Source organism: Megalops cyprinoides, chromosome 13 (assembly GCF_013368585.1).
Source record: "Megalops cyprinoides isolate fMegCyp1 chromosome 13, fMegCyp1.pri, whole genome shotgun sequence".
NCBI lineage: Eukaryota > Metazoa > Chordata > Actinopteri > Elopiformes > Megalopidae > Megalops > Megalops cyprinoides.
The window spans coordinates 28251356-28319640 of NC_050595.1; the positions used below are offsets into that span (position 1 = coordinate 28251356).

Consider the following 68285-nt stretch of genomic DNA (forward strand, 5'->3'; position numbering starts at 1 on the left):
TTACATAAAGCAACGTGCAGAATACTCTTTCCTGTCATTCATGTTAGCGTTTACTTCAGTGTACCTGCAACAGCATTTGTAAATGGATCTTTGTATGAAAACACACCAGTCCACCACACAAAACAGAGAGAGTGCCGTACATTGAAAGGGTAAATTCTACCCATCCGTTGCATATACTTTTTTTATCAGGCCAGTTTCTCAGGTTCTCAAGTACCACCTTTCTAATTGGCATTATAAAAGGGGAAGTGGGTGAGTAACAGAAGTGATACAGACCTAAATTGAGGGTTGCAGTAATGGCACTTGGGCAAGTTGCTGGGCCTACTGCCAAAAGGAGTAGACAGCTTTGGAGCACAGCTTTGAAACCAAGCCTTTGCTTCTGGAGTTTTTGCATTCGGAGTCTTTTAATGCATTTGGCAGTAACTGAGAAACTCAGACCTCTTTATTCTAAACCCAACTTCATGATGTAAGAGAACGGCTACACAGAGTTAGGTGAAAAATCTCTCACATGCACAGAGACAATTTCCACCTTTTTTCTGCTTGTTAATCCACCACAGTGAAAGAATTAACAGCACAGGTTCATAAAGATCTTCAGTGGTACTTGTTTAACAGCATCATTATTCAGAAGTCATCCTGTACAAGAGAAAAAGCAAACCCCCTTTAGCAATAACATAAAAAGACTAAAAAGCTGCATCAACTGCATTTGAGTGTGGTCTTTGAACATGATGTGCTGTTACTTAAATACACAATGTAACTTTCTCCTTTTCATTAATCCTAAAGCATATTATTTTTTCCAGCTACATTGTCGGCTTTAATATCAAGATAAACAAGACTCACAGTCTTGTTTACATCTTTTCACATCAAAATATGGAGTGCTTTAAGTCGCCTCAGTGGTCAAATCTGTCATATCTTCATAGCATCATGTTTCATCTTGATCATAATACCAACAAGTTATTTGTTCACCTGTAACATCTTTTTGTCCATTACAATTAATATTTTCTGACTGAACGCAAATATGCTGCCCAGAGCTTTTTTGTAAAACATTCAAAATGAGGGATGTATAATCTACACCACCACAGAAATAAATACATAATGTTCCATTTTTATAGATCTCTTCAAGGATCTCAGAGAACTTTACAGAGACAAGTCACTTCATCCAAGCACAATGTACAACATTTATGTGGGAGATGCTTGGTACTTTAGCCCAGAACACTCAACTCGTATTAGTTTAGGCGGAAAGGCAAGAATTCATTCAGCCAATCAAGGGGATGATCTGATGGCCATTTTGACAGAGCCAGTTTGGGATTTTAGCCAAGAGATCAGGGATTACCCCTAGACTTAGAAATAAGTTATATGGGATCTGTAATGATCACAGTAAATCAGCAATTTGAAAGAAATACATTGCTGTTTTTGGTGTTAGCTAGGGTTCGAGTTGAGTTACAATACCATAAATGCAATACATTTCAAAGAAATTGAATGGGGAATATTAAACACACAATGTTTTCAGGGCCCTTTACAGAAACTATTCTGGCAATACACACTAACTGACACATTGGCACCATTTGAATGCTCGATAATGTCTGTTGGTTGATGTCTAGCTCATGACATTGTGAAATGAATATTCTTTACAGTGGATAAATACCTTTACCGTATGTATACATGAGAAACCTTGTTAACCTTTACCATACTGGTGCATGCTTATTTGTCACTGTCATATATACATACACACAGACACACAAACACACAGACACACACACACACACACACACACACACACACACGCACAAACACAAACACACACATTCTCTCACAGTTCTCACATATAAGCCTATGCACACCTCACACACATTCTCACATAACCAGACTTACTTATACATCCTCTTAAACAAGCATGCATTTCTAGACATTCCCATACACATGCCTTCACACACTCACACTTATACAAATGCATGCGTAAACACAGACTTAAATGTGTTTGACACATTGAAATCTATTTTCGTCAGCAAATAAACATTTTAAAAAATTCTACTTACTCTCTGATTTCCTCCAAAATAATGGAAAGCTCATGCTTAGTTACCTTTATTTCAATTTAAAAAATATCACACATGGCACCTCTGAAAATTCTGAACTTATTATCCTCACTAAACTGTTTAATTTTTGTTTATTTCCCCTGTAAAGGTTATTGTGCTATCAAAGGAGCCATCGGAGACCTGGTGAACTATCGTCTCATTATTCATCCACTAAAAGGCAAATATGGCATTGCACTGTCTCAATTACAAAGGCACCTACTGGGCTGTTCTTCTTATTATGCAATTTGCCATTTATTTGAGTTGTTCAAAAGGGTTAGTGTTGCCTGTTTAAAAACATAGAGAAAACATTTTTTATGTGATAGCACCAGTGAGAGATTAATATTTCATAGACACCGACTGTAATTCTGGTTTAATTGGTGTTTGGCCCTGTGATTAATTAAAATAACTTGGGTTGGCCAGGCTGAATACAATTCCAAGAGGAGCCAGAATCAAATTATCGATCAGTATATGTGTTAAGAACAACTTAATTATACATGTGCGGGGCTTTCTGTTGTACAAAATAATTAAGGTCACTGAAAGTGCCGCAACTGACTCCTGTAATTATAGTTTTCAATAAATGCCACAGTCTTCAGAGTAGCCATTTGCCTGAGAGAGGAGTTCAGTGAATTTGACAATAAGTTGATGGACATCATAGTAGCTGCCTTGACCCCAAAGCTTTAAACATGAAGTCATGAATACAACATGAGAGGCATTTAAACAGCAGTAACCACGCCATCAAGAGAAAAGCAGGCTATTACTGTTTCAAATTCCAAACCATTTAAGAATTTGATGGGCTACACACAAATCTGGTGAACCTGAAGGTTCCTTCGTTAATTTAATCTTCTTGGGTTCAGAACAATGTAATGTGTGAACAAACAAACACACACTCTGAAAAAGGCAAAATGCACAAGGCATCATTCTAAAAAGCAGAATTGTAGCAAAGATATAGTCCCAAATATCATTGGAAACAAAAACCAATCAAGATTAAAAAATCAGACCTGATTAAACTGATTGAACTGATTAAAAAAGAACAAGTATAAAGGTGGTATTAAAGACGGTACTATTGTCTGTCCCTCAGATAGGTATTAGAACAGTCAGCTGTGCTGTTATTTTGAGGGAAAGGGTTCAGACAGCTGTGTTTAGTGGAGGGCCTGTGTGACAATTGCCAGGAGACAGAGCATGATATGGGAGAGCTGAAGTGCCGGCGTCTGTCTGCGGTATCGAGCTGCATGAGGTTGCACTGCTAAGACCTTTTTTCTCCACAGTAGCTTCTGCCGACACTCAGAGGAGTCAAAAATAGATCCCTAAATCTGAGTCTGGGAAGGGAAGAAAGAAAAGCCGTCAACTTCAGCAGGCTCTGGGAAAAAAAAGAACTACTCTTTAGCAGGCACCAGGAGAGAGAAGGACAAAAAGGACCACAGAGATGCAATGAGAGGCATGAAGTTGGATATGACGAGGGGAAGGGAGAGAGAGACAGGGCTGGTGACAAAGGGGGGGAAGGGGGGGGGGGGGGGCGGGAGGGGTTGAGAGAAAGACAAGGAGGTGCTGGATATAGCAGCAAGCCGTAAAGTAACTAATCCTGACCTACAGTCACAATCTCTCCAACACAATCCATTGCATTGTTCTATGCAATTCCATAGCTGAAAACATCAGTTTGTTTTTTTTGAGTCCGACTACAGTTAATGAATCCTGCTAAAAATACCCAACTTCGTCTACTGGCAGGACATCCTAGGCCGAGCGTTCTTTGATGTTGCCGTCCCAGATGTTTCTGGTGGAGCGCCAAGCCCTGGTGCGGTCTCACCTGTGATGCCGAAGTCACAATGCTCTCACAGCACCTGCAGATGGAGAGCAAATCAGAGGAAGAGAGACGAGAGGGAGTGAGGGAGAAACAGAGCCAACAAGAGGAGGTGGAAATGACAGTAGACCGATACGATGAAGGGCAAGAAGTACCACAAAAGAAGAGGCTGGTTGGGAGAGAACGAAGGGTGGGAGATCAAAAGGGGGAAGAGACTGGGAGGAGAGGAAGAAGAGATGGCGGAGGAGTAGAGCAAGAGAATAGTGGGGGGGCAGCTGGTGGTGTCTTTGAACATCCAGTACTCTTTATTTTAATCCAGGCACAGCCTCTGGGATTAAAGGGAGACAGTTAAACTGTGAATATTTCATGACTGTTATGAGTCAACTGCACAGGAATTCAGATCATTAATGCACATTCTTTTTGTTTCATTTTCTTGAAAAAAAACAAGTCAACGTTGTTGTTTTTTTTTTCTTTTCCCTTTTAAGTAACATTCATGTTGGTTCCCTGCCCAGCTTGCAGTACTTCGTAATTTATTTTGTTAGTTTACTTATTCAAAGAGCAGTTTAACTTGGCCCCGTTCCTTTTAACTATAAGAAACTTCTGAGTTAATTCCGCGGATTTTATGAATACACAGAGAGGAATGAGATGCGCACTGAACTGAATTTCGGCTCCTGTTCCTTCCCGGACAAAATCCACACACATTTTAGAGTCACTTTGATGGGAAAGAGGACACAAATAAACGTTTTGAATTAAATGCGGCGAACACGCTTAGCAAATTTGTTCCACAAATGAGCCGCTTTCATGAAATTTCGTTGATTGACTTTTATTATTTCCGTTTTCCATATTATGCGTGCTATCTCTTTGGCTGAGCCTGCTCTTTTGGGGGATGACGGTGGCTTTGTAAGGAGGCATGACTAACTGGCTGTGAACAATCAGAGTGTGGAAACGGCCGTCGCTGAATTACCCAGGCTGCATTGAAGGAGTCATCGCCTTGATTTGAATAGTTCCCACGTAAAGAAAGCACAGCTCACACGTCTGGAAATGCACGGAAAACAGAACCTGGTTTATAATCCCCCCTAGTGCGGCTCTCTTGGCGAATGAAAGAATTGGTTTTCGCTGTTTTTGTCATGTGGCTGGCGAGCGCAGTCATTCCATTAAGAGGCGCTCTGTGTGCTCTTAGCGGTGACCTCACCGCTATCTCTCCTTCCACTTCCCTCCATCCCTCTTACTGGCCGTTCCATACTCGAAATGAGTGCGCTGTTAATAGAACGGGCAAACAGGTGTGTGCGTGTGTCTGTGTGTGTGCGGATGCGCATGCCCCTCTCTTTGTACATGTTCAAGTCCATGTGTATAGATGTGCGTGCTGCTGTCCATGTACATGCGCACACGTGTGTGAGTATTTCTGTGTGTGTGTGTGTGTGTGTGTGTTCATTTTCATGTGAGTGTACTTGGTATGGGAGCAACCCTACAGCTGTCTGTCAGTCAGTTTCCCAAATCTAAATAAAGTATGTACAGTGCTCTTAAGGATTTAAAATAATATATAATAATAAAATAATAGGATTTAATGAATTAATAATTATTAAAATGAATTTAAATGAAATGAATGTAGCTATTTCTGCATTGTTAAAATAACCTAGCTCCAGCACTGGGGCAAAGCACCTTTAACCACTGCACATTAAACAAACAAGTGAATCAACTCATAGCTATTACACAGTTACCCTAGCTCACAGGTCTGTGGCCCCAGTTTTCCATTGGCAAAATGGCGTGTCACATTCTAGATTTGGTTGTGAGTAAACATATGGATTTCCTGCAGCAGGGCTCCTGTCGGGGGGGGGGGGGTGCGTCAAGGCGAGACACTGCCAGCTCCGTCACGTTTCTCCCTCCGCAAACCTTCCGCTGGGTGAGCAGCGCTCGCCACGGGACAACAGATAAAAATATCACGGCCTGTATCAGGCAATTAAACACTGGCACACATCCAAGGGTGCAGAATGCCTAATGGTTTGCCTCTGTCTGGAGGTGGGGGGGTGATTGGGGGTGTGCTTGGATCCCTGCGACGACGATTCCCGCGCTCTGAGGAGCTTTATCTGCTAGCTCCGCTCGACACGCGCCCTCGTATCAAGTGTTCTGTCTGCATCAGGGTGACATCGCTGAGCCGCCAATCCCATTACACAATCTGGGCCCCTGCCTCCAGATACGCACGTCTCTGTTTTGATAATGACACCGTCGCTTGCAACAGAAGCCCCTCCACTCACACTCTGACGCACTCAGTGCAACGTATCATAATCAGCTGTACCACAGTGGCAGGGCTCCCAGTAATGTTTCTGCCACAGCCAGGTGTAGACAGGGGAAGGCTGTCACACAGCTGTAGATGCTACCACTCACAAAACAGCCTTTCTCATCAGCCTACGCAATTGATGTGAATCCAGTGTGAATCATCATCATTCACCTTTGTAATTCAAGGCAAGCTGTATCGGAGATGTCGATGTGAATCCAGTGTGAATCGCTTTGATTCACCTTTGTAATTCAAGGCAAGCTGTACCTAATATGTCAATGTACTCTGTCAGAAATGTGCAGCGTTTAAGATAAACTGGAAATTATTATTCATGCGCATCCAACTCCCACATCCTTAATGTAGGTAGTTTGTCACAAAAGATTCTCCTTCAACACTTTCATGGCTACTGAGTCAGAGAATCCGTCACTGGGCCTTAAACTAAGCCTATGCTAAAATGTAGCATTTTTGGCAACCAAAATTGTTTAAATTTTAGCACCAAAATGTTGGATCTCCTGAAAAATTATACCCTCAAGAGTGATGCATCTCTAAAGCATCTCTATCTGCCATCTAAAGGGCAAATTGCTAATGTGGTGATTCCCGGTTTGCATTCGTCCTGAAACCTGTGGTCGTTTTTGTGTATGATGAGTGGAATTGCGGATCACTCCTGTAACTGGAGTATTTTTATTTTCTCCAGCTCTCTCGGCCCCCCTCCCAGGTCGGCTGAATAGCCGCCCAGCCAGCTCTTGCCTCCTCTCAGCCCGGAGTACACAGATAGGAGAATTCCTCGGGGACTCTCCAGGGGCTTCTCTCAATGTGTGGCTCTGAAACTCCCGCAAAGCCTGCTTCTCCCCAGCTCCCTTCAATTTCCCCATCTCTATTTCTCATAAGAGCAAAAACAAAACAAAATGGCAGCTCGCACCGTGCCGGCGGTGAGCGGAACGTACCGCTCTCTGGTGCGGTTTCCCCTCTCCCCCGCATTCATCGCAACCAACCCCCCCCCACACACACACCCCCACACACCCCCCACCCTGCCCCCGGATCCGCCACTCAAAGCGCCTCCTCTCAGCTCTGACACCCCTCCTCCGCTGTGACCTTGAGAGCCGGATGAAGGAGAGACGCGGCAGCTCGAACATCACCCCTCTCCCCGATCCGTGGGGAAAAAAAAAATCAGGCTTGGCCTCTCATCCAGTGCTTTCCCAGGAAAAAGAGACACCTGCACCCAACCGCATGCGCCAGCAGGTCAGAGGCAATATGGAAACAGGCTCGGAACCAGTAGGTTGCAGATTCAACTCCCTGCCGGGCTGTTGTGCATTTGAGGAAGGTACTTAAATCTAAATTGCATCAGTAAATGTACAGCTATATAAATGGATAATATCTAAAATGTAAGCTCTATAAGTCCCCCCCCTCCCAGATAATCCGCGTGACATCTGCCAAGCAAATAAATAGTGATGTCTTTTACAGGGCATTTATATTCATGTCTGCTTTATGTACAACGCAAGAAACCGAAAAGCTCAGAGTAGATCCACACATGTGCCATTAAGTGGCATTGGCAGATCTTAATGAAAGCCAAATTAAATCCCTCTAAGATGCTGTAATCAGCAAAAACATAAAAAGAGGGAGAAAATGACATTTAGAGAAAACGATTCAGGTGGTGATCTTATACACGCCACATCGAGCCGAATGTCCCATAAAGACAAACAGGCAGCTATGATACATGAAACATTAATCAGATGTGCTTAAAGGAATGTGCTATTGAAATTGGAGACAATCACGTAGGACACGCAGAATTTTTGAAGCTGTAGAGATTCCACTCATTGCCCTTCCCTTCCAGCAGCTAGTATCATCGTGAATCCTGTTTCAGAATCCAGTCGTTCAGTCATCACACACTCACACCCTCCCCCCTTATCATCAAAATACTGATGACCCGCCCCCTGCCCTCCAAGGGACATTTGTCATATGGTCTCCTGGCTGCTCTGTTGACACTTCGAGGACACGTCCTCCCTGTGACCTTGGTTCCTTACAAAGCCATGAAATAATAAATCTCAGTCCGGAGCCACTTCATTCTGACTTCGCCCTCCCTCAACGCACGCCCCGCTCCTCAAGACAGAACAGGACACGGGTCACGGAGTGGAGACCTCAAGGACCCAAGGGTCTCACCTGACGAATAATGCTGCCTGGACCAATGGGTGTTGAGGACAGCGCCGCTCGCTATGCACCTCTGAAATGCGGAGGCGGATCGGCTCCTCCGTGAGCGCTCCTGACAGGCGCACCCACCCCCTCCGCCTCGGCTGCCGGCACCACAGCGCCGGGCCACCTGGCCAAATGCTACCTTCAGAGGTAAAGGAAATGGGCAAAACACAGAAATCCAGCCCAGAGAGAGATGGGCATTCCCATGGTAACCAGGTCCTTCGGTAGCAGCAGAAAGACTAGGCCAAGCCCCAATACCATTTGCATACAAATTGCCCAGCTGGTACCTTGTCGTTATGACAACGGCACACAGCTTCCTCAGTGCATGTGGAAGGTAGACAGAAAAGGAAAGAGTCACTGATGGAGTAGAATTTCCATTTCAGAATGACAGTGATTTATTTTAACTCTAGTGTACTGTTATCAGACCCTACCGGGGACAGGTTTCAGTTTACTAGGGATTTTAAGGTGGAGAGGGAGGGCAGACAGGTGTCTGTCTGAACAAAATGGAGGTATATCCAGAAAAACACTCAGCACATTTATGTGAAGATCATATTGATTTGTTTGATGTCCTGGCTAAATGGGACATGTTTACTATATTAGGCATAGTCAATGCAGAATTTTCTGGCCCAAGCACACATGACATAACAGTCAATTATTCACACGATGCAGCTGCCATTTGTTTTTTTTCCCATTCGTTTTAAATTATGGAGAAGAGGCGTTCATTTATTTGCCCATGTTTGGCTGTCAATTCCCTGTCTGTCAGGAAGCCGGTGTTTTCTGTTTATAGCCTCTCATTAATATGAAATTCCTAAAGCTTTCTTTGGGGGTACACCTGGGGGTACCCTGCCCACATACATTATTCAAGGAAATGCTACACGATGGTGATGAAGTCATCGGAGTCTGGATGGATCCTGAACGCACAGCAAATGCATAGTGCCATCTAGTGTCTACTTGTGGAACAGCACTGAAAATTGATACAAGTGGGAAGTTGAACACGGCACCCTTTGGGACTATCTATTTCAGTGTTTACATCTGCTGATCTAACGCACTCAGTACCAAACACTGACATCTACAAATCATAACATACACCTTTCCCTCTGAGTTCACTCCATTACACTCACGGGCACTGACTACATGGGGCTCAGGGTCTTGGAAGCCATCTGGAGTGGGAAATTTAGGGTGAAAAGATGGAATATTTTAATTTGGTGAGAATTGGACACGATTACTGCAACCCCTTCTCCACTCCATCCGCTCCTACGAATGTGCTAACAAGGTGTTCGGGATCACACTTGTGAGTCCAAATATATGATACCAGCTGATACAGGAGTTCAGGCCTACATTGTGCACTCTCGGTTCAACCAGCAATGGAGCACTTTACATGTTCCAAACTAATTCGGTGCAGTTCAGGCCAATGAATTTAATAAATTCAATTGGTCATGGTGATCAAGGTAACATTGTCAGAAACAATAACCACCATTGTCAGAAACAGGGGAAAATTAAACATGGTATTTGGCTGGGTGGTTGAGACACTTTTAGATTACAGAAGTCAAAATGACAGTAGAATGGATTGCTCAGCAACAATGTTGTGAAAAAGGGAAGTCCTTCAGCTTAGACTGATTTTAATCATTTCCTATGCATAGATCATTCGCTGGAAAAAAATGTGAAAGACAACAAGCCATGCTAGGATGGATCAACCTAAAACTCAGAACTTTCTGGTCTGGTGGTTGTGTGACTTGCAGGTAGGCCTCAAGATGTATACATTAATCCGTTTTCCTACTCTTTTGTTAATGTTGTTAAACCCTGGGTGACTGTTTTGCTAGAAATTTTTAGAGACAGCCAGTACGGACCGCTTCTCCCTGGTCTGAGCTACTGGTATGAGCGTTCCTGCCAACTGCAGTGAGTTCCTGGGTTTTGCTGCAACTGGTGAAGTGACAAATCAGCCGCTCCGAGAGGGAAATTAAGAGGAGGGGAAATAACCTCCCACGCATATAAATGAGCGACCTTCTCCAGGACGGTACTGCTGGTCCACTACGTTTCTTGGTGCAGAGCGCTCGCCACTCTGACAGAAACGCAAAGTGTCTGGATTTGAGGCATCAGGACTCCGCTTAGTTCAAGAGCAAACAACCCCCTTCCCCCCCAGTCCTCTCTTGTCAGCCACTTCACCACCAAAGTCAACATGGCGACCAGGTGGGGAATATGCGGTGCAGGGAAGATCAGCCATGACTTCACAGTGGCGATGAAGACACTTCCACCTGGAAACCATCAGGTATGAAATCCCAACAAAATACATAGCTTATGGTTCTGTTATAGGTGCTGAGACAATTACTCAAACAAAATCCCCTCTGCTCTGGACTGCAAGTTCTTCAGACTGTGGTTGCAAATGGAAATTAATGGATGCCTGTTTTTTTCCCTTTCCCCTTCCCTTTCCCTGTCAGATTGTTGCTGTGGCAGCCCGTAGCCTAGAGCATGCAGAGGAATTCGCCAAGAGGCACGGCATCTCAAAAGCGTACGGAAGCTATGAGGAGCTGGCCAAAGACCCGGGGATAGGTGGGTGAGCGCTCAGGAGAAATAAGATTCATGCTTCACTAGGGTTAATGAGCCAAGAGTTCAAGGCTCAGCCTCTAGCATCTCTCTGATTGAATCTCCCCCCATGTTGCTGCAGACATCATCTACCTGGGCGTCCTGCACACGCAACACCTGCGCGTGGGGCTTCTCTTCCTCAATGCCAAGAGGAGCGTACTGTGTGAAAAGCCATTTGCCATGAACTCCAAGGAGGTGAAGCAGCTCATCAGCGCCGCCAGAGAGAATGACGTCTTTCTGATGGAGGTACAGAAAATCAGGGATTAAACACACCTGTGATCACTGGGCAGCAGTGTGGCATTGTGGTAAGGAGCTGGGCTTGTAACTGAAAGGTTGCTGGTTCGATTCCTTGCTGGGGCACAGCTGTTGTACCATTGGACAATGTGCATGCTAAATGACAATAATGTAGTGTAATGTGAATGTGCTGGGGAATCATCCGCGTCATCAATGTGTAAGAGATAATAAAACCTTTCAAAACAAAAAGGTTTAAAGATTTGCACACGCATATTTAATGCCCTAGCTTAATTATTATAAAAACCAAAGGAGAAACAGCAATGTGATAGCAAGGATGCAAAATGTAGACAAATGGAGGGTGAGCAGGCTCAACAGTCCAAAGGAAACCTGCGTGTAAATGATCAGCAAATGATCAGGTGTCACAATTACTGTTCTCCAGTACAGAAGAACACTCCCTACACGCAATTCTTCTCTGACCCATTTTTCTGCATTTCAGTGAGATGGCCAAACTGTTTGTTCACATGCAGCATGAGGGCTAGATGCGCTGGTGCCAGGCACCGGGAGAGGCCCTGATTACGTCTGTGCGGCTACGGAGCGCACAATCTGCTCTGACACACGGCGTCTCTCCCGCCTCCTCCTCCAGGGGATATGGTCGCGGTGCTTCCCGGTGCATGTGGAGGTGTGCAGGCTGCTGTCGGAGGGCACGGTGGGCGAGGTGAAGGTGGTGAAGGCTTACTTCGGCTCCCCGCAGCTCCACATCCCCCGCGCGGTGGAGAGGGAGCTGGGAGGCGGGGCGCTGCTGGACATCGGGGTCTACTGCCTGCAGTTCGTGTTAATGGTGTTCAGGGGGGAGAGGCCCGAGTCCATCCACGCCACCGGAGTGCTCCTGGACACAGGTACTGCCACATGGAACAGATGGGCAACCCCAGTGAGCATTGCACACGACACTGTGAATCAATATTGTGAAAAATACTGAAAACTACTGACAAGTCTATTACTTTGTATTCAGCCTTGGCCATTTTACCACACTATGAATTCTCCCCATATTTATGATTTTACCACATCACCCACAGATGAATTATTGACAGTTACCATGGACACGAGAATGACCTTGAAAAATGTCATTTCTACGTAGGAGTGCTGTAGCCATTGGTTTTTCAAAGCACATGTCACATAATCATTAACAATATCATGTGCCACCTTGCTGTCCTCCTGGATGTGCTGCAGGTGTAGATGAGACCATGGCGGTGGTTTTGAAGTTCTCCCGGAACAGAATGGCCCTGTGTTGCTTTTCCATCGCAGCTGCCCTGCCCAACGACGCCACCATCTCTGGCACCAAGGGAACCATCAGGGTATGCTCAAACAGCGCCTCACCAGTGTTTCATGTTTTATCTGATACTGTGTGATTTAAATGGATGTCACACTCAACAAATCAAGCCAGAAGTAATTACTTTCTCAGAGATCAAACATTATCCAAAGTATGTCTCCAAGGAAAGACAGGTAAACAGTCAGGGTGCAGTTGGATTTAGAATGCGTATACAGATCTAGTTGTATGAATTGTGTTTTTCCATCATTTTTTTCCTACGAGTTTATTTATACATTTTCACTGGGAAAGATGAATCTATTAGATTTTCTAGCATTCTCTGCTGGTGCTGTTTTCAATGTCAATCTGTATGTGTCAGTAAAGACCGGATGAGCGGCAGGCTGGATGCTGTTCTTACTGCTGTTGCAGATTCCCTCTCCCATGTGGTGCCCCACCCACCTGGTGGTGAATGGGAAGGAGAGAGAGTACCCGCTGCCAGAACCATCCCTGCCACTCAACTTCACCAACAGCACCGGGCTGCGGTACGAGGCCGAGGAGGTGCGGCAGTGCCTGCTCAAAGGTAGGGTGGCCTGCAGGGAATTTCAGAAACCCTGCTCTCTTAGTCAAAGAGGTCATTTCATTAGAATCATTGATTTCAGTTCTTCAGATGGCAAAATTACCGAAGGAGAAATAAAGATATCTGCATTACAAAGCCCAAATTCAAAAATGTCAACAAAGTTTTCTGAAAGTAACATAGACTGGTCATGTTTCAGTGTTAATGGAATACTTTATTCAAAGCTATAACAAATAAACAAAAGAACAGCATCTAAGTTTGTAGACTCCATGCAATACAGACGGTATCATTTATGTATCTCCTCCCCAGGACTCAAAGAGAGCTCTCAGATGTCACTTGCGGACTCATCACTCTTGACGGAGATTATGGACGAGGCCAGGCGCCAGGTTGGGGTGGTGTTCCCTCAGGATAGCCCCTGACCTTCCCCCTACCCCTCGGTGGCTGTCTCGCCCCCTGTGGGAGGTGCTGTTCTCGGACACGAACGGCCATGCCCCTGTCCCTCTAGTTAGGACACCACTGCCGAATGCTCAGTAAAGCACGCTGCAGCAGTCACTGGAATTATACGCTGTTAAGTTTGACATTAACAGCATATGGTCCAAAGTTCAATAAAGAGCACTATCATGGAGTGTACGAGTGGGTGATTTTACATAATAAAATATATAACTTGTAAAGGCCCTAAACATTTAGTGAAATGCATAACCAGAGAATGTGACTTGAACTAACAGGCTGTGGTGCACTACCACACTCAGTGAAACCCAAGCTGATGTCATGTCAGCTGATGACCTGGGCGGCTGTTTTGTACAAACAATACAGTGTTATTCTGATGAGCCCGGCATTTGTGCTGGGTAAACCCATAATAATTCACTGGGATTGGCTTGAGCGGCATTTCTTTTATCATTTAGTAACAAGGCACTCATTGTAGGCGCTTATTATCTAACGGCCGCCTGTGCCAGGTGATTTTCCGCGCTCAGGACCTGATTAGCACGATGTACGGTGTACAGTAGCACTCAAAAACATGGTAGAAACGCGCTTCACTTAGAGGCAGCGAAGCATGGTTTTAAGTGCACATATTGTGTTGCATAGCTAAATACAGACACACCATTAAACCACAGCAGAGTAATAATTTACGTCTTTGAAGCTGAATGTTTCTCAACGTGTATGTGTTTCACAGTAATGCAGTTTTTGAGAAACTTGTAACCTTACTACATGTATTCGGCACAAAAGGGCTCATGCAATAATATACTGCTGATTTGTTCTTTAAACAGCCAAAAACGTGCAATATGAAGGCGATACCGACTGAACTATAATTGGTAAAACCGCGATTTGACTCCACCTGCCGGCACTTAGTCCTGTATGTGCGGCTGATAAGTGAGGTTTCATTACAATGAGTCTCGACTCACTACTGTCAGCACCACGAGTATCAACATGGCAACTAGGTGGGGAATCTGTACCGTCGGAAAGATCAGCAATGACTTCACCGTGGCCCTCAAGACACTTCCTCCTGAAGAGCATCAGGTAACATTAGTTACTGTACCTGCCTGGGTTCGTACTTCGAGCAATAATACAAAACCTTCCATTCACTACGGCTTACTTCCTAACATAGTTCCACAGTTTGTTAGTTAGCTAACTAGCTAGCAAGCTAGCTAATCTACTTGCACCGCATTTGCTATGTGAGTATGACACATTACTCTGGACCTTGATTTTAAATTAAATTATGCATTGTTCATATTACATATAACTTCCATTTTTGCAAACTCTAAAAGTTCTCATGGTTCTCGCTCGAACATTGCCAACAATTCCTCATATGTAATATAAATAGATGAACAAGATTGAGTTTGTGTAAGCAAAAATAGCACGCTGTTTGCAGTAATATAAAGTTATTCAGTGTTAAAGCTATCACTGTCATTCCTCCAATTGAAGATCTGAATGGGACGACTGGCCAAAGCTAAAAGACCCCTTTTTGTAGCTAGCTACAGTAGTAGTGGTTAATAGTCTGCAGGGTGTAGATTCTCATGAGTTGCAAAGTAAGCGTTTATATTTGAGGAAAGATCCGTTTCATGTAGCACGACTAGCTGTCATGTTAAGCCTTTGCAAACCGACCTGATTCACTTACGTCAAGTCGTACGACCGTAATACACCAACTATCGTCGCAGTTGTAAAATACCGGAATACCGTAATACAAGTAGTGTACCTTAAAAGTGACAGCATAGCGCAAGGCATTCTGTTGGGAGTTGTATTGAACATTTAGCAACGTGTGCATTTAGTTACAAAAACAGAATTGCTCTATAATATAGTATATGACCTTATATGAGGATATCAAAGTAGGGAAGTTGCTGTAAGGTCTGTGGCTGTGACAGCATTTCTCTGGCTCTCAGGTAGTAGCAGTGGCCGCTCGTGACCTGCAGCGTGCACAGAACTTTGCAAAAAAGCATGGCATTCCCAGAGCCTACGGGAGCTATGAGGAGCTGGCTAATGATCCTGACATTGGTGGGTTCCATGTTGCAGTGTTTACAGTTCCTGTGTACTATTTTTACACATATTACAGTATACTTGATTAACTTCTTTTTTGGTGATCCGTTGATTCAGTGTGATTGGCTCAAGTGTACAAAAGAAGAAGCTCACTTAGGGTTCAAACATGTCCAATATCTACTGCTTTAATTTTACACCACATCCTGTCCACTATTCTTCCTTTGATAGGGGGTCTACCCCCTTGCCTTAGTCTGTTCGGATGCGGTTAGGTCACAGCAGAGAGCAGTCCCCAAACAGTGAGTCATTAGTCTTAGGTACGTCTTTTGCTCAAAACTTGTGTGTCTCTAGGAACAGCATCCCTGTTGGTGTATATGAACTGTCCTGTCCTAGTTTCTGACCCAACCCTCCCCTATTCTCTCCCTGTCCTTTTCTGCGGGCAGATGTGGTGTACGTGGGAACCATTCACCCTCGGCACCTGCCCGTGTCCGTGATGTTCATGAATGCCAAGAAGAATGTTTTGTGCGAGAAGCCATTCGCCATGAACTCCAGGGAGGTGCAGAAGCTCATCGCCTCTGCTCGCGAGAACAGCGTCTTCCTGATGGAGGTACGGGAAGCAGGGCTCAAACACATGAGGGGCCACCCGTTAGGTCGCCGGTAACAACGTCTTTAGACACAGGCGACACCGCAGCCTGGTCTTTTTGTTATCACAGCATGTAACGCGGTGCAGTCTGTTTGAATCCACGGTGTGTAAGTATAAGGACGTCCCTTTCCTCCCTCCCCGGTCCCCTCCTGTGCCGCAGGCCGTGTGGTCCCGCTTCTTCCCCGCGTCGCGGGAGATCAGCCGCCTCCTGGCCCAGAAGGAGGTGGGCGAGGCCAAGTTGGTGAGGGTGGAGTTCGGCATCCCGCTGCTGGACGTGACCCGCGCCGTGGAGAAGGAGCTGGGAGGGGGCGCCCTGCTGGACATCGGCGTCTACTGCCTGCAGTTCGCTCTGATGGTGTTCGACGGGGAGAAGCCGCAGAGCATTCAGGCCTCGGGGTTCTGCCTGCACACAGGTAACGCAGACCGGTGCAGCTCTTGCAATCCCGGTGCTCACTCTGGGTTTGAGCCCGCTCTAACTGTCTGTCATGTTGGGTTTGGCTCTGTTGCCTTGCATCATAGGAAATGTAAAGCATTTGACATCAGAAATAACGCATTTCAAAATGACTCAAGTGCAAAAAGCTCTGTGCTAGAGGACTGATACCCCAAGAGTTTCTGCATTATCCTGTAACACAGGCGTAAACCACTTCACATGTGCTATCGCTGGAAAACATGGTCCTCTGCCTACTAGCATCATATACTGACTCCCATCACCTTAAAGACACACAGCTGACCCTACAGTATGGCTTATCATCATGAGCTGATGTTCATTATGACACTTCAGTCAGAGAGTTTTAAACATGATACAGTAGCTGTCTCAGTGGGAGAAAAAGCACATTGAGAGTCATTACACTGCCTGCAAAATTATAAATCCTTTCCACCTAGCAGACTCTGTTCAGTGACAACAAACAATGTGATTACAGCAATAATCCAATTTGTTGCTCATAAAAAAGCAGAGGGCTTCTTGTGTTGTCTTTAAAAAAACCTCTGGAAGGATGTAAAGTAGTTTTATTAATGTAGGCCTGACTACACAGCTTGTCTGTTTAATGTCTGTGAAGACTAATAGGACTTCAAAATGTGGGTCAGTCTGAATGTTATTAAAAAAAACTGCAGAGAAAAAGGAGTAAAATGAAGTATACTGATATCTCCCGAGCAACCATATGAATTCCTGCAGGATAATATACTAGTAGTGCTGTGAGGATATTCACTGTGATGGACATGGAGGTCAGGGGAGTGTAGCAGTGGTGTTAGCATACACGCCGCTGTCTATGTCGATGTGAAAATCCCAACACGAGAGTTGGATACTGAAAGTAATATGCAGGTGAGGCGCTCGCCTAAAGCGATCCTGTTTTCACCAGGCGTGGACGAAGCCATGGTCATCACTCTGACGTTTTCAAGGGGCAGGATGGCGGTGTGCATCTGCTCCATCTCCGTGCAGCTCCCCAACGAGGCCGTCATCGTCTGCACCAAGGGGAGCATCAAGGTAGGTCGGATGAGCGGGCTGCATTCTGACGCAACCGTGGGACGTAGATATCGCCCACTGCGCCCCTCAGAGGTGAAAGTTCACTGCGCGCTGGAGAGCGTGTGCACCACGGCCTGTAGCATTAAGCAGGGCGTAAATGCTCAAAGGCTGGATTGACGTTTTGAACTGACATTCGTCCACTGCTGTGTGGAAGCACTGACGGTGTAGCCGAGCCTCCCCATCTCTCCCAGATTCCCTCTCCCATGTGGTGCCCCACCCACCTGGTGGTGAATGGGAAGGAGACAGAGTACCCGGTGCCTGAACCATCCCTGCCACTCAACTTCACCAACAGCACCGGAATGCGGTACGAGGCCGAGGAGGTGCGGCAGTGCCTGCTCAAAGGTAGGGTGGCCCTGTTTGATGACATCTTAACCATTCCCGTTGGCACCTGCTGATTTTCATGTTATACCCCATGTGGGAGAAACAGGTCAGGGACTGACAAAAATACCTGCTGTTATATTTCGCACCTTTTTCCTGTACATGGTTTATCTTGCTTTTACTTAACTTGGTAAATTATTTCCAAGTACACTTGATAGAAGATGATGATCTAAGTATAAGACAGTAACCACTTCAGGTCTCATAGGTGCATATGTTGTAAATGCATATTCTTGATACTGTCCTGTACAAATATCTGATCGTCGGAATGTACCTGGCTGAGTAATGTTGGGCTAGACGTTTACTTTCTACAGAGGACCACTAGATGGTGCCGCAAAAAATCTCCTTTAACTAGAAATATCACAGGGAAAATTTGAAGTGGTGTAAAAAAGCCAAATAGTTTTGGCCTTATGTTTTATCACCTGTTTTTGGTATAAGACACTTGCATGGTGGAAATGGTTTGTGAACGTTCTCTGCAGGACTCAAAGAGAGCTCTCGGATGTCGCTGGCGGACTCCCTTCTGCTGACGGAGGTTATGGATGAGGCCAGGCGGCAGGTGGGGGTGGTGTACAGCCAGGACTGCCAGTGATGTGGCCTCCAGTCACCCACTCTTCCCCCTACTCTACCACTCACATTCAGTGCTCAATAAAGCAAGCACATTTTGGACAAGTGCCCCCTGTCTGATAGATTAGGCGCTCAGTGCATCAGTGAACCTATCCGTATTAGACTCAGCAATTAGACCAGCAATACAGGTACACATAGAAAACAGTTCTATGACATAATAATGTGAAGCAAATGAACATTTAGTAATAATAATATTTTACTAATGCTTGATATGTTTCCTGAAATACACTTTATTTTGAAATATTTTAATTCTAGGAAATAAATCTAGGAAGAAGTAAGTTAATTTTGGGAAGCACCTATGAATTAGTCAGTAGTCCCATACTTCCTCTACAAAGACGCTTGATGTCATTCTTTTCACAAGTGCATTGCACACATGTGTAATGATGATGATAATAATAATAATAAAAATAATAATAATAATACCACCTTTATTGTCCACCCTAAGGTAGAAATGTGCCTTTGGCTTCACCTCCCTTAAGCCATATACATACAATTACATGCATATTAACAGTGCTCAGTGTTTGATGAGATGCATTGTTAGTCCTTTTCAAATACCACCACAGAAACCTCACTGGGTAATATGAGGAAAACAAGATAATTGATAGATAGATAATACTTATTGCTACAAAAAGGAACTTGCCTTGCCAACAGTCAAGGATGTTGGGAACAGATGTAAACAACATAAACATAAAACAATTAGACAATAAATACTGAAACTGCAACTGCACCACAATGCAAATGATAGTGCACTGTAACATTATTGTCATTTTCCTCATCAAATCACAGTCCTCAACACACAGCAGCTTTGTGAGGATATCATACAACCACTGTGTTTAGACGTACAGAGTGATATAGGCTGCTGCTGTAGCACGTTTTTCAGAGTGCAGCACCTACCTTTGGCGCGTGCTGTTGGGAATGCAGATTCACAGTGTTGCTGGCCTGTCTGAAAGACAGGAGACGCAGCGGGCTGAGAAACGCTGTCGGATGGTGAGTTACACTCTCGTCCTGAGGCTGACGGAGCGAGGCAGGGCATGCCTCCTCTAAGGGAAAGCCCAGGAGCTCACCTCCGCTCAACCCGCGAGAAGCCCCTGACAGGAGGCAGCAAACTGCAACACTACCAGCAGGCCGGGGAGAGTGAGTGCTCACTGCATACGTGGGTGTGGCTAGTTTATGAAGAATAAAAAAAGCTCTAAAATGTCATCTCCCTTACCTGATTTGATCCGGGTCAGTCCCTGTAATGGCTGGTGCTTTGTGGGATCCTGCCTTTGTGGGCCGATGTGCTGCCATCTGGCTGAGGCTCGCAGATGCAGAGAGGTCAGGCCACTGCGCTGGCACTCATTCAAAGCGCAGTTTACATCTGGACTCGATGGACAGGCGTGCTCGTTCTCCATCCCATCATCTCTGGAATTGCATTCTGGGTCCACGCATTTGATCAAAGCCAAGGGATGACAATACAAAAGAGCTAGCGGTGTCCCCGTCGCTGCACAGCTGTTAAGTCATAAGGACTCGGAGGCAATCATGTTAGCCTGTTGGTAATACTCGTACATCATAAAGGGATGAGTATGCCCAGAGGAGAGAGCTGCCCTGCCTTTGAAAACGTTGCCATAATCCTTTTTATTTTCATTGTTCCTGGAGTCACTTTCAAAACAGGCTTTGAAATGGTATCTAGAGCTGGTGAACCACACTACAAATGCTCTTGGAAACTGGCACAAAGCAAATTACATCGTATTTTGCTGGATAAACAACTATTCATTCTGGCTATCTCATACCCCATTAAGAAACTTCTTGATGTACTTCACCCAATTTGACCATATAGTATCATTACATTACTTTATTGTTATATAGCAGATGCTCTTATCCATAGTGATGTACATAGGTTGCAGTTTTACCCATTTATACAGCTGGATATTTACTGAGTCAATTATGGGTTAGGTACCTTGCCCAAGGGTACAACAGCAGTACTCCGGTGGGGAATCGTACCAGCAACCTCTTGGTTAGGAGCCCTGATCTTTACCACTACACCTGCTAAAAAGATGCTTTCCTTGAAGCAGTCTGTTACTCCAGTGTGGAGCTCAGCTATTACAAAGTCACCCATGCCTGAGCTCTGCACTGGAACAAATTCAGTCTGTGTCTGATATGTGGCCTGGGAGAGGACAACAGATAAGATCAGACAAGTGACACACATATCAGCTGACAAGGAAACCTGATGTTTTCAATACCAGACTCTACAGGACTTTATATTTTATTACATTTTATATATTATGCTCCCATCATAACATCAAACCCCTAGCTTTTCTAAGCCACAGTGAAGTCAATTCTATCATCACAAGTTAAAGGAATGATATGTCATTCATACCAATAGCTCATAGGACACCAGTATAAATATTCCATGTTTATTCATCATCAGATTGCCAGGATTCAGAGGTTCAGAATTTTAGCGTGGTACACACGTCACAGAAAAGTTTCCATCTCTGTTACAATGGAAGCAGCAATGTCAACCATTACAGTATAACACTAGGTAAGGTAAACCAACTGGACAGCAGAACATATTGGACTAAGCATCTTGCAAACAAGTCATAGTGTTTATAAAGGTATAGGTAGCAAGTTATCTGCTTACTAATTGGCTTACTAATTTCCCAAACCTCTCTTGGAGGACCCCTTGTCCTGCATGTTTTAGATCTCTCCCTGCTGCAACACAACTAACTCAAATGATGAACTTGTTATGAACTCCTGAAGCTGCTTAATAACAAACTGATCATTTAAATAAGCTGCGTTGGAGCAGGGAGAGATCTAAAACATGCAGGACAAGGGGTCCTCCAGGAGATGTTTGGGAAACGCTGATCTACAGTATATGTGAGCTGGAGTACTAAAATAGACCACTAGATGGCACCAAACTATGTCTCCTTCTTGTGGTGCTTTGAGGAATTACACGTTTTTCCCATTGCCTTACATGGATGCGTAGCACATTTCACCCCATCTTACACATTCATGTTGTCAAAGCCCAGGCATAGCATAGCGAACCAGAAGAGCACTAGACTTTCAACTGCCATAAAAAAAACAAAATTACAAAAGTAATTGATAATTTGTGCGTTTCACCGAATTTCAGCAAAGTTTGTTGTCCAAGTATTTAAAAGCCACTCTTCAAAGAGGGGAACCCGCAGTCTGTACAAATACCTGCTGCCCATGGTTATTTTTACAGGACTGAAGTAAAACAAATTCTTATTGTGATGGCAGTACATGTATGGAGAAGTCTGTGGAAACCAAACTCTAAGCACATGCTCTATGGTTCACCACTGAGAGGGAAGATCTACAGCGGTCACCATAATTATGCAACAGAGTAATTTGCTCTAAATACCATCATCACTGATTCATAACAATCCATCAACATATATCCACTGAGGTCCAATTTTCATTATTATGGTTTACTGCTTAATTGTTCATCGTCATTGCTTATCTGTCAAAGGAGGTTAACTGTCCTGGCCTTATCTAACAATAGATTTGTCATGCCTCTTAGATGGATTAGCCTCTCAGGGCTGAAAATGAGGAAGACCGGTATAGTCTGTAATGCACTGTTTATTTTCTGTGTGGTATTTGTCCATTTGTAATGTTGAAATACAAAGGTAGGCAGCCATGTTGGTACAATCCTGGCCACTATAGCCATCTGTTATATCACTGCCAAAACTAATCACTGAAGAGTGAGCAAGCAAGTGCTACAACATCTCACAGGTTTATGACAATGTCCCTTCAGAGACTCTGGTTAATTACCATGTTCTTGTAGGCACTGGTCTCAAACAAAGGCAGCAGGCCTGTCTTTACTTCCAATTAACTGGTTTTCTCAACTGTGACAATGTTCCTTATGGAATGTAGATTTTTCTTTTATACAGTATGTGTGATAGTACATAACTGCGGTTTCCCTCAGTGTATTAACATTGCTTTTCTGCATCATCAAGACACCCAATAAACACAGCCTCAGCAAAAAATGGTAATTTATAGTTTTAAATATAGTTAGAATATAGTGTTAAAATAATGTATTAATATCAACTTTTGATGTTCCTACAGTCTTTACTGATCATGAAAATAACATGGAACTTCATGACACGCAGAGCTACAAGTGGACATTGAAATCAAACTGAAGATCATTTCCTTCTTTCCCGATTGCTAAAAACAGGCTAGTCCCTGGTTATGATTCACAATGCAACACTGCTCAGTGAGACAACACACAGAAACACGGTTCAGGTGCTCATCTCTTTTAATGATGGAAATCCAGTCGTGCAGGACAACTCAGTACACCAGATTTATACATCGTATTACCCTTAACATATCATTAGACTTTTAAACCTAGCATCACAATCAGGGAAGCAAGTGGTGACAGCAGCACACAGACACTGATCTAGGTCACTGGCAGACAGGAACGAGAGAGCAGGTCTTCAGGGAAAGATGAAGGGAAGGAGGGAGGGAAAATGAGAGGGCTCCACCGTGCTTCCAGTGGGGGGCTGAGAGGGGCCGGGGGTACACCCCCCGACCCCCTCTCATCACCCTTGGGCCTCTTCAAAAGCCCCTCGAAGTGCTGGGCTCCGCCAGTTGTGTCAGGGGTCAACCCACACTGAACGGGTTTACATCCATTTAAAAATTCAACGAACCATGTAGCAGCTTATGACAGACAGTGGTTCTTTAAGTGCCAACATCAATTTGATCCAAAAAAAAAAAAATCTAATAAATTTAAGGGCTTTCTAACGCTTCCCTCTCACGACACTCACAGAGCAAAGATAAGTTCTAATATGGTCATCCAACATTAAAATATTTCTCTTGTTAAAAAATATATATAGGTAATGTTGAATGCCCACAACTCAAATTCATTATACACGAAAGTCAAGTATAACATATAATGTAACATTGTCTACACTAATTTAGGAGTGCAAGATCTAAAGTTCAGTACAGCAAAAGCAGGTATACGCAACACAACATACACGGACCGAACTACAGTAGCCAGGAAGTCCACATGATGCTCGATTTAAAAAGAGGTTCTGAACAGTGACAGCCTGTTAAGTGGAGTGCTCTTCTTCAAGAAGCCACAATTTGTTCATTTTATAGGCAGAAGAGTGAGTTAGTAAACAAACTTTCCAGAAGGTCCGATTGCGAGCAACTCTCTTAAAGACTGTCACCTTCTTCAAACAGAGCAGACCATGACACAGACAAATGTCTAGAGTGAAGCACTTAGTCTTATATAGTAGTAGGGGTTTCCTCAGAATAAATACAGCTTCTGGCAGCACGCGCAAGTGCCCTGGAGACTGGGACACAGGGGAGAATACACCTACATGAGAAGAATTATGGAATGTGATGACTTCATATTTGGTGAGTTAAGCAACAACCGCCCGGCCGTTTGGAAGACACCAGGCGTTTGCGTTTCCTTTACCTAGATTGTCTAAACGGCTGGGATGTGCAAGTGAGACGGACTGCCGTGAGGGGTGGGTGGGGGTAGGTGGGGTGGGATGGGATGGGATGGGGGCAGACAAAGGAGGGGCGGGGGTGCTGGTGAGGTCCTCGAGCGGAGTTCAGGGCACGAGGACGACACGCATGGTGTTAGTGTAGCCGGAGCCTGGGCGCCAGCCGGTCAGAACGATGACCACGTCACCCTCCTTGAAGAACCCTCGGGCCTTGCCTGGGGAAGAGAATGACACGAAAAAAAGAGGGTGTCGGTGACAAAGATGTACATTACAGTTGTCACATGGCCAAAGGCTGACACCGCAATATCACAGATTAAACATATTCCATTTGAGCCATTTGGTTTCTTTTGCAACAATAGGTTTAACACTATACATCCTACTCTACAGTATATTCATTACAGATATATGAGTTTTGAGGGCTGAGGCACTACATTACATGCTTAGCAGAGGCTCTTATCCAGCGTGACCAACAGTGAAAGTCACCCATTAATACAGTTGGATATTTACTGAACCAATTCAGGTCTTGATCAAGGGCATTACAAGCTCTGCTTCTTACCACTACGCCACACTGCTGACCAACTATTCAGTCTATTTTTATGATTTAATTTACACTCGTTTTCTTAGCTTAGAGCAGTTGTTTCAGTCTGACGGATTGATATGCCACAAACAAACACGTTGTCCTTTTAAAACTGAGTGTTCAGTGCAGGTAAATGCTTCACAGATGCTCTGAATGTGAAAAGGTGCAGCACAGTTTTCTGTTACTCCACCCTTACGCAGATTATTAACTGCGCAACAAACATGAGCGTATAAGCAAAGGGCGGCTGAAGAGGGAGTGGCCGGCTGCCTCACCCATCTCCATGGCAAAGTTGACGCGGAGGTCGACGTCCTCGGCCCAGACGTCGTTGGCGGCCTTGTTGTAGAACACGGGGAAGATGCCGCGGTACAAGTGGCACTGCCTGGCGGTCTGGCCGTTACGGGTGACGGCAATGATGGGGGCGCGGGGCCTGTACCTGGAGATCAGGTGGGCGGACCTGCAAACCGCAATGGGACGGGGTCACGTCTCTGGGATCGGATCCTGACTCAGACGCTGGAGAGCAGCCAATTATGATAATCCTCTTTAGATTTTCTAGGGCAATGGCCGGCAGACAGCTCCAGACCTATATACAGGGTTCCAGCTCAGTTTCTGCGAGATTTCAATTACAGTATATTTCTGTTGAAGTGTACAATTTGAAATTATTGTTCCAATCATCAAATGTTCACAGAACTAGAATACTGTGAAAATGGATCTGCAGAGGGAAACCTGGCTTGTGAGTGAGCATGCAAATGACCTAGCAAATTTCTTAATAATACTTTCAGAACACCAGCATTGCTAGATGTGACAGTTAATGATAAGAAAGATGGATGTATTATGGCATCCAGCACAATGACTTATGTATTAGGGAAATATTCCAAGAGGAAAATTGGCTATTTAAGCACTTCAGGGATAAAAACATTTTCAAATATTCTAAAGCATCATAAAGAACCCTGTATAAGAATCTGACTCTGAGATATCAGCTATGAAATAATTCATCTGTTATAACGATCAACTAATAACAATATGAAATTTAAAAAGGGGGAAAAAAAAGTAAATATGTGAATCACAGACAATGAGCCACAATCATATCCCTGAGATATCTGGGTTTATTTTTGCCAATCCCTAAATTCCCCTCATTACACCAGCGTTAGATCCACATCATAAGCATTTCCACTTCATTGTGTCTTCTGGAAATTTCCACAAAACGGAAAATTGCTTTGATGTGTGTGTCGCAGAAACTGGCAGACCACTGTGGCTGAAAAGAATGCACTTGTGTACTCCCACTGACAGCTGCATAAAAAGCCAATTCACTTTCTGATTGGCCAAACGTCAGCTGTATTTGACTCAAATTGCACCTTTTTGATATCAGTTTTTAGGGCATAAACGTCTAAGAAAGCCTTTTATTGTGACAGAATAGTTTCTTTACTGTAACTGAAAAAAAAAAAACAGAATTATCCTTGGGAAATCAACATCATTTTGAGGAAACTCGTTCATCTGCTGGCATGGTAACCTAGGGAAAATTAAGCAATTTTTTTTTCTCCCTCAAGCAAGACAACAGATGAATGCAAGCAATCAGTGTCAAGCACAGGATAGATTTAATTCAGAAAATAGGACCCAAATGTCCCAAATGACCGTTTTGAGATTTTATTTCTGTTATCCAGCCACAGGACCTATCTACCTATGGTCTTGTAAACAGATGTGTAAAGTCTCTTTCCATTTTTTTCCCCCTCACCATAAATTATATTTTCCACTAAGCTAATCACAGAAAAATACTGACAATACACCTGCGCCTAGCACAGTAATTCCCGCACACAGAGTGAACTGCATCCAAAGCAACAATGCAGCCACATGGGAAGTTACTTTAATTTAAATTACATAAAACTCTACCTGTATTACTTACATAATAGATTAAGAGCTTAATCTTCCATTAAAATTACAATTAAATGATGCCATTTTTGATCATTGCTTACATTGCTGTAATATAATGAGCTAAACAAATGGAACCACAGAACCACATGAAGCAAACAAAGTCAGTGCTTCCTTAACTGCAGTTTAACACACATGATGGTGTTCACTGGCTATGAAACAAGGAAGTCTGGACTTGCCAGGTAACGGAATGTACTAAATTTACACGCATAATGTACGGTGTATAACATGCAGATAAAAATATTATCATCAACATCACCAATACATTAACCAGTGTATCGGTTAGCACTGAGGTATTCACAGTATTCACAGTATGTACTGACAGTATTCACAGGAGCACATGGGAAGTAAATTGGCACACAAAGGCTGCCAGTGTCTCAGTGCACACACAGACACACATCCACACCAAGCGTACACAGCTTGATGATCAAGATCAAAACGGCCTCAGCAGTGACAAGGTTCATGACGCCAGTGGTTAGGAGCTGTCTGGCCAATGTCCGACTAATACTTTCCTGGAGAAAGTGGTACTCCAAGCTCTTCTGCAGGTTCTAGTGTTACACTACACAACACACAAACAATTCAGAATCTGTACTTTTAAGAACGGGGGCAAAATTTTTCGACTACATACAAGAAAAAACATTCCTGCATCCAATTTACATAGCTTGATTCTGGAATATCCACCTACCTAATGATGCCAAAACACTACATGTCTGTTTAGATAGCTGCTTTTCTTGGTGGCTGCAAATTTTTACCATTCACATTTTCAACTCTGTCTTTTAAGTACTGTTTCTGTGGATGTTTAATAAATGAAGCTCTGAAAATACCAACAGGAATTTTCACTTGGTTGGAAGCATGTTGCCACATTTGGTCTGGCTCTGCAGGCCCGAAAGAAAGTAGTGTCTGTATGTGCACCCCCTCCAGAATTCCGGAGAGACACCAGCAGCCCCCCACGGGCCCTTACACCTACCCCATCCACACAGACATGCACGCATTAGTGTCGTACTATCAGGGGAGAGAGGGCACCACCAGGGCCTCCATGATGTGGAGTGAGTGGTTCTACCTTACCTGCCTGAAGCAGCTTCCCTCGGCACATGTAGAATATACACACTCCTCCTCCGTCCCCACTCACATATCAGTCTCTATGAGCACGATACTGCTATTGCATTTACAGTAGCACTCCACTGCGCCTCTTACCTGATAGTCTTGGTAACCATGGTGATGGTGCTGGTGTTGCATTTTAAAGGCTTCCCCTCATGCCCCCGCCCCCAACCTATACGTCCTTGTAACCATGGTGATGGTCCTTATATCAAATTTGAAGGGCTTCTCTGCCACACCCCCCATACCTGCCAGTCTTGGTAACCATGGTGATGGCACATTTGAAGGGCTTCTCTGACACACCCCCGTTACCTGGTGGTCTTGGTAACCGTGGTGATGGCGCATTTGAAGGGCTTCTCCGCCACACCCCCCTTACCTGCCGGTCTTGGTGAGCACAATGATGGCGCTGGCGCAGCATTTGAAGGAGGACTCCACGGCGCCGATGGCGGCCGCCTCGGAGGGGTCGCGCGTCAGGTGCGTCGAGCGGCGGAGCTCCTCGAACAGCTGCCTGTGGAACACGGCTGCTTCCGCCTCCCGCGCGATCTGAGCGCGTCCGCGCGCGGCGACAGGGAGGAGCGGGGGAGGGGTTACACTCAGTCACGCCGCCACCGCACCCAGCCCTCCACACCACCACCAGGGGATGGCAAACGCTTAGCTCACCTCCCCCCATCCAAAAAACACAGTGTCCATTCTGTTCCTCAGATCCCGAGGCTCGTTTGTGTGCCAAACTCGGTGAGAGGCAGGAACAAGCACATTAGCTTGGGCCAATTCTTTAAAAATCGGTGACACTTTTAGATCTGGGGGGACCACCTCTAAACGTTTGCCATGCTGTAAATCTCCCAGCGAGTGCCAACCTTTCCCTGTCGCTCCACATGTCCTTTCCTGCAGACAAGACCCTTCCAGACCGGTCTCTGCTCCCCACAGCCAGGAGCGCCCGCCCCAAGTTCCGTCCTCCCTCGCCACCACACACCTTCACAGAACCCCTGCTCTGACTGTTTCAATTTGCCTGGCCCAGGTACAGGGCCAAGGGGTTTGCATTACGCGAATACATCCAACCATCTGTCTCCATACTGATCTGAAGGCCTCTGGCGGTTGAGAGGGAAGACAGAACCGGTTAGGGACCCCCCCTCTGTCCCCCACCCCCCTGCCCCATTCCTCTCTGCCTACCTGCCAGACCCAGTGAGAACAATGAATGCTGAGGCTAAGATCTTAAAGGAGGCTTCGACTGCTCCGATGGCGATAGCCTCGGCGGGGTCAGTCGAGTGCGGCGTGTTGCGACGCAGGTCCTCGAACACCTGTCGGTGGAACATGGCCGCCTCGGCCTCACGAGCGATCTGATGCGCGGGCGAAGGCAGTGGGCAGCAAGACAGACAGGGAGGCAGATGGAGAGAGAGAGAGAGAGAGAGAGATGGAGAGAGAGGTAGAAAGGGTGGAAAAAAGGAGCCAAAGCAAGGTTTTAGTATCAGTGCAGTTAGTGAGACAAAAACAGAACAGGTGTGTTAAATTCTATTACGGCTGTCCCACACTGCGATGCCATTTCACAGCATAAAAAGAACACAGTGGAATCTTGTTTCTTGAAAAACCCTGCGCTTCCGTAATGCCTTTCAGAAACAGGATGTGTCAGTGTAATACGGCGGCCTCCAACCGTGGCCCGAGAGAGCTACCACCCAGTTCATCTCCCACCACCAACCCTTTATCATCCATTTCTCAAGTGGCAATTAAATTCATCACTTGAGCTGAAATGACTATGTTAATCGGATGCTTTAATGAACATGCTCCTAAGCCGTGTACTGTGCGTGCCATAATTGGCAATTACTCGATTCAGTGTGTGACAAGGGTGTATATATTTTTTGCAGAAATGTCATTATTGGCAAATCAAAAAACAAGCACAATGAACCATTGGATTAGTTAGTACGGCCATTTAATCAAATCTGCCTTTTTTCCCAATTAAAAATAAAATTACCCAAATGTAATTACATGCTTTGACAAAAATAATCTTGAGGTTGTTATTGAAGACCAACCCATTTTGTGATTACACTTCAAACACTACACACGGATACTGCTCAGACCATCAACCACATCAGTCCTTTTAAAACCTAACAGGTTTCCCCACTTCCCCAAAAATGGTGATTTAAAGTAAGCAACTGGGTGATAGGTCTTCAAGACCAGCTGTGGAGATCAGTGACCTAATGGAACATCAAGCTGAATGAGACATTGTGTGTCAAAGTGCCAGTGAAAGCAATTGTGGACATAGCAAAGAGTTAAAACATGTTTATTGAGTTAGTGCAGAGGAAGCCAGGCACCCATTCACCAACATGACAGTCGCCTTTCAACCAAAAGAAAGTGAGAGCCACACGGCAACACAGGGAGCAAAGAAGAGCCAGGTTAATACCTAACGGTGCGTCAACGTCGCTGAAACGGAGACAGAGCGATGCCGTTAAGCTGTGGAGCTGATCGTAAGTGCGTGTGAGACTGACGCGGGCCAGAGGTTAGTCCGACGGTGTGTCGAGGGCGCGGTGAGCGCGTTCACCATGCACGCGTCAGAGCCTCCAGCGCCCGTGCGAGCGGAGCGTTGCGGTGGAGAGGGGCGGAAGTTAGCCGCACGTGCTCGACTAGGACAACAGAGCTCGTAGTAGAGAAAGCGTGAGTCAAATAAACTCAGTGACTGACACGGTTATTCTGTGCCTGTGAGTGACTGCCAGACCTACATGTGCCTCACCAAACATAACGCTAAGATTCAACTAAAAACTGGATCCTTCTACATACACTACATACATCCTTCTACATCCTTCTACCTATTGCTGACCCTGAAAAGCAACATTCTTGAGGAGAATAAAACCAAGACACAGACAAACAAGCTCCAGACCGAGATGAACAGCAGTCCTGGCCGTATGATCTTATGCCAGTACTGTTTGGAGCAGGATTGCTGTTGATCAGGACCACCGAGCTAGCTGTCACAGGTGAACGTTTTGTATGAAGCAGCAGGGGGCGCCCTTACCATGTGCTGTGTGCGCACGGCCTCCAGGGGGTAGTCTCCCTTGGCGGTCTCACCGCTCAGCATGATGCAGTCAGCACCGTCCAGCACGGCGTTGGCCACGTCGCTGCCCTCGGCGCGGGTGGGGCGGGGCTTCTTGATCATGCTCTCCAACATCTGCGTGACAAGGAGAGGCAGTCCAGGGTCACCCATAAGCCTTCACGTTTCTCTCTCCCATTAAAACGCAGATGTGATGCCCCTTCCCTCCTCAGACCCATCTGCCTTTCCCGTTACCTGTGTGGCGCAGGTGATTGGCTTGCCAGCTCTGTTGCAGCGGCCGATCATCATCTTCTGGGCCAGGAAGACCTTCTCGGTGGGAATTTCAATACCCAGGTCCCCACGGGCCACCATGATGCCATCGCTGGCCTCCATGATCTCATCGAACCTGCAGAGGGCAGACGGGGACCCTGGTTTACACACTTACAAGCTGCATGTGAACCCCGAGGCGTGAGCAAACAGGCAGAGGTCGCCGAGAACACATCAAAATCAAGTCAAAGTCACACTTGGTGAGGATGAGTTACACATGTTTGTTACGGAGTGCTAAAAGCTTTCCTTGCTCTTTGCTGTTGCAAAGATCTACTAAAAGTCTCAATCAACGCAGCACCGAGCAGCCCTACATATTTAGGCAGTGTAAGCAGCTGGATGTGGTTGGCTGCGGGTGATGCTCGTTCGGGGGGGGTCAGACCTGCGCACGCCCTCGTGGTTCTCCAGCTTGCTGATGATCTTGATGTTCTTGCCCTTCTCGCCCAGCACTGCCCTGACGGCGTGCACGTCGGCGGCCTTGCGGATGAAGGAGGCGAACACCATGTCCACGCCGTGCTCCACGCCGAACTGCAGGTCCTGGATGTCCTTCTCGGACACGGCGGGCAGGTCCACGGCGGTGCCCGGCAGGTTCACGCCCTTCTTGCTGCCTAGCGTGCCGCCATTCTCAATCTCGCAGTCCAGGTAATCGGAACCTGCCGGCGTCGGGCGGAAAAGCCCCCAAAATTAACCAGGACAGCTTACGGTAAAGGGGAAGATGGTAAAATCACATTCATTTAAGAAAAACCCTTCTCTCGAGGGCCTCAGCCAGTTAATGGAAGATTCTGTGATGTTCTCATTTTAATGCTGGAAGCCTTCAGCTTTGCCCATTAACGAAAAGCACGCAAATGCAGTGTGGGAGGATTAACTTTGATAACAGGAGACATCAGTGTTTGCGCTTACCAATCTCTTTGACCTGGAGAGACATCAGCCCATCGTCGATGTAGACCTTGCTTCCGACCTCCACGACGTTGATGATGTTCTTGTAGTCGAGCCACAGGGTCTTGTCATCGCAGTTTTCCTTGAAGGAGTCATCCAGGGTGAGGCGGATCATGTTGCCCTTCTTCAGCTCGACCTCAGCGGTGCCGCTCTAGGGGGAGAGAGAAGGGAGAGGGGTTTAGATGAAAAGTAACATCACTGAGAGACAGGAACTTCAGATTCACACAACCCTGCTAGCTGGTCCTGATGGCAGTGTGGATGGTTCCACACAGTGGAAAGAGAAATGCTACTCAGTATCTGGTTGTCAGATCAGTTACAGCCTGAGCTGCTGGGGGCCACTTACCCCCATGATGAGGCCGGTCCTGATCTCCGGGCCCTTGGTGTCCAGGGCGATGGCCACGGGTCTGTACTGGATGCTGCCTGGCCCAAAGCTCTCAGTGGCCTCGCGAATGTTCTTGATGGTTTCAGCATGGTACTGTGAGGGGGGAAATAAGATGACAACCCTTCACTGACAAGCACTTCTTCAAAACAGGCCACCCCTACTTTTAAGACTCTTCCCTGGATCAACATAAAGTGTAATATCTTGAAGGGGGACTGCCTGCATACATCCAAACAAGATTTATGAGGAGCAGCTGGAAACTGATGCCAAAAGAATAAAGATTTAAATAGGAGCATAGAGGCTCGGGAGTGGCTGTACAATACACTCATGCACCTATTAAGCAGTGGGAGTGGAAATCCTTGACAATGATGTAACATGGAATTGGGAGAAATGTTCACATTACTAGGAATCAAAGTCCAGGTGTAGTCACACCTTAGTGTTTACTCTGATGACACGTGAGGAAGTATCTTAACGGTAAGGTAAGTCATATACAGTGGCGAGGAAGACTCATCATGAAGCTGTAGTATACACAAACAACCACAACCAAAATGAGGTCATGCAGAAGATGTGTACATATATCTATCTGTTTATACATTATATGTACATACGTATAAAAAAAGAAAGCAATGCAGGTGGTGTGGTTTTGGATCTTCAGCCCCATCCTGATACTTTCACTAAACTGGCACTGAATGTGGAGTGAGGCTATGACGCAACCTCTGAATAAATGAAGAGAACTTGAGCTTGGTATCGCATGTCTACAGACTCTATGAACAAATAAACTCAAGTGGCAGGGGTGGGCAGGTTGAATTATCCACCACCTTAATTTGTAATAGTACACCTCCTAGTCCTACTGCACAACAGGCTGCTGGACCACAGCTGAGCATGCTCACATTCTACCTGACTTTATACGTACTCAGATAACCATATTAAAAAGTTCAGCTCATGCCTGTTTGCACAGGAATTCCACATGACAGCGCGGCTGAAAGGACGGTTCGCACAGGGGTTTTCCCTGGCAGGTCGAACAATAGCCTCTGTCTGAAAATAAAACTCCCACAATCTCTCACTGTGCACTGATTCAGTGCAAAGAGAGGGGCATGTCTGACAGGGTCTGCCTTAAATGGCAATGCAGATACTGCCAGCTAGAGGGCTGGACCGCCTGCAGAGCATTCACAGCCGCTGAACAGTGCACGCTCAGCTCTTGTTTCAATACTTACACGTAGTCGTGCATTTGGAAGTCACTGGAATTATGACATAAAAACAATTCAATAAAAACAAAAAGTCATAATAATTCAAAACCAACCAATAATTCAAACCAACTGCCACGATCCTGTTGTAGTAATGGTAATCACTTGTTGAAGTGGAATGTGGACAAAGCAACATTCCAAATGGTGAAACAGCCGCAGGCACACAGGGTTGCTCTATTCTGTAGTAATTAAATCACTGTTTGGAGCCAGCCTTCCTTTTGGCGTTAGGCGCACACCACGCTGTGATCCAACTCATGGACTGTGCCAGAAACGACACTGGTGTGCCTTTACCGGTAATGTGTCAGCCAAGTCCTGAGCTACTACACGTGCATCTCTGTCACGGACAGGATACTGTCTCATTACAGTAATGTGGATTTCCTTTTCAGGCTCGACTCAGGCTTCTGATAGTGGCGTTGTAAGCTCACCTACATATGAATACCAAGACGCAGCTTCTCAGCTTGACAGGGTCAAAGTGCAGTACCCAGGAAGAGACGACGAGGTTATTAATGCTTGGGTACATCTAACAAAGCACTTTCCCTGGTTCTATTCTCTCTGACCCCGAGCAACTTTAAGATTATGTCATTACGTGCTGCAGGTACATTCAGAGAGAGCGTAATTCCCTCATCCTTGGACGTCAGGACGAGTGCACCGACAGAGCACGGACTCCTCCAGCCTGCCTCCTCACACACGAGCTGCCTTTAGGAGAGATAAACGCAGATACGGAAAGCACACAAGGGCAGTATTTATAGCCGTAAAAGCCACTTTAAGAGATTAGGTTTCTCTCTGCTTCCGAAAGAGCATCGCCTACCTCTGATCTCTAAAATAATAGCACATGTGCTCAGTTTGTGTGGTGTGAGGTGCAGACTGAATTCCAGACAAGAGAATGAAGAAACACAGACTCTCTCCAAAATAGTCTGGATTCATTTAAAACGTGTCTTTAGTGCTTTTGCCCCTACTACAGTAAATAAACTGATGCTTCTTTATGCAGTCTGATGGGCTAAGGAACGGTGCCACTCCAATGCCGGTAATGAGGCTGTGTAAACAAAAAATGTACTGGGTTTCCATAATGAAATGGCTTCAAAAAAGAAAGAGGCGTACCTATTTGTGTACCTATCAATGGGACAGACATCTTGCAGGCCAAACAATATGTAAGCCTTTTCCTTTCAATAAGGTTCAATCCCACTCCACACTGCTTTAGAGTAGACTTCTAATCATTTTAATGAATCACTAACAAAATTACATAAACAGAAATGAGATTAGAAAACTGAATAAGAGAACTGTGGCACTTGACATTCCTGCTGAGTCAGGCGGCAACAGTTTCTAGGAGCAACGCATTAGGAAAAAAGAAAGAAAGGAATGAACTACTTTTAAACGAGGCGGTTGACTGGATTAAAGCAGACTTTGTCCTGCTTCTCTGAGGCTGCTTGTGGGCTTCCTCAGCTAGAGACCATAGGCTGGTGGCCGGGGCAGGTCCCGGGGCGGGTGACGGGAAGGGGACAGATTGGATTACGAATGCTGACACTTCCAGCGGGACAATGATGATGTCACGGAGAAGGTCGTCAGCTTGGCAGAGCCGTGCGTGGCTGGGACCAGTGTGTGGGCTGGAATTAGCTAACCCAAACTGGCAAAGTCTGCAGCAGCCACTGATGTTCATTCAACCTTAGAACATTAATGGTTTCACCTCATGTCACTACTATTACTGTAATTATTCTACAGTAGATTATTTGCTAACTGTGAGAAACTAGTCCTGGAGGACTGGGACTGACCAAACCTTACTAAGAAGTGACCCACCTCGTGACTGCCGTGGGAGAAGTTGGGTTAGGGTTAGGGTTAGGGTTAAAGGGGGTTGGTATTTTTGTTCGCCCTCACACCTACCTCGTGAGTGCCGTGGGAGAAGTTGAGGCGTGCGATGTTCATGCCAGACTTGATCATCTCCTTCAGCATATCCACAGAGCGTGAGACGGGTCCTGAGAAAGGTGGGGACGTTAGAGGAGAGCACACGGGGTCCCCACAGCAGCATGGACAGGGGGACACGGGACATCGAACAGCAGACACAACATCGAAACATCACCGTATACTACAGTAAAAGTTCAGACTGTGAGCAATGCAATGAGTCTAACCCAAGGGTGGGTCCTGGAGGGCCGCAGTGTTTGACTGTTAATCCATCAAGTTCCTAAATGTCATATTTCAAACAATGGCAGTCCGTAGTGAACAAATGAGATCATATGTAGGCATAATAGTTTTAAGAGAGCCAGACTTGGATCTGTTCCTCTATGACTGTAGTGCAAGGGCCTGACCTGACCCATCCAGGCTTCACGTAAAATCCATAAAGTTGAGGCAGGGGTGCTGGTATGATGTGTGGTGTGTGTGTATGTGAGCATGTATGTGCATGCTTGTGAAAGCCGAGGCTGCTAACCGATGGTGCAGATGATGCCTGTGTTGCGGGCGGTGGTGGGCTCGGAATCGATGTCCAGCAGGCAGAGGTGCTCTAGGAAGGTGTCGGCCATGGCGGCGTTGAGCTGCTGCGTCTGGATGAAGGCAGAGCCCATGTCTTGAGGCTTTGTCTGGGGCATGATGGAGGTGCTGTTGATCGCAGTAGTCCTGCGGGGAGACGAGTCAGAACGGGTTAGAACACAGGGGAGCCGGCTCAGATTGGGGGCCCTGGAGTGAAACAGACTCCTTCCTTAGGGTTCCATTAGGGTAGCAGAATAAACATCACAGTCCTAAACCACCTAGGGTGGCTTACTTCTGCAATCAGTTCAAACTCCGATGAAGCAACAGCTACTGATGATGGGCTGTAACGGTCCATGGACAACGCTGGCGAGATCACTAAAGCAATCAAGCCCAGCTCAACCTGCAGAATGTGCCTGCGTGACCAATCAGCACACTTACATATACGAGCATAAGTTAACCATTACCACTTTGTGAGTTCACAGCGTTGTAGAGCTCTCCCGCTTCAAATCAACTTCTGTGCACGCAGGGTTATAAAGTGATATGCGGAACCTGGTGACTCCGAGCAGGGGAGTTTGGCACCACAAGCAGGAAGTGTGGTAAAGTCTTCTTTCCACATCCCGCTTCTCAAATTCATGCTCCAGCTGCACTGGGGCAACCATTTCATTTCAGTTTTATAATGGATGATTCTCATAAGACATATTTAGTAAAACATGATTGATAGCCGTTTTTTTCCCCTCACTCTCACTGTACTGGGTTGGGCTTGGCAGGGCAATGGAATGTTTACACAGTACACAGTATGTCGTCTCCCGCCCCCACTGCCGCCATCCTTCCCTTGACTCACCCCTGACAGCTGCAACACGGAGCCAACAGGTCACTGGTCCCACACTGTGGAACACCTGGCCTAAATACAGCCCCTGGGGAGGGGCTTCAGCCATGGGGTTTGCCCTTTCAAAGAGGAAGTGCACTTCTTTTAACAGGAAGGTGAGTCAACAGAAAGAGGGAGTCAAGTATCCTGCCCACAGTTCCTCCATTTGGCAATTTCTTCATGTCACAATCGCTGAGTAACTGCACTATAAGGTGATAAGACCGGGCTCAGGAAATAAAAGCGCAGTGTTCTGAGAAGAGGTGTAAATCAAACTTTGTGCCCCGACGAGGGCCCGTCGTATCCACGGGTGGTGAGCAAGGCCTTTCGGAGCGAGGCCGTTCATGTGATGTTTTTATTTCCCAATGATAGCCTACATCACGCGCCACAGACAAAGGATAAGGATACTGATACGGCAATGACAGTCCCGAATAGCTACAGAGGGGAGGGGCGTCTGCAGCAGCACTCTACACAGGTCATGCACAAAGACACCTGAAAACTTCATTTGCGCACGACTTAGGTTTCAAAAGCATGACATGTAATCTGGACTAAGATCTTATTGCGGTCACTTTGGGTGAATGTCACACAGAGGTCATGGTCAGTTAGCAGCGAGACCTGGAGATGTATGCATTTATTACAGCATGCTCACTCCAGAGTTAGTTCACATCATGGATGGTACCCTTCATACAGAGAGTAAGGTTAATACCAAGGATGAACTCTGGAAATGAACAGAGACCTTGAAGAGGATTTTTGTTCTGCCTACCAAGGGATTTTTTTTTGTTTTGTTTGGAAAATGTTCTGTGACAACAAGGAGATGTCTCCAATCTCTCACTTTGGCAGAAAACCAGGCATTTACTTTGAGCTGATACGAGATTCCTTCAGCTGGGCTACGTGCCATGACCTTCAACTCCTGCTGTCGCTAGCCTGGTGGCTAACCAGCTACGTTTTGGGTGGCCAAGTGAACACCAGCACACCGTGCAGTCAGTGTCCATTCAAGTAGCCTGAACCTGCAGGACTAAATATAAAGACTGTGCTCTCCTCCTGTTCAGTGATGGTGCTTGGTGCTCCACCTATATGCTCTTCACTCTCAAACCCCACCATCATCTCTGCATAGCGCCAACTCTGCACCTGAGGTTCCTCCCTGGGAGAATGTGGAGGTGATCATGTTATACTTATAACAGATATGATTAATGTTTTGAGGGCATATCTTAATTTCATGCCAGTGACTTCACCTCCTACCCATCATGCACCAATACCGCAACCCCATACAAAAAATTTACAATTCCGATACATTTCCATTACCAGTGCTTCCCTCCCTGCGAGTGCAGATCACATGCTGTCAGAATTAAAAAAAAAAAAATGGTGCCGAGATAACAGCTCTGCACAACCATTTCCTGTTCAAAACATTCCTCCGTGGCCTCCTATTCCAGACCCTCCAGTCCCTTATATTCACCCTCTTATTTCTGCACCCAAGCTCCAGAGGAGCCCTCGCAGTTAGAAGCACATTGTCACAGCGGATCACAGACAAACTGCGGTCCCTCAGGTTCAACATGCTTTTTAAATTTTTTTTTTTTTTTTTTTTAACTGAAGCAAAGAAGACTGCACATCAAAACAAGGTCCAGAAAGTACAAAAATTAGCCAAGTAGGCCACAAACCATAATGCCCGTGTGACACCACGGCAAGGGTAACTGTCCCTCCCTGGTGCCCTGAGCTCCGAGTCTCACGTTTGCGAACGTGCTGAGATTCAGAGGCGTGCTCACAGTTATGTAACCCAGGAATGCCGTGTTTGTAAGGAAGACAGCTGCGCAGTTATGACAGCTGGATCCCAAAGAAGCTGGGAGCGCGGAAATACAATGACTGAGGCCAAGTCATCCGTCCTGTGAAGGGTTTAAGTTTTCCGTCCGCCTGAAAAATGACCTGATCCTGATCGGCTTTAACCCTGGGCCCACTGAGCTTCTGGATCATGGTCAGGTGGTTCCTCAGCGTGCTCACACTAAAGTAAAACAAAGTCAAAACGGAACAGACATGTGCTGCTATAGACAAATTTTCAATTGGATTTAGACCCGTATCATATAAACTGCATTACTTTCCACGACAGAATGAATTAATTTCCATTCACAAATGGCTATTGGGATAGGCTGTGACTAACTCTGTTTATTTTGCACACGTGAGCTACGATGCTTACTGTACAGAACAGCTCTTTTTGGCTTGCTGATGCATGTCTTTCTCGCCTTACTGCAAATACATACGTCAAGTCATATTCTGAGAGCATTCTTATCCAGCGTTGTATGGCCACCCGATGGGCATATTCTACTGTTTAAGATATTGCTTTTATCACAGTGTGCACAGTGTGTTCCTCTCTGACAGACGCCCATGCTAATGTCCCAGGACAGAGCGGCTTCAGGCTCCTTAAACCATCCCTACCAAACGCCTATTTAAACGGGAGGGGATTATCCCCGGTATACATCTGTACAGAGCGCAGCCGCATCAGCGGATCTGCCGGCACGCCGGATTAAAGCAGCGCCAGGACAGGTGACAACCGCACTGCAGCAGCCTCTGAGTCACTCACTGTCCGCCTGAGTCACCTCCTCAGCACACACTTAAAGCAGGACCTCTGGCAATGCTACACGGTCCCCCTTTTTCTCAGCCCAGACAGAAAATGGGGAAAACAGATTCCCTTAAGATTAGCGGCATGAAATGTATTAAAGATGTTGTGCTCATATGCTTGAGGTAGGTGCTGTGGTAACGTGCAAGGGAAAGCCAGCTCCAGAAGAGAATATTCCTGTTACAACAACGGATTCTTTTAACTACTCTTTAAAATGTGGTTCAGGACAAGTAAGACACAGATTGCAGATTGTTTAAACAACCTGGCTCTCATCTGGAATATAGCCCGAGCAGCCAAGCATACTTCACACTGCTTACTGCAGGCTGAGACGGGTCACGTCTTGCTAGCTTTTCATGAGCCCATTTTACACAAAGCCCATCAGTGATGCTGCAGCCTCGGTTACCCGCTGCTCAGGGAGAGAGAGGGCAGTAGGGAGAGGGAGGTAAAGAGGGAGGGGGAGGGAGGGGGAGTGACGTCACTCCGGGCCAGCCCAGCCCAGCCCAGCCCAGCGCGGTACGTGAGGGGGCTCACATCCCGCTGCTCGCGGCTGGCTCTCACGGCGGGCTGGGGAGTGTGAGTAATCACAGGGCTTACACCCCCCGTCTGCCGGCACAGACAGCGTAGACATCACACATTCCTGCACATGTGGCCTGTGGAGACACTCAGGGACCTGGCCACAGTCTGTAACACCACTAAAAATAGCCACATCTCGGACAGATGCCGAGTGTTCTATGACTAAGAACATGTAAACGGAAACCTTGGACAGTCGCTATGCGTGTAAACCACGTGTTGTGGTGTGCAGCATCCACCACACTTCATATTCTGACTACCTTAAGGCTTATTAGCTTTCCTTTGAATATCAACCTTTGGAGAGCAGCCTACACAGTCAAAAAAACACACTAAATCAAATACAGCTGTGCTTGGCATGACACACATAGCAGTGTTAGTGTCGCTTTGACATGGACAGTCTTACTGAGCGCTGCTTCACCCCTGTGGAGATTATACACAGTGCTTTTAATGCTGTGTGCATGGTTTGAGCACACGCCCTTATTTTGGCACTACAGAGGAGCTGTGGCCATGAAAGCATGCCCGCTGCCTGACAAGCAACGTCCACTTCACCCTGACCCGGACTTTGACTTAAAAGCATACGGTAGAAACAGAGAGACCTACCTTTGATGCTCAACTTAAATGCCCGTTTGCGTCAGTCCATCAACGCCGCGCTCCTTACTTTGCTAAATCGAATTCGTACACAGGTAGCCGCCGGAATGTACATCACCCTCGCATATTTATGCACACTCTTTTGTGCATGGAAACAGCTATGGATCAATCTTGTTTTCAGAAAAAACAAAACCCATGCAGGCCCTTAAGTCTCGATATCAAGTCTCAGCAGGGACTTGGACAGAGAGTGCTGTCCCTGCAGGGGAGGGAAGTGACGCACCAGGAGCTTATAGGCTGAGCAAAGCAGCAGCTACTTCTTCTGAAGGTCAGAGGCTAAGGGGCTTTGCGGTCATGATGCGCAGCTCAAACTCGACCAGCCCGATTCACGGCCTGCATCCGGCGGACGCTCGCTCCCAAAGCAGACCCTCAGACCCTGCTTTCGAGTCACGAAACGGACGTCGACCCGATCGGTCTACCCACTCCTCTCGAGATAGCGCTAGCTTGCCCACTAATCCTCCCGAATCCCTTTTGGCAGTGGCGGTGCTCAGGGTGACCGCGTACGCTTGCGGTCAGACGTGCGCCAAACACACGGCTACACCTTGACCGTTCCGTGGAGGTTAAACCGCGGCGCTGTGTGAGGACTTTGCATTCCGGGGCTGAAATCTGACTCCACCCACTTGGATGTAACGCGACACCCAGGCTGTCCCTCTCATGCTTAAGGCCCATCTAAGAACATACCTGCGGACTCTAACATGTCTGGAGCAGACCTGCAGGCACTTTTCCGCCAAACGCCTCCCCAACAGTGCCAGCACCGTCCTGTATACGAGACGTCCTCTCGCCACGGCAACAGGTCTCCAGCGAACCGAGAGAGACTGAGCGTAAAGTACGCCCGACGGCGCAGTCACAGCCAGCAGCTCAGGGGCTAATCCTCTTCCCTTCACTGCGGGCGTACCTGAGCGCACAGCATCAGCCTAAACCGATGACAGCGCCCACTAAGAGACTCCAGCCACACACCAGCCTCAAGAGCTCCACACCAGCTGCAATACAGCGGTGTGCAACAGACCTGTCGCACCATGATGAAGTCACTCTTCAGGGGTGCCACAGTGGAATGTGCTTCTTTGCAGCACTGTGGTGTAGCAGTGAGGAGTAGGGCTCATGTCTGACAGGTTGCTGGTTCGATTCCCCGCTGGGGTACTGCTATTATACCCTTTGGCAAGGTACTTCACCTATAACTACCTCAGCAAATATCCTTATATATAAATGGGTAAAACTGCAACCTACATGAATGTAAATCATAGTATAAGAGAGAATAATGTAATATAATCTTGATACAGACTTGCATTAATTAATCAATGCCAAAACGCTTATTGCTTAAAGGTGATGGCACAATCGGTACTGCTTTGTATTATGAGGCTTAGCTGCATAATGGCAGCATAGGAGGAGTGAGTCACACAGGCTACATTGGGCACAGTGGTGACTCCAGGGAGCCCTCACACCCAAAAAAAAAAAAAAAGGTTCACTTCCACCTCAATCTGGTGGGCGGGGACAGAAGGTGCCAGAGTGCCAGTCACGCACAGACAGATCACGCACGTGCGAGAGCAAACGTCTCTTTTACTCTCAGACGGGTGAGTAAGAACTTCCTCGCGAGTCAGAGGTGAGGAGTTTCCACAGAGAGCACCTCAGTTTCCTTTCGGGAGAAATGCCGCGGTGCCTGTGAGAGACTCCATTCAGCTCGAGAGCTGAAACCGAGCTCTTTCCAAGGTCCGAGTCATACAAGTGCCTCTTACAGTCATTGAAGAACCCACTCACCCTTTCTGGGGGCTCTCAGTGCATAATTCAGAGATTTGAAGAAACAGCAGGAATTTCCACAATGCAGTCACAGCAAACAGGAAGTGGTGGGGGGTAATGGGGGGGGGGGGGGGGGGTGACACATCCACAGAGAGCATGATGTTCGTGTGGCTTGCCTCTTGCCCGCTGCCACGTGGAGACAAGGCGTCCAGGGCTTCCAAAATGACACATGACAGCTTCACTGGACCTCAACACTGGACAAGAAACTACCTCCTCCCACATGCCAACAAAGTCAGCCAGAACAATCAGTGTCATAGCTAAGCCTCAACATCCTGACACTTGTCCAAACCACAGATGTGGGAGTGCTAAAGCTCTATGAGCAGAAGAGATCAAATGTGACAGCTGGTGTCATTCTCCCCTGCAAAAAGAGATGCCAGAAAAACACTAACGCTGAAATACCTAAAATACACCATTCTCTTCCCACGCGCCACAAGGCCTGCTCCAGCATCAGTGGGAACACCAAGTAAAATTATTCTTTCAGGATGCAGTCGGGAGAATCATTTTCTGATTTTCCCTCATTTCAGGCCGGCAAGGCGTGCCATGCTGCAATAATCGGCAGGCAAACATCCGTGAAGGGCGATTCCTGCTGGGTCGCACAGGCAGAGGTGCCGTCCAAACCGCCATGCCTCTCATTAACACATCAAAAGCAGCTCTGCTCTTGTGGTTCTGGGCTGCCGGAGCAGGGAGGGGGGCCTGCAGTCAGGAGATCCAATGAAAGAGCAGGGCCTGGCCAATGAGAAGCCGGCAAGGGTGGAAAAACAGGGCCTGGATCCAGCCAGCCCACACGCACAGACACACACAGAGGGGCTGCAGACGAGAGCTGCACAGAAAGGGGATCCAGTTTCTCCAGCCTATCCTTTATGAAAGGAAACCTGAATGTTTTCTCATACAATACGACAGCCACATTCACTGGAAGCAACTGGTGAAAAAGCAATACATACGGATACCTAGGTTTTGCCACAGAAATGTATCGATCTAGCAATATTTGATGAAAGAAAGTCCCCTCTTAAAAGCTGCATAACAGGCCAAGCTGGTGAAGCACAGCAGTGGCTTTCTGTGTTGCCAAAAAAGGTTACCCGTGTTCATTGTCCATACACAATAAAGGCATACAGACTTTATTTCGCAGGCAAAATACAAATTATACAAGCAAAGCCAATACCACAAGCAGAGGGTAATCTCTCAAATAATAAGGCTTATTTATGACCGCGCAGCTAAAACACACAAGACCGAACTCATTACTTTTAAGAACATAAGACGATTCAAAATCTGGCATCAGACGTTTTACAGAAGGTGTACTTTAGGTCTGACTGTTTTAAACGATCACTCCACAAGTGATTCGTGCGCCGGCCGTGCGTCTAAAGATCGCGGCTTGCCTCCAGCCGCATGGAGTCGGATGCAGTCCGGCGTGGTCGATGCGCCACAGGTCACGTTTCCATCTCTGCGTCACATTTTCTCAAACCGGTGACCGCGAGTGCGGGCCGGCCAATGGAATGCGGCGTTCCGCGAACTGCCACACCTTCCGAAGAGGAAACGGCAGGAAACGCACAATTTCTGCAGAAACACCGACCGGGCACCCTCAACACCTAAAAAATAAGCTATTTACACCAGATCCCCAGCTAAGCAGACACCCCTATATTAATTTCTTGCTTTAGTATCATGTCACCTAACTGAAGGATAGAGCTGTTTGCTCATTAGCAAGCGAAGGTTAGCCATTTTCTCAATTCTGTCCACGTTAGATAACGCTGAGTTGCGAGCGAACTGTCACGTCCGTTTTCATGGTAGTAGCGAGCTAACAAGCTGGCTAAGTTGGTTGAAATAAACGTAACATTAGCAGTTACTAGCTTATAGAGCCAGCTAGTTGCACTTCCCGTCACGGTAGGTGCTGGTGTATCATCAGCCAGTTGTCGCAGGGCCTGGTTACACAAGTCTTTATACGCCGTTTGCGTGTTTGGTAGCTAGCGTTACAAGAACAGGAAGAAGGATGACAACCTATGGAGTAAGTACAGTTAGCATTAGGAACTAGCTAGCTACAACTTGCTCCCCCTTATCCAGTGAAAACCCCACACGGAACATCCCATTTTCTCACCCTTTCTCCTAAGCAGTAAGCTAGCAACACAGACGGCAACTTCATTTAATTAGGCTGCCAGCTAACGATCTAAGAAAGGCAGTGCAGTGAAGATGTGAAGAGTGTTTTCACCCATCCTTTTACAGCCGCCCTATAGTGTGTTCACTCACCTTATCTCGTTGCAAGAATGCGGGGGACTGATGCGCTGCTTCCACGGCCACCAGCTCAAGGTGATCTCCCAACCTTACCGGTACTACTTTCTCAGAAGGGGACACCACGTATCCCTCCGAGAACGAAGCAAATAGGGCGCTGATGGAAATTTACTCCAATGCGACTCCCACCCCTACATGTTCCAAAAGAATACAGATTTGTGCGCGAAGCGCTGTTTATGCAATTTTATTTTTATTTTTTTCGGGTATTTCAACTTAAAAACGAGAGAACATCTCATTAATAAAGGATGGCTACACTGCAGAGGAAGAGTGCGCGATGGAAAGCTCAGTGGCCAATCACGAAGCTTGCGTGTAGTACCCGAGCATGGGTGATGCATGTGACGAGGGGATGCAGTGTAATGCTAGTAGTGTGAGCTTGCTTCCTGAAGAAATAGCTGCCGTGTTTGCTATATTTTACATGTTCGGGAAGTGGTCTGTTCACAAAATCTTCATCTGATCTTTACCCATTATGTAGCTATAATTATCCATGTAACGAATTAGCCATCTTCCTCACTGTCAAGGTCAATGCCGAGTGCCGCATTATTGAATTTGTATGTACTCCAGAATATTGTGTTTCAGTTGTGATTACACCCACTGAAAACACGTTTCCAGCACATTTTAGAGAATAACCTTTCCGACCATTCTTGATTGAATTGTTGGTGTTAAACAAGAACGAGCTGTTGGACCGAAAAACCTTTGGGCAGGCCTATTTTTCACTGCACGTTGTACTGTACATTAGCTGTAAACGACTCTTTCCATTTTTCCATCTAGCATCACTTCTGTTGCCTAAGGTATGAACTTCGACCAAAAACAGACGTGGAATTTGGATTATAGCATATTTACTGATCATTGATTATCTGCACGGCTCTTAATTATCCTTGAATCCACTGTATCAGAACAGAATGTACACCCAATACGGATCAGTGAGTCAGCGCAGCATTAAAAAAGAAAGCCTACGTACGCAGGGAGATGCACGTACACCACTTAAGGCTTCACTCGGCTGCTGCATGTAACAAAATAGGCCACAGAAGACTGTCTCAATGACTACACACGGAACGTTTTTGTTGTGCAACAAAAAGTATGTTACACATGACACTAAATGGTAAGAGCCGAGCCACATTCCGTAATTTAACGTGCAGCACGTCTCACAGGAAATAACGGACGTAATGTCTCTAAACCTGCGGAAGCGTTTAGACTAGATGAATTAGGTGGTGTATAACGTCACACGCATCACTCCTCAACACAAGCACATCGTACATTACTTACAGTGCCCTCAACATTTATTCATACTCGTAATTAAATAGTAAAAATATGCTGTGAAAGAAAAAAAAAGTACACAACGTACATGTATACAAATGTACACAATTTTTCTTGCTTAAATAAATAAATTATTAGCGTTGTACATTAATTCTAATTTCGATGAAGAGAGCAAATTAAGATTGCTCACAAAGAATATGTTTTATTACACAAAGGTCACATTTACTAATGTCTTTAATTTTTTTATAATAAAATCCAAGAAAAAACATGTCTACACTAGCATTCTTGCATTTTTGGAATTTTTGGATTCTGTTGAGACTATATGGAAGCAGAAAAAGGCTTCCTGTTTCCTGCATTATTAGCTTAAGGTCAAGGAGAGCCCTCTCAAAAAGAAAAAGAAAAAAAAGGGTCGTTGACCTCCACAGTTGTGAGATGACTATATAAGAATTTTCCAAAAAGCTTAGTATAACATCTTTCACTGTGGCGTCCATTATAAAGAAATGTAAGCCTAATGGTACAGTGGCAACTCTGCCAGGAAGAGGACACAGGCATATTTTGCATATGCTGTGCGACAAGTGGTTTGGGAGGCAACCTTAAATTCAAAGGCAAAGCTTCCATCTTCTCAAAACAAAGTGTCAAAAAGTCGCAGTGAGAGGCTTGCACCTGATTTTGTTATTTATGGCTGGGCTGCAAGGAAGTAGCCTCCTCTGAAGGCAAACCTGAAAAAGAGGTGCCTTGAATTTGGAAAACAATACCTGAATGAGAATTTGAATCATGTTATGTCTTATCATGTTCTGCTTGTCAATGGTATATTTGGCATAAAAGAGGTGAAGCTTATGTTGATTAAAAAAAAATATATATGCAAATTGTGACAAAGCAGGGTGTGTGTTGTTTTTTGGGGGCTTTTTTGCATCTATGGGTCCTGGAGCCCTTGTTATGGTAGAGAGAGGCATAAACTCCAACATGTGCCGGGACATTTGGGCCAAAAAAAAAAAATCGGTTCCCTCTGCCAACAAGGTCAAGCTTGACTGAAAATTCAGCATGACATTCCAGCATCACAATGATCCAAAGCATACACCCACACAACCCCACAAAGAAATGGTTACCTGAACATAAAATAATTGCTCTCAACTGACAAGCTCAGTCCTCAGACCTCAGCCCAAGCTAATATTTGTGGTCTGAGCTCAAGAAAGCAGTTCACAAAGGAAAACCAAAAGATCTGAAAAACACCAATTCTGCCAAGGGGAATGGTTAAAAATCCTCCCATAGAAATGCCAGAATTATATAGGAACCATCTGGTCAGTGCAGTCCATGCCAGAGGAGGATTTACAAAATAGTATTCAGGGGTGTGAATAAATGTGACTCTATGGAATAAACATATTATTTTGGAACAATATAACGTTTGTCATGCAGCGATATGAAGATTAAACTACAACAAAAATTAAGCTTAAAAAAGTCCAATATCTATGTTTTTTTGTTGTATTAGGTCGTTATAACCATTTAATCAAGGATATGAATCTGGAGGACATTGTACAGGTACATCTATAGAGAATGAAAGTATTGTAATTACACAAAAATGTGTAATCACTGTTCTTAGTGCTAGGCCTGTTGTCCCACATACCCCAGAGCTGGAAATGAAGCCACAGAGGTAATTAACTTATTACCTTTTGCATGCTGTTTTTATTTAAAATGATGTAGACCTTCTCTCACTGCCTTATTTTAAACGTACCTACATTTGATTGGGTTTAACTCACTGCTTAAATGCCCCATAACTGTAAACCAACATATGATATGCATTTCTCTATAAAACATATTGGAGCCCTCCCCCTTAACACTAATCCATTAATTAATACCTGTGTTGTAGGGCATGTAGATCTGTGACACCCCATGTGTCACCCTATATAGTACTATATTCAATTTACCATGTGGTATGTATTGTAAGTGGCATCATACAGTCAACACTAACTCCAATCTTGCTGATTATGGAGATGGAATGGTCACGTGACACAGACAATCAGGACAATGTGATTCTTCCCTCCTCTGTATTTAATATGGACCATATTTGATTTGTATGTCTTACTCCAAAGGTAGTGGGCATATAATGCATTCTGAAATGACTGAAAATTCAGTACCTCTACTCAGGTTGCTACATATGAACTACATAACGCCTTAATAGCCCCTATATAAGTATTCATAAACACTTATGCCAACTAATGTAGACTGTCATTGAGGGTGCTATGTCACCATCCATGTTAAAAGAAACATTGCGATGACATTTTGATTTCATATCTTATTGTAATTTCATTGCCATTGTGATGTAGCACACCTAATTAGCATAAGTGTTTCCACAGCACTGGCTTTTATTTGTACATATTTATGAACATTTTCACCGAAACTGAATTGATGTTTTTCGGGGAAGTACCACACCTTCCCAATGCAAAACTACTGCAATCAGCCACACTGTCATTATATCCTCCCATTTTTTGGAATTATTTCAATTCCCGATTGAATGTTAATTATATAAAGGAGCCCAGAGCAGGAAAAAAGAATAACAACATGGTACAAGTCCTTTCAGGGGAAAATAACCTAGCTGCTTTTTATCCTTTAAAAATCACACCTTAGCTAAAACAGGACAGACCTTACAGTCTCCTCTGCGTACTCTGATTCTTAAACTTCCCATATGAATGACATCTCAGTAGTGACCCAAGACCTAATTCCTCTTTCTAAATTAAGAAACAAGATGCAAGATTTAATTTCAATTTGTGAATTACACTGAGACCTTCTCTGGTCGCAAGTAATAGTAGTCTTAGTCCGCCACCCCTGCCCCTTCACTGCTGGGATAAAAATTGGTGTAACAAATACCCATTTGAGAATCAACAGCTCCCTCTAGTGTCCGCACGCATTAAAGCACACATATTGTGCGCCACTATTCCTTTCGAAGGTGCTGAAACATGACGCATACACAATAAGAGATTTTGCAGAACGCTCATTCTTTATATAAATGTATAGGATACTTTCAGCACAATAACCATGTATTGTGACTGCAATCTCAAATTTCTGGCTAGAAATCAAGCATACTGAACCGTCTGTAGCACAGCTAGACTACTGCTGCAATTCTAGAGCTGGTGCCACCCACAGTAGTTTCACATTTTTGGAGAGAATTCACAAGTTTAAAAATAAAACTAAGAACAGCTGCTTTACTATACTTTATTAGGCAGTGTTCCGAAGTTTAGACTAACATGGATCCAGTTAAATATATCTTTTGCCAACAACTCTAATCGGTTATTGTGTTATTGTATCTTTATGTTTTGTGGGGATGACTTCCATCAAGAAATGAAAAAATACTGTTCTTTACACTCCCAATTAATTGTGCTTGTAATTATTGTAACTTGTAATTATTGTAATTATACCTTATATAATCTTTTTGGAAGACAATAGAGCACCATTTGTAAATATAAAAATGGCTAACTACTTTCGATTGCACAGCCAATGTAATAAAATCTAATCTTTAGAATACATTATTAATAAATTAGTTGTTATTAATAAATTAGTTCATTTGTTTTTATAACCCCTAGTTTTCTGTACGACATGGATACAGGGAGAATAACATACTCACAACAGAACTCAAATACTCTTATGCAATTCCCTGTCTAAAGCATCACAAGCAATATGTTCCTTTGCTATTAATACCTGTTCTGATAATCTGCCCTGAGGCGGTGCCAAGCGCATCGCTTATCTCATGTGATAGATTGCACCACCTTCCAACACATACGCGTGCAAATGGACACACGTAGTATGCACCGAAACCTCTGACTTAGCAAAAATTCTCCTCCAAGGCCTCACATCATGCCCTAGGGGGCCCAGGCAGACCCTCGTCCCAGCCGGGGCTGGCACGGGCGCTGACACGGTCAGCACGTCCCGCCCTGGGACCGTGCCCTCTGAGTCATTTCTCCTTCCTGTGTGTGAAGCCCCCCCCCACCCCCCCAACTTTCTCCCAGCGTACCTCACTTCTTGGACAGGGGCGCCTCCGCTGCTGCTGCTGCCACTCCCCATGCTGGCTGCTCACGAGCTGGCTCTCCCGCTGCGCTCCTCTCTCCCGTGCTCCCGCAAAGCTGCCCCGGGGCCGACTGACACCTGGCGCAGGTGACCGGCCGACCTGCAATGGGCGTCAGCTCATAATCAGGGCCCGTCCCCTCGCCTGTCACTAAGCATTAAATCCCCTGTCCCTCAACGATGACGTATGGAATCCAGACGGAATCCAACCGCCATGGCCAAATCCCCTCCGGGACGGCCCTCCGGGAAACTATGAAAATCAATAGCCTACATCCCGTGCCTGCGTTAGGCAGCGCCGGGCACTTTCTGGCCCGGCAGTGGTCCCCTAGACATCACGTTAAAGGGGAAGTGCTTTAGACAGCCGTTTCTCTGCCACTGGTGAGCCTGCAGATGAGACAAAGGCGGCTTTGATGTTCTTATTCTGGGATGTGAAATGCTATCTGCATCTGCATGTTGTAGGAGCAGTGAAACCTTATGCTCAATGTTATGTGCGGCACTCACACACACACACCCCTGAATTGCAGCATATGACATCGATAGCTACATGTAGACTGAATGAGATGAAACGAGTAGCTAGTCTTGCAATGCTGTGAAATGCAGTCAGCATGTAATACAGTAATCAAGCACACATAAAACTCTCTTAAAGATGTGCATGGAGCCATACAGTTCTACCCACAATAAACTACCCCCCCAAAATAACTTTCAGGGATGAAATGTCAGGGGTTTTTGTGAATGGGGGCTTGATTTTTACATGCTCAATGCTGGAATCAGTGCTGAGCAGAATCAATACCAAAACATTAGAATGACGCACTATGATAACTATGTCATAGATTTACTGTGTGTGCTCTAATTTTTAGCCTGTCCCCAAACTGTGATGCAATAGAAATTAAATCATGCTGTGTGTATCATGAAAGATATCATTTAACAATCAATGTAAAAACATTGATCCCATCAGCATGTTTAATTTCTAATTTTACCAGTAACCCACTATCTACTAAATAACTATCATTAGTTTTAAAGCCATGAACTGCAAATGTTATATTTTAGTGAAAGATTTTTGGTGAATTGTACTTGTGTTTCAGAAGCGAAAGACAACAACATCTTAACAAAGGGCTGTGAACGCCCTCTAGTCTTGGAGCCACGCCAGATTATTATATAAAACTGGCATTGCAGACACCACGTCTAATTGAACAAACGCGCACTTACCCATCCACCCACACACACACACACACACACACACACGCATGTGTCTTGCAAGCGATTCCTTGCTTCCTTTCCTTCTCCCTTGGTGACACGATGGACGCGAAGTGGCTGGCGACCTCAGAGGCTCTCTCACTCTGGGGCATGGCTAATCTGCCCTGCTCACTGTCCAGCTGCTCACTGCTAACCAGGGTAAACTCTGATTAAGGACGTGGCATGGCCACCGACTGACACCCATATAGCCAGGCTCTTCCTCAGACACAAACCACTGTTCCCAGAATAGCAGGTTCACCGTGCGCTCCAACAATATTACTATAACCACCAACGTGAGCTGGTGTTTATTAGAGTGATTAGCAAGTGAGGGGTATGATTCATGATACAGTTAGCGGTTTGTGTATAGGGGTCTCCTTTAATGCGTAGGTCTGAACTGTTCCACTTTGTTATTTTTGCCTCTGAGCAGACAAAGTCGTGTCGTCTGCCATGGCTGGAGGAGGGTTCTCTGACCTGCATTAGACCTAAAACAGCATGACACTAATCAGTCTGGACAGGCCTGCCCACCCCCAACACCCCCCCCCCCCCCCACCACCACCACCCCCACCCCCCGCCTTCTGTCTCTCTCTCCCCTCTCTTTCTCCCAAAAAAGAAAAGGAAAGAATAAAAAGAGACACACACGCGCACACACTTACTCACAGAGCTGCCTCAGAGCTCTGCACCGCGGCAGGGGCAGACATGAAGACAACGGCCGGACCTGTGCCTCGGCCGGTCTTTTGTCTCCCCCTGCTCCCCCTCTTCGTGTGCCGCCTCTCCTCTTTCTCCCTCTCTCTCCCTCTCCATCTCTCTCCCCCTCACCCTCCCTCCCAGCGCTGGCCCAGTCAGCTGCGGGTCACGTGACCGGCCGCTCGCCGCCGACTGAGCATGCTCGGGCTGCTCTGTGTTGTCAGGCAAAAATAAGACAGCAGAAGGAAGGGAGATCCGCAATAGATAAACACACGGACCCAGTGGTGCGCGGACGGGAGGCACCAGGAGGGACGCAGACACAGGCAGTGACACGAGGGGACGTCTCTGTCCCCCGCCGCGCTAATCCCCTGCTTCCCATTGAATACATTTTACTTTTTGGGGTGTAGGGGAGAATCAAGGATACAAAGCCAGGTGCGCCCTCAAAAAAGATAAAGGGAAGACAGCATCCTCCTTTTTGTCTCCTGAGAAGGTGAGTGTGGAATGGATGGGTATCGGAGCAGAATTAAGTGTGTCTTTGTGTGTTTTACTCTAATGCCGAGGGAGGGAGGGGGGCAGTAGCTGTCTCTCTGGGTTTGTCCAACTGCTGAAAGAGGTGGGAGGACAAGGAAACAGCAGGGCCGAAGGGGGCCAAAGGGGAGAAGGGGGGGAAGCCGATGCAGAGAGGGGAGAAGTAGGTGGAAGCTGAAGGATGGAGGGAAGGTAACGGAGAGAGGAGGGGAGGAGAGAAGGGGTCGGAGGAAGCTAATGAGGAGAGGTCAGGGACAGGTTCTGTCTGCGTGGGCTACGGATGACATCGAAAACAAGGGGACTTGAATGCAGCGATGGGCATTTTGTATAAAAATTGTAAAAAAATTGTATAAAATTCTGATTTGAATACGCACAAGAATAACAAAATGTACTAATGATATGGGGAATAAACTGAGGCAGGCAGAGATATAAAGCTGAGTTCCTGATGTCCGTGAGGAGTGACTCTGAAGGGAAATGGCTCAGTGCTGAGGAGGAGGGTGGCCTCGGTGGAGTGGGAGAGCAGGGAGCAGGGAGCAGAGAGCGAGAGAGAGGAGGAGAGGTATTGGGAGTGGGGGTGGGGGTGGGGGTGGACAAGCTTTTTATTGAGTCATGCCAGACCCTGACACACATATGGACACAAATCTCTGTATTTACCACTCACTCCCTGGGAGCTTGTGTTCTGTGTGCTATCGTTTGAGAGATAACAAAAACTGAGCTTTAGTTTATTTGTACATCATACAATACAATTATACAGTAATTTATTTTCCACAGTCTTAATGTAGCTCCTGCAGCAAGACTGAAAGGGCTGTGTGTCAGTCAGAGGGGTCATTTCTCGCCTTATATTACACTTACTTGACAACAGCTCTGTGAGGAGTTGCACATGAGTGAGCTTAACCGTAAAGGTCTTTGTGTGTGAAAGAGCGCATGTTTGTATGTGTATTCGTTCGTGCGTGTGTATACGTGTGTCTATGTATGTGTGAGTGAAGAAGTGTGTTTATGGGTCACTTCAATTTATGACTGAAACTGATTGGCTGTTAGTATGGAAACTAACGAGTCTGTACATAAGGCTGCACAACGTAGAGGCTTTGTCTGTATAAGATGCTTGCATAGCTTAGCATACCCATCACCATCATCACCACCGTCACCATCATCATCATTATTATCACAATATCAGGGAAAGATTTCTTTCCGTTTTACATTCCAGCTTGACTTTGCAAAAAAATGAGTACATGCATGCCTCTAATTGTACAATAACCCCTAGCTATTTGTGACTTTTCAGATGTTTGGACTGCTGCTCAAAGGAGCCCATTAGTCAGGAAATAATAATGAGTAATCTCTTCAAAGATTAAGAGATCTCACGCACAGTCTTCAATCTTTTTTTTTTTCTTTATTTGTGGCCCAGAAGGAGATTTGCGCTATACCAAGCGGTTGTAAGACTTTCTCATCCACAGAGTAAATATATATCAAGGACTCAGAAATGACAAATTATATTCCATTTTTCACCTTTCATTGTGATTAAGCTCATTTGTCTTAATGGCCATATTGAGTGTTTGGTTCATGATATTGAACTGTTGCATGAAGTAAACAGCTTATTTAACAATGAGAAATTTCTCCTGCAGCAGGGTTAGTTCTCTATCTAGCAGAAAAGGTAATGGCTGATAGATTTAAACTGTGGACTAAGAGCAATGTTGTCATGCAGGGATGCTCCTTGGAAGCATTTCAGATGTTTCAAAAGCTTAGACTAAGACCATTGTCATCCCAAATTTTCCCCTTAATTTAATCCACAGTTGAACATAAGTTTTGCTTTTAAATGGGCCAGAATTATGAGTGGCGGTGTCCACACAGATAACAACAGTACATAATTGAAGAGCATTGCGGATAATTTTTGCCCTTATGCCATGGTCATATCAATTTGTGCAATTCTAATAGGCTAACATTTCTGCAGAGAACACGAAACACGCATAAAAAAGGGCCACTTATGAAAACCCACACAAAATCTCTCTCCCACACACATGGAAACAATGATGAATGAAATGGCGAGAGAAGATAGAAATGGTTGTTGCTAGGATACACAGGAAGGTGGAGTGCAGATGATTAAGAAAAGGGTAAAAAAGACCACGGTTTACAGATGGCAAGATCGGGGATGTCAGAACATCTCCCTCTCGCCGCTGTCCTCGTGCGGTCTAGCTGTTCCCAGGAAACATGGCGTAGGGTGTGCTGTACCTTCAAAAATAGAACATAAGTATAAAGCAGATTTTTTTCCTTTCTTCCAAGTCCCAGGGGTTGCCACGGAGACAGAGGCAGTGAAAAAGAGACATCAGGACCCCTGCGGTTCAGTTTCTCCGAAGCTCCCAACCCCACCCTCACACTGCAACAGCTGGAATGGATGGGAGATGCTGGACCCTGCCTGAGCGTCACCTATGAACTGCAGATCCAATGGCAAGTCTCCCTAGTCAGGTGGTCTTCCTCTCTATTTCCTTAACTGAACATAAAGCATGGATAAAATGTGTCATGAAAGGTTTTTAAGTGTCTTGGCAGTGTGCACTATACATTATATAACCATATATACTGTTAATATCTCTTACTGACTGAAAACTAGTTGAGGAGGAAAATTGAACTTAGCTATTTATTGAATCTGAAATGTAGAGTATTCAATAAAATATCCTGGGCTGCACATTGATGGTTTGATTTTTGTCATAGTACCAGTCAAAAGTTTGGACACACTTCTTTCTTATTTTTACTATTTTCCACATTTTAGAATAATAGCAAAGATGTCCAAACTATGAAACAACACAAATGGAATCATGAGGGGCCAAAAAAGTGTTAGAAACAAATCAAAACTATCTTTTATTTTAGATTCTTTAAATTAGCCAAAATATATATATATATATATATATTTTTTTTTTTTTTTTTTTTTTTAATTAAAAATTTTTTGGAAAGGAATTCACACATAGGCATTCACTTCACAATTTATGTATATGTATTTCAAGCATTTAAGCATAAGTCTTTAGATCAAAGTGCGTTTGAATGTATGTTTCCCATTATCTTAATCCCATTTATCCCTTTATCTTAGTGTGTCCAAACTTTTGACCGGTACTGTAGGTTACCTGAGGTTAGAAAGAAGGGTTGAAAGTCCTTAAAAGATTTAACTTTCATTGCTTTTCAACTGGCACTGTGAGTGACTTCCTTAGCATTTGTCAAATTGGCATAAAATATAAAACCTTTCTAGTCTCTCATACCAAAGGAGATGCAGTTAGAATGAAGTCTGCCATTTCAGCTCAGTACATTTTTGATATGTGCACTCATTTGCCAGCCAAACCCATTCCTAGGGTTAATGTGATTGGCTTGCAATGTATGCTATTTTTATTAGTGTATTAGAGACCCATACACAAAGCATGCCAACAGCTTTGCTGTCCTGTGTCCATTTGTATTACCAAAAAGCCAACTTTGCCCTTATTTTATGCATACTTTACATATTGGCTACATACTGAGAGACAGACAAAGAGAGAGAGAGAGACAGAGAGAGAGCGAGAGAGAGACTGTGTGTGTGTGTGTGAGTGTATGAAAGAGAGAGAGACAGAGACAGAGAGAGAAAAGAGGGAGAGAGTCCTTTTTAATGTTTTTGTCCATGCTTTGGCAATTCGAGAACCAACTTGTCATGCCAATGAAGCAGTTTGAATTGAATTGAATTGAATTGAATTGAGAATAAGTAGAGGAAGAGACTGTTTTTCATCCATACTGACACAGCCTTTGCAATGGGTCTGCTTGCAGGACATCAAAGGTCAGTTCTGGACTGGGGCTGAGGAGGATTCTGACGGGGACAATGACTCTGAGGAGTTCCTGTATGGGATCCAGGTGCAGACTCCACCTCACTCCTCCTCAGGGATAGGAGAGCATCCAGCTGTCGTTCCTGTGGAAAAGTGCTGTACCAAATAGATCATCAGAACTTCTCAACCCACATCAGCTCTGCACATAGTCAAAATCATAAAGCTTATTCATGCCCAGACTGGATGTTACATATGTTTGCTTGTTAGTTGAATATCTGGAGTCTGTTTTTAACCAGCAGTGGTCATGTTGTGTCAAATCCAATGAAATCATTTAGGACATAGCTTCTCTAACATTGCAAACAACCAATGTCTGTCAATCGGATTTGTACAAAGAGCTTTTGAGAGGGACTATTTTAGACACAAAAGGTATTAAAGTAATTCCCTGAGGAAGCTGTGTGAGAATATGAAAATATAAATAGATCAAAACACAAAAGTAGCGCTAAAAATGGCAAAGACGTGGTTTCTCTTGAGAATTATGGTTTTTGTTGTGTGTGACTGTGTTGTCTGTGATTCTAGACAGGACGCTGGTCTATGTGTGGTTTGTTTGTGGTCCTGGTCAGGACTCTGGTCCATGTGTGGCTGTTTCTATGGTTTTGGACAGGACTCTGTTCCATGTGTGATTGTGTTTGTCATGGTCATGGCTCTGGGCTGTATGAGGAATAGGACCAGTGGGAACATAGAGCTTCAGTGCACTAACAGACTGTACTCACATCACACTCACAATTGCATGCTCACTTACATTCATAGCAAAATCACTCCAATCTCACACGAACACAGTACTGAGACCACCAAAATCAAATATGCACAAAAATGAACAAAAACTCATTTATAACTCATTACACATCAATGCCAACACTATGTCTTATTATTGGTGATGAGATATATATTCTGGTTCTTGCGCAAAACAGTAGATGTGATAAAGATGTAGAAGATTGTATTATTGTTGTAAATATGTGGGCTGTAGCACATCTATCTGTGCTGTTGTTGACATTGTTTCGTGAGTGTGTAGGCTGTAGCGTGCCTTTCTCTGCTGTTGTTGACATTGTTTTGTGAGTGTGTAGGCCGTAGCGTGCCTTTCTGTGCAGTTGTTGACATTGTTTGGTGAGTGTGGGGGCTGTAGCGTGTCTTGCTGTGCTATTGTTGACATTGTGTAGGACGACGTGAACGTGTGGGCTGTAGAAGGGTTGTCCGTGCAGAGAGATGATCCATGTTAAACTCTGTCTGCAGGGGAGCTGTGCAGCTGACCTGTACCGCCACCCCCAGCTGGACGCTGACATCGAGGCAGTGAAGGATATCTACACGGACAGCGCCGTGTCCGTCAGGTACACCCTGCTGAAACATCAGCACGACTCTCTGTTAGGCTGTGGCAAATGCAGTACGAATGACATTATTAGTTATTTTCAACACTGAGCTAACCGGTTAAAAAACAGCCCTGATTGTTGGTTGCGTACAGTAAAAGTGCAAAAGGTAGCTGTTGATTGACTCTCTTTCTCCTTTTGCTCCATTTCCTCTGCTGACAGGGAATATGGGACGATTGACGATGTGGACATTGACCTGCAAATTAACATTGGCTTCTTGGATGTGAGTGACCCCTCCGAATCTCTGCTCTCCTCCTCTGTCTGCAATGCCCGGGAAGGGCGATTGCTTATGCCACTCACACGCCACACTTCTGCTGTCCTTATTAATGAACCTAACAGAGCGGTTGGTTCCACAACAACAATACTGAGAATTGCTTCAGAATTCACCCAAATATCACGCCTTTCCTTCACACCTGGAGTAAGCAGGTTCTCAGTCACCACAGTCCAATGCACACACCATCGTGCGTCACAATCATTTGAGGTGAAATCGTGTTTGCCAAAATGAGCTGCCTGGTGAGGATAGGGATAACGACTTTGGCAGTTCTGAAATGGTGGTGGAGCCTCTTTAGAGGGCAAGCAGTGAGTGCACTGGGGACATGAACCGGCAATCTATAGCAGGGTTATATGGAAATCAGGAATATGCTGTGTGTCTATGCTTTTCAGCCATCATTTTCCTTCCTCTGCAATGATCCTTTTCCCCTGGTTCTGTTTTTACACCCTCCTATCAATCACCTCACTGCCATGATTTGTTATTAAAACTGCTTTAATTAAGAGCATAAAATCAATAAGAGGGCGAGTGCTTCCCTCCCTTTTCCTAACGGGTTGGCTGACTTCCTCTTGCCTGCCAGTCAGAAGATCCTCTAGCCCTGCATGTCTGCGTGTAGCTGTGAGTGCTCTGTTCGGCCCTGGCTCTGGGACCGTGGTGTAACCATAGTGACGCCCCGCGTGGCGCTGTCTCCGCAGGAGGAAGTGGCGACGGCCTGGAAGGTGATCCGGACAGAGCCCATTGTACTCCGGCTGCGCTTCTCCCTCTCCCAGTACCTGGATGGACCAGGTGAGCCCCCTCTGACCATCCGCTCCCATAAGCCTCAGTAAAGCAGCACCTCTCAGCCGGGCTTGTGGATTCGTGTCCCCAGGTTCGCACAACTGCCTGACACAGGTGTGTTTTTCTTCCTGTTCCTTCTGTGCCTGCAGAGCCATCGGTGGAGGTGTTCCAGCCCTCAAATAAGGAAGGCTTCAGCCTGGGCCTACAGCTGAAGAAGTAAGGGCTCCGCACGCACTTCCACACAAACCGCGCCCTCAGCAAAGCTTTGGGTGGTTCTGACGGCTAGGCAATGTTGGATGTAGTGGTTGCAAACTAGCTTTGTAAAGGCCATTGACTGAGTGTTCAGTTCGTACTGTATGTGCAACACCTCTGTTTATTTACAAAGGGCATAACTACTTATTCCAGGAAACTGAAATATGAAATTATATCGGTTATACATATTAAATGATACTTGTGAGGTAAGATGCTGACAATTTTTCAGAGAGCAGGCCAGGATGACCTTTAACTGGTAATTCTGTGGAAACTTACGGTTTAAATATTCTGTTTTGTAACTTCACAGCAATAGTTGTGTTCCATGTCAAAACTTGTTTTTAACTTGAGAACTAAAAACAAGATATGGAATTCTTTTGTTGTTTCTTAATCATCTTGCTTTCTAATCTTTCTAATCTTAAGCTTTTTTTTGCTGTCATGTTGTCTAACCCACATACAAAGAGCAAAATTACATTTGCAAATTTCATTTGTGTTACTCCATCTTTAAAGCCATTATCAAGCATTAAAATACATGAACACAGGCACAAAATATTGACCTAAACCATTTATGGAGTCTGCTCTCAGTAGGCTAAGGTGATTTGTGTTTTTCTGTGTGGAATTTGGTTTTTAATCTATTTCAGAACACCACCAGCTGCATGCTAACTGACCGATGTGGCCACCTTTGCATTGCAGTGTGGGTATTTGAGGTTGACAGTAATGAAGTGAGAAGGAATCAACAGGATTCAGAATCAATTTTAAGAAATATTAACATTTATTTCTCAAATATCAATATTTCATCAAGGACAGCCACCTGTATGTGCATTCTAGGCTCATTTTAAATGGGGAAATAATGACTGGCCAGACTAAGCAATAACTTTATATTCATGCCTAATAATGAAAATTGGATGTACCTTTGACTCTCCTTAATTCCCAGAATCCTCAGCATGTTCATGTCACAGCAGTGGAAACACCTGAGTAACGAGTTCCTGAAGGCACAGCAGGAGAAGAGGCACAGCTGGTTCAAGGCTGGAGGCACCATCAAGAAGTTCCGCGCTGGGCTCAGCATCTTCTCGCCCATACCCAAGTACTACTCCAACTGTGGATTTAATCATTATTCCCACTGTCAATATCATGCTCTGCTTCTCTATTAGACATATGCTGTAGCAGCAGGCATTGCATTATCACATCTTGATATGTCATCCCTGCTATGTAATGTAGATCCCTTCTATGTAACTAGAAATGTAATTATTGTCAACTGTCCTGGCAGTACATGGTGTTAGTGGTGGTGGTATTTGAGGGATGCAGCGTACATGCAAACTCACAGTGTTAGCCCAAGGCTAAAGTATGGACCATGTGTTTCCCCTCCCTCTGGCTCTCGCCCAGATCGCCCAGCTTCCCCCTGATCCAGGACCCGGGTCTGAAGGGGAAGCTGGCGGTGCCCGAGCTGCGAGTGACCCGGCTCATGAACCGCTCCATCTCCTGCACCATGAAGAACCCCAAGGGCGAGCTCTTCAGCTACCCGCCCAACAGCCAGGTCAGCCCCGCTGCATGCTCCCGCCCACTCCACTCCTGGCCCCTCCCCTCCCTGAGGCACATAGGCTAAACCACACCAGGCGGGGGTTTAAAGATGAGCAAGATATTTCGTAATTAGCCGACAGGAACAACACTGAAATTCGGCAGTTATTCTTCACGGCATATTTGCTGACAGAGCAATTGAATCACTGACAGTAATTTTTAAGTTAATACCTGGATTTGGCACATTTTCAAAATGCTTGCTTTATTTCTCCACTTCATTTCACTCAATTAAACATGTATTTATCTATTGTAAACACACAAAAAGAACAGAATTTTGAAAAGCCTTAACATTCTACATGCAGTGCTGTGCCTTCACAATCAACCACTCCTACCTTCCTCGACCTTCCCCTACCTCTACCCAGTATGACTGGCGCTGTTTCCCATAATGCTTTGTCTTCACTTGACCCATCAGACTGTGGCTGTCCCGGCGGCCAGGCCTCCAGCGCAGATTACCACGAAGCAGCTGATTGAATTGTTTTTCTCATCCCAGGCGGGAGGCCACTGCAAGAATATCCCTACCTTGGAGTATGGCTTCTTAGTACAGGTAAGATCCCAGCTAGTGAAGCATACTCTGCAGCATTACAAAATGAGGCATCCATATTTAAAAAAAAAAAAAAAACGTGTGGTTATAATTTGTTTATTTGTCGCAATCTCAAAAAGTATCATTCTTATTCCGTGTATCAGGTTGATAGATCTTTTAACTGACAGTATATGTATGGGTATTTTTCAGGTCATATTAAAGCTTCAGATGAATAATAAAAGGAAGCACCTTATTACATGGTCACATTGCTTTCACATGTGCAATCGTTATGAAACAGACTTGCAGGAGAAATATGGTAATCCTCCATTGTATAGCTCAGATTCTGCTTAATTTCACAGTAATGGTCGTGTTGCTCTTTTTGTGCGTAATGATGAACAATAGGACTTTGGAGGCATGACAGGTAATTGCAAACTAACATGGTAAAGCTAACGTATTAAAATGGTGAAACTAATTATACCCCCTTCAACCAGAGCTGTAAAGTAAAGGTATATAGTATGTTACAGTGAGTGAGGCTTTGACTATAGTGTTCAATTGGTGGTTCATGTAATATCCTCAGATAGGAGTGGCAGGTGAGAATTTAGAGACGTTCTTATATTCCATGTCTCAGGTGAGCCCATTTCAGCCCATATCAAAAGAAAAGGAGTAGGATCTTGGGCTAGTGGATCTGAAAGGCTTAGAAACCTGGCCACAGCCAATGTAGGCCACAGCTCTCATGTACTGTCCCTTCTCCCTGAGGGGGGCTGCAGTTCAAGGCAGGATTACCAGGAAAAAGGTGTCCTCTCTTCCGGCAGATCATGAAGTACTCAGAGCAGCGGATTCCCACGCTGAACGAATACTGTGTGGTGTGCGACGAGCAGCATGTCTTTCAGAACGGCTCCATGCTCAAGGTAGGAGATCACCTGACATGCAAAATAAACACACATATTCTAATGATATGAGGCTGAAAATATCTAACATTTGATGAGTGAATTCAGAATTTACATCACACCCTAAAAATATGGCTTCATTCATAAATCACTGATGTTAATAGAACAGCACAGTGATAATACAGGTGGTCTTTCACAGTTTCACTCTGGGTTGGGGAGTGCGTATGTGTGTGTATGTGTCTGCCTCACCCTGTCCTCTCTCTGTCTGTCTGTGCAGCCTGCAGTGTGCACGAGGGAACTGTGTGTGTTCTCCTTCTACACTCTGGGAGTGATGTCAGGAGCAGCTGAGGAGGTGGCCACTGGAGCAGAGGTGACAAGGGGAATGGAGACGCACACCCACACACACACACACACACACACGCACACACACGCACTCACACAGACACACTCAGACATGCGCACACACACACGCACACACCCACACACACACACACACATACACACATACACATGCAAGCACATACACACTCAGCATGCCGCACAGCATTGAGGGAGCCGTTTATGCAGCATTTTCCTGCGTATTGAGATCATTCTTAGCAATGGTTGTCACTGATGATCCCCAGGTAGTGGACCTGCTGGTGGCCATGTGCCGGGCTGCCCTGGAGTCCCCCCGCAAGAGCATCATCTTTGAGCCCTACCCTTCTGTGGTCGACCCCAACGACCCCAAGACGCTGGCCTTCAACCCCAAGGTAGTGGAGGCACCACCCTCGGTCCATTGTTAAATTTGCCAGGCAAATGACAAATGTATTCTGAGGGCAGTTCTTGATGGAATTAAATAGATTTTGTATTTGATATTTTAGGAATATTTGATATAATAGGAATAATGTCCTGAACATGTAAATAACCCGTGTTAGTGACCTTAAGTGCAAATATTTCATTATCTCTCTCTCTGGTCACAGAAGAAGAACTATGACAGGCTGCAGAAAGCCCTGGACAGTGTCATGTCCATACGGGAGATGACACAGGTACACAGAAAAGGGAAAGCTGCAGATGCCCATTTGTATTCAAGTCAATTTTAAATTGAGTGACCCTGGCAGCTGCACCAAATGAATCAGATAAAGTATCTTCATTTCTCTCAGTGACTCTGCAGCTTATTCCATTACCATCCTGCCTGTATTATTTTGTTATTCTTGGATTTGGCCAGCAGTCAGTAATGAATGGGGCTTTTTTTAGGGGTCGTATTTGGAGATAAAGAAACAGATGGACAAGCTGGACCCCCTCGCTCACCCTCTGCTGCAGTGGTGAGTGGACACCCTCATCCTAGCCAAGCCCTGCTGTTTCACATGTCTGCCTGTAGGGGGCGCTCATCACATTTCCTCTCTTCCAGGATCATATCCAGCAACAGATCTCATATCGTCAAGCTGCCCCTCAGCAGGGTAGGTCGAGCCTTGGTGGATGTGTGGCTTATGTTTAATAAGTGTGGTTCTGGAGATTCACAGCCATCAGGGTATTAGTGGACCAGCTCCTGGTTGATGCCTGAATGGTGGTGGCTCCAATGGCAGCTCCAAATCAGAATACCTGAAGTCGAAAGTGAACCGTGGAGAACCCGTGCATCTCACTGCGTCGGGCTCGCCTTGAGCCCATTTGTCTGAAATGCGCCTCCCTCTGTGTTTTCGGCGCTCCCCAATCGCTCGGGGCGGTGCGTGAATCGCTCTCTCTGAGTTTCTCCCCTGCTCTTCCTCCTCCCCCCTCACAGCAACTGAAGTTCATGCACACGTCCCACCAGTTCCTGCTGCTCAGCAGCCCTCCCGCCAAGGAGGCCCGTTTCCGCACCGCCAAGAAGCTCTACGGCAGCACCTTCGCCTTTCAGTGAGTCCCCCCCCCCCGTCCCGTTCCCTGGGGGGTCCTGTCCCGCGCTGGAACCCCCCCCCCCCCCCCGCCCCACCTCGGTAGAACCCCGATAAAACGTGTCACAGATACAGCTCTCTCACATCATCGCATGTCGATTGGTGCTCTGATTGTTGTACGCGAGTCATCGCTGCTATGTGGTCTGGATTGGGCCCGTGTGCTGCAGCTTTTGTCTGTGCTCATCGATCGGGACTAATCAGAAGCTTAAATGTTGCCTCGGAGCAACGGAAAAAACTGGCTCAGTCCCCCAGAGACTGGATTCTAACTCACTATCTATCCTAATGAATACTGTCCCTGCTAAGAATAACAGCGTAGCTGTGCTATTTTGACCTCAGCGCTTTATTTTAAGAAAATAATGGGAAAAAAAGATGGGCACAGCTGAGTAGTCCCAGCGAAGAGGCTTTTTATATAATGCACCGCTTTTTTATCAAGATAGCTTGGATGATGTCACAGCCAGGCAGTTCTGAATGGCTTTTGTTCATGTGCTGGATCCAGAAGACAAAATATCCAAGAGTTATAATTGTGAACACAGTTACAGCTTGTTCTCATGAATGACTAGCTTGCTCTGAAATTAGCGGTGAAAAAGTGTGGCGGCCTTGGTAGCTGGTTAAAAATAGATGCATGTCACTCAGTTGTGGTTGCTTTGCTACAGTCATAATTTGTATACAGAGTTCCTAGGAATGCTGAAAATGCAGCAGTTAGAAAAATAGCAAAAATGTTCTTGTCCTGCCTCCATAGCTGCAGTCCAATAGAAAGCCGCGGCCCCTCCTGACACCGTGTGCTGAGGAACCGTTCTGTGTTGACAGCTCTCCTTGTCTCTCTCTCTCTCCACACCTGCTCTAGTGGTTCCCATATAGAGAACTGGCACTCCATTCTGAGAAATGGACTAGTCAATGCCTCTTATACCAAACTGCAGGTATGTAACTCTCGCAGTTAGCAGAATTAAGACGCATCTCGCCTTGGACAGCGCCTGCCCTAACCCAGGCCTGCTGTCCAGCTGATCCATTTTGACAGCAACGGATGCCATGTTCCTCCTTATTTTAATGTTTTTTTATTTTATTTTATTTGTTTTTATTTTTTTTCCCCTGGCCAGACCCACTGGTAACCATCCAGGTTTATGTCTGGCACAATGACCTCCTGTGCTGACAGCAGTGGACACCACGTCTCTCCCCTGTCCAGAGAGGACGGAGGCCGAGGTGTCCACTGGGGACCGGGGTTGTCTGTTGGCCTTGCTGTTTACAAAGGTGGACCACTAAGAGCTTTCAAACACGCCGTAACCAAGATCCCCTGGGTTGCGCTGTCACTGCTACTGCCTTTAATAGTCTCCTCACAGCAGTGGCCCCACAGTGGGCGGGGCCCTGTCCATAGTTAACATCTGTATTCCTTCAATCCAGTTGCTAGGCTGCCAGTTGCTAGGTTGTTATAAGGAAGTGTTGCTAAGGAACACTGACAAGGAGGTCAGTAGCATAAACTTATCATGTCCTTACTTGTTTCCTTCTACTTGCTAATTTACATATGTGCTGCATCTCAATTGTCAGTTTCTACATGTGGAGCATGTACGATAAGGGGAAATTCTGGCCCACTCAGTAACTGATGTATATACTTTACATGTGACACAAATATTGTGACAATTTTTCTAGACGTTTTGAGTAAAAGTTGAGAAGAAATGGCACTGCGTTTGTAAGTTGTGGGTGGAGCACAGATTTGACTAAGCACCAAATTTTGATTGGAATTCACATATCCAGCACACAAACCTTTGAACCTAATGTGTCTGAAGTGAAGGTGATGCATTCTTTTTGAGTCAGCTTGAAGTGCAAAGTATGGTGCAGCTGCAATATGTGTATGGAGACATGCTATTGTTTAAAACATTAAAAGGTTTTGGTCACTGATAAGAAGTTTGATGATCAAATTCAGCAACATATGAAAACACTTCCACACTGGTGTGGTGATCATGATTTTCAGATTTAAGTTTCTGCCAGTAAGACTGAAGATTGAGAGGTTTTGTCCACAGGTTATAAAAAAAATCATTTTGCCTGGTCAGTGTCATCATTCACCCATACAGAATATTACCATATTCAATAATACATCACCTCAAGCTCAGCACTGCTGTGGCAAACTGCCACCTTAGGCTGGTATTGTTGCCATAAACAAAGCCACAGACTTGTTAGCATGCTTCTTCTGGCATTATTTTCTGCTGGCATCAGCCTTTAAGCACACATGTTTCAGTGCTTTGTTACCCCATACTGGATAGTACATTTCGTTTACCCAAAGGAGAGATGCCTGAGATGCCAGTCCATGCATTTCTGCCCGGCCACTGTGTGTCTTGTATATTAAGCTGTTCACCTCTCCCCTCCTGGCCTAACTTCCATAGACCAAACAGATTCCCACACCTCTCCTTTCACTTGAGCCCATCTCTTCATTCCAGCCCTGGCCCTGATCTTTCCTTCCATTAAAATCCTCTCCCTTTTTCACTGTTCCCACCGCTTGTTCATAGTGCCACCTTAGGGCTTCACCTGCCTTTTAGACAACATCTTCCTGTTATATCCTCTTAAAAAGATTTCATCCCAGCATCCTCTGCTTTCATGGCCTTGATCTTTGTGTCGTGTCATCTTTTGCCATCATCAGCCTCCCTCTCATCTACTTCCAATGATTATGGGTGCTCTCCGTTGGACATTCAGTCATCTTCAACACCCATTTATTTGTCTGGTGCTTTCGTGGACAATCTCAGTCATTGTGAGGTCTTTCCTGATATGATCAACCACTTCACGAGAGGCCACTGATGGTGCTAAAGGCATGACACTAGAGTAGGACACTGACGGCCGAGGTAGTCTCGGGCGAACCCCGAGGTGCGCTTCTGGGAGGCATGGGCAGACCCTGCCCCCCGACTCCACCGCTGTGCCTTTGAGAATGTGCCTTGTCACTCTGAGTGATTCTCCCCCCTCCTCCTGCTCTTTTCAACACAAGCTGCATGGGGCAGCGTACGGAAAGGGCATCTATCTCAGCCCCATCTCCAGCATTTCCTTCGGATACTCAGGTAGGGAGACAGCCTGCTCGCTCCGTCCCCCCCCCCCCCCGTCTGTGTTTCTCCATCCCACTGACACGGCCGTAGCCGCCGGTAACGGTGCCCGCCGGGCTCGGCCCTGTGTGTGCGTGTATAAGGAGCCCGGGCGCCGGAGCAGGCCTGCCCCGGTCCGTGTGGTGCCGTTAGCTGTGGAGTGCTGTCGTGCACCCGCGTGGCCTGTGTGTGTGTGTATAAGGAGCCCGGGCGCCGGAGCAGGCCTGCCCCGGTCTGTGTGGTGCCGTTAGCTGTGGAGTGCTGTCGTGCACCCGCGTGGCCTGTGTGTGTGTGTATAAGGAGCCCGGGCGCCGGAGCAGGCCTGCCCCGGTCTGTGTGGTGCTGTTAGCTGTGGAGTGCTGTCGTGCACCCGCGTGGCCTGTGTGCATCCGGTGCTTGGCTGCTTGGCTCTGCTGGCCGCGCCCTGGCGTGCGCCTCCGCTCTCACTCGAGTTCTCCAGCTCACTGCCAGCGGGGCGCACAGTCTGCCTGGTGCTGCATGCCAAGCACGCTGGCGACCGCTGCGCGGGATTTACTCCTGAAACGCGGCTAGCGGGAGGCATCTGGAGGGGCAGTGAACCAGCAGCTGGTGCTTAGCATGGTGTATCACAGTGCAGGTGTGCTGTGTGTGTGATGGTGTATGATGTGTGTGGCAGTACAGGTATACTGTGTTTAGGTTACAGTGTCTCAGTGCTGGACTGCTGTGTGTTAGATGGTGCCCGACAGTGTAGGTTTAGTGTGTGTAGGATGGCATATGGCACTGCAGGTATGCTGTATTTAGGGTGATGTATGACATTGCAGGATGGCTGTGTGTAGGGTGGTGTATGACAGTACAGGAATGCTGCATATAGGGTGTACTGTATCAGTGCAGCTATTTTGTGTGCGGGCTGGTGTGTGACACTGCTGGTTGGTTGTGTGTCAGTGCAGGTTTCTTAAGTGTAGGCTGCTGTATGACAGTGTAGATCTGCTGTGTGTAGAATGATGTATTACAGCACTGGCCCTGACAGACAGGATAAACTTCTGCGTGTTCCCCCTGTTCACTATTGTGATGTGTGCTGTGTGTTCAGGGATGGGGAAAGGTCAACACCGTATGCCAACCAAAGACGAGCTGGTGCAGCGCTATAACCGCATGAACACCATTCCACAGGTACCACAGTCCACTCTGAATCCAACATTGTACAAATCCCATCTTATGCAAAGCAGGTAACGCAGGTACTGTGTGTGCTTGCAATATTCTGTCAGATCTACTCAAGCAAGAAGCATGTAGACTGAGCTTGGTTGCAGTGATTATATAAATCCATGCTGTGTCTTTTTTGTAATGTAATTTGCTGTC

The 68285-nt window shown here is 45.8% G+C and overlaps 4 protein-coding genes across 9 annotated transcripts in view; 3 read left to right on the forward strand and 1 right to left on the reverse strand.

Moving 5' to 3' along the window:
• Positions 1–10496: 10496 nt before the first annotated feature.
• LOC118787719 (trans-1,2-dihydrobenzene-1,2-diol dehydrogenase-like) lies at positions 10497–13430 on the forward strand. Its single transcript, XM_036543352.1, has 7 exons — positions 10497–10586; positions 10756–10867; positions 10983–11146; positions 11778–12030; positions 12362–12486; positions 12867–13017; positions 13321–13430. Exons 1-7 carry the CDS (start codon positions 10497–10499, stop codon positions 13428–13430), a joined length of 1005 nt encoding a protein of 334 aa, XP_036399245.1.
• Positions 13431–14409: 979 nt separating this feature from the next.
• On the forward strand, positions 14410–18814 carry dhdh.2 (dihydrodiol dehydrogenase, tandem duplicate 2). The gene is made up of 7 exons (XM_036544290.1): positions 14410–14526; positions 15387–15498; positions 15921–16084; positions 16281–16533; positions 17476–17600; positions 17831–17981; positions 18494–18814. The coding sequence occupies exons 1-7, from the start codon at positions 14437–14439 to the stop codon at positions 18601–18603; spliced, it is 1005 nt and encodes a 334-aa protein (XP_036400183.1). The 5' UTR covers positions 14410–14436; the 3' UTR covers positions 18604–18814.
• Positions 18815–24122: 5308 nt separating this feature from the next.
• On the reverse strand, positions 24123–44809 carry pkma (pyruvate kinase M1/2a). Of its 2 annotated transcripts, none has more exons than XM_036543472.1 (11): positions 44736–44809; positions 35990–36174; positions 35449–35540; positions 32294–32425; positions 31915–32101; positions 31397–31667; positions 30946–31096; positions 30676–30828; positions 28054–28220; positions 24932–25113; positions 24123–24297 (listed from the first exon to the last, which is right to left on the reverse strand). In XM_036543472.1, exons 2-11 carry the CDS (start codon positions 36144–36146, stop codon positions 24191–24193), a joined length of 1599 nt encoding a protein of 532 aa, XP_036399365.1. In that variant the 5' UTR covers positions 36147–36174; positions 44736–44809; the 3' UTR covers positions 24123–24190. The 2 variants fall into 2 exon arrangements, with proteins under 2 accessions (XP_036399365.1, XP_036399364.1); XM_036543471.1 differs by lacking the exon at positions 28054–28220 and adding an exon at positions 28845–29011.
• A 7434-nt stretch (positions 44810–52243) lies between these two features.
• LOC118787864 (protein mono-ADP-ribosyltransferase PARP6-like) overlaps positions 52244–68285 on the forward strand; it is an 18012-nt gene continuing 1970 nt past the window's right edge. The window contains exons 1-20 of one of the 5 annotated variants that reach the window (XM_036543594.1): positions 52244–52491; positions 54804–54986; positions 56301–56384; positions 57584–57678; positions 57877–57937; positions 58678–58768; positions 58909–58975; positions 59943–60092; positions 60380–60542; positions 60996–61127; positions 61916–62011; positions 62268–62360; positions 62614–62739; positions 62950–63015; positions 63224–63291; positions 63378–63426; positions 63747–63859; positions 64742–64814; positions 66863–66932; positions 68020–68099. In XM_036543594.1, coding sequence (XP_036399487.1) covers positions 54966–54986; positions 56301–56384; positions 57584–57678; positions 57877–57937; positions 58678–58768; positions 58909–58975; positions 59943–60092; positions 60380–60542; positions 60996–61127; positions 61916–62011; positions 62268–62360; positions 62614–62739; positions 62950–63015; positions 63224–63291; positions 63378–63426; positions 63747–63859; positions 64742–64814; positions 66863–66932; positions 68020–68099 — 1698 coding nt within the window. In that variant the 5' untranslated portion in view covers positions 52244–52491; positions 54804–54965. The remainder of the gene's footprint in view (positions 52492–54803; positions 54987–56300; positions 56385–57583; positions 57679–57876; positions 57938–58677; positions 58769–58908; positions 58976–59942; positions 60093–60379; positions 60543–60995; positions 61128–61915; positions 62012–62267; positions 62361–62613; positions 62740–62949; positions 63016–63223; positions 63292–63377; positions 63427–63746; positions 63860–64741; positions 64815–66862; positions 66933–68019; positions 68100–68285) is intronic. The other 4 variants (XM_036543597.1, XM_036543595.1, XM_036543598.1 and 1 more) reach the window with 4 other exon arrangements.

Bases quoted from the DNA above. Each gene is read 5' to 3' on its own strand.
- pkma (XM_036543472.1), bottom strand. From the start codon at position 36,146: ATGCCCCAGACAAAGCCTCAAGACATGGGCTCTGCCTTCATCCAGACG. The intron at 32,426-35,448 runs GTAGGTGTGAGG...CCCCCCTCACAG, and splicing joins TCTCCCACGGCACTCACGAG to TACCATGCTGAAACCATCAA. The intron at 25,114-28,053 runs GTAAGGGGGGTG...TGCGGTTTGCAG, and splicing joins GTGCTCACCAAGACCGGCAG to GTCCGCCCACCTGATCTCCA.
- dhdh.2 (XM_036544290.1), top strand. From the start codon at position 14,437: ATGGCAACTAGGTGGGGAATCTGTACCGTCGGAAAGATCAGCAATGAC. The intron at 16,534-17,475 runs GTAACGCAGACC...TGTTTTCACCAG, and splicing joins GGGGTTCTGCCTGCACACAG to GCGTGGACGAAGCCATGGTC. The intron at 17,601-17,830 runs GTAGGTCGGATG...CATCTCTCCCAG, and splicing joins GCACCAAGGGGAGCATCAAG to ATTCCCTCTCCCATGTGGTG.
- LOC118787719 (XM_036543352.1), top strand. From the start codon at position 10,497: ATGGCGACCAGGTGGGGAATATGCGGTGCAGGGAAGATCAGCCATGAC. The intron at 11,147-11,777 runs GTACAGAAAATC...CTCCTCCTCCAG, and splicing joins ATGACGTCTTTCTGATGGAG to GGGATATGGTCGCGGTGCTT. The intron at 12,031-12,361 runs GTACTGCCACAT...GATGTGCTGCAG, and splicing joins CGGAGTGCTCCTGGACACAG to GTGTAGATGAGACCATGGCG.